The following is a 72,089-nucleotide window of genomic DNA, read 5'->3' as shown; positions in this document are numbered from 1 at the left end:
AAAGTTCTGTTCGGGGAGAAAAGTCTCACCCTGGACCGTGTTGTTGTTGATGTTTAAAGGAGCCATCGAGCCTTGCTGCGACGACACAGAGGAACTCTCAATGAAAGCACCAATGTCGGTGTCAAAACCGGCGGATCTCGAGTAGGGGGTCCCGAACTGTGCGCCTAAGGCTAATGGTAACAGGAGGCAAGGGACACGATGTTTCACCCGGGTTCAGGGCCTCTCGATGGAGGTAATACCCTACTTCCTGCTTAATTGATCTTGATGATATGAGTATTACAAGAGTTGATCTATCACGAGATCATAGAGGCTAAACCCTAGAAGCTAGCCTATGATTATGATTATTGTCGTCCTATGGACTAAACCCTCCGGTTTATATAGGCACTGGAGGAGGCTAGGGTTACACAGAGTCGGTTACAAAGAAGGAGATCTAACATCCGAATCGCCAAGCTTGTCTTCCATGCAAAGGAGAGTCCCATCCGGACACGAGACGAAGTCTTGAGTCTTGTAATCTTCACGGTCCAACAGTCCGGACAAAGTATATAGTTGGGCTGTCTGAATACCCCCTTATCCAGGACTCCCTCAGTAGCCCCTGAACCAGGCTTCAATGACAATGAGTCTGGCACGCAAATTGTCTTCGGCATTGCAAGGCAGGTTCCATCTCCGAATACTCCAAAGTAAATCTCGAACACTTAAATCGTGTCCGGCTCTGCAAGATGATTTTCACATACCACCTTAGAGAGAACAATATTCCACAAATATAATCTACTGACAACTTTAGATAACGTGACATCACACCATGGTCGAGTCATTCTTTGAACCGTTTTCCCACAACCAGCCACCGCACATATTGCGAGGCGGTTTCCTCGGCATGTCTTGTCGAAGCAGAGATCATGTCCCCTTATCACGGGATCCTCATTAATACGGGTACGGGTAACCCAACCGTGCTATTAATGTGGCTCTTGGAAAATAAGCGATTTCATCAGGCATTGCGGGGAGGCGCACCGTTTTCAACACCTCTATAAAGGGACAAGGATCTCCCATTTTTACCCACGCCTTCTTCCTCCTTTGCCCATCCATTCTCGCACTCTCGAGCCCCAGCGCCCAAGTTCTCACCTCCTTCATAGGACCATTCACAGCATGTCCGGAGCGAGAGGCAAGTGGATGGCCTCCTCCGTTACGGAGGAGAACATTACCAAGCTTCGGGCGGCCGGATACCTGGTCACAAACATCGCGCACAGGCTTCCGGCGGAGGGACAAATCATCCCCACTCCAAAGTCTCGGGAAAGAGTAGTGTTCCTCTCTCATTTCGTCCGCGGACTAGGATTTCCACTTCATCCCTTTGTCCGCGGGCTCATGTTTTACTATGGGCTGGACTTTCATGATCTAGCCCCAAATTTTGTCCTCAACATCTCAGCGTTTATCATCGTGTGCGAGGCCTTCCTCCGCATCAAGCCCCACTTCGGCTTGTGGCAACAAATCTTCTGCTTGAAGCCGAAGATTGTGAGCGGCCAGCAAGCGGAGTGCGGAGGCGCCAAGGTGGACATGATGCCCAATGTTACCTGGCTTGACAGCTCCTTTGTGGAGACCGTGAAAGGGTGGCAATAGGGGTGGTTCGACATCACCGAGCCGCGCGGTGCCAACTGGGCGGCGGCCCACGAATTCTGATCCGGAATCCCCATGCGGCTCACCTCCTGGGAAAAGAAGGGCCTGGCCTGGGGCGAACCTGCGGAGCTGACAGGACTTCAGAACTGCATTAAAAACATGATGGACAAGAAGATCAAACTTGTCAACGTGGTCCAGGTCATGCTCTCCTGCCGAATCCTTCCGTGCCAAAGACGGGCATTCAATCTGTGGGAGTTCGATTCGGCCGAACACCAGACGCTACAAGAGCTTTTCGGCACGACGCACAAGGACGTATGGAAGGTGCTATTCAAGGCCACCAAATTACCTCCTCCCCCATCCAAGGACCGCGAACTCCACGCCACGCGGCTTGCCCATCCGGTGAGTTTTCTGACCATCACCAGATGTACCTTTCCCAGCATATTCATTGGAGGATTTTAAGTCACCATGTTTATTTAATCAGGATTACATGGTGACGGCAGAGCGGATCGACTGTCCGGCTTCGTTGCCGGAAGATCCAGCAACCGCACTCCTGACGGAGATGCTAGTTCGGCGCCTTACAAGGTGCCGGAAAAGAAGGCCGAAAAGAAGACCACGGGGACCAAGATGGGTCTCCGGCGCAAGGTCGCATCAGGCGCCTCGTCCGAAGTTGATGAGGCGCGCTCCTCTCTTGAAGGGGAGGAGAAGAAGAAGAGGGCCGCCCCATCCGGGGAGGCCGAAGGGTCTAAGAAGGCGGCCGCGGGGACCAGGAAGGGTCCCCGGCGCAAGGCCGTGATAGACTCGTCGTCCGAGGACGGCGAGGCAGATTCCTCCCGCGGATACGGGGGGAAATATGAAGAAATTCCCCCTCCCCGCATTGGGGAGGATAAGAAAAGAAAAGCCACCCCACAGGGGGGGGGCTAAGACGCCAAAGAAGGGAAAGGCGTCCCTTCCGGATCACTCCACCACGGCCGCTTACAGCGAGGAGGAGTGGTTGCCCAGGGGCAAGCCCCTAGCAATATCGTAAGTATCCGCACTCTGTGATACTTTTCGTGCGACTTAACTTCGTAGTTCGTTATAATGCCGAATGCGCATATGCAGTCCGACCAGGTCCCATCCCGAGGTATCCTCTTCGGATGGGTCTCTGAGTGATTCAGCAATGAATTCGCTCCCGACGGCCACCTCCCCTCGGCCTGCGGATGACACGAAGGTGTTGTCCCAAGGGGAACCAGAGTAGGGGGAGGTGGTTCTGGAGATGCTGCAAGGCAAATCCAGACGTCGGGCACATGGGGGTAAGATCCCCATAGATTATGCTGACGAGAGCCACAGCAAGTTGGGCTCCCAGTCGGACACTACACCAGATCCTCCAAAGGTTCCGGATTCGGGTAGGCAGCCCCTCGCTAGGGAGGGGGAGCCGGCCGTGCCGATGACCTCCGTCGCGCCAGAGGCGTCGGATAGTCTATTGGAAGTGCTTCGCGGCGCTTACATTGATGAAGAGCACTGTACTCTTATGAGTACGGTGATTCAGAGGGTTCGGTCCGCCAAAAGCAGATTGACCGAAACCTGCACCAGCCTCCAAACAGGCTTTGAGGTAAGTAATCAAAGGTGTGAGAAATTATCACCTAATAGACAGTAGCCCCTGAGACTCTGTTTGGTGTTTGGAAAGAAAAGCCAAACGGAGGGTCAACTCTAAACCACAGGAATCTAACAGTATGTGTCTATGTGAATAAGCAGGCGGTGCTGCTTGCCGCTGCTGCCCGCACAGCAGAGGTCGCCGGACTCAAACGGGACCTGAAGCAGGCCGAAGAGGAGCTCAGCCTCACGAAGAGGCAACTCGAAGAGAATAGAGGTGAGTGATACCCCGTTCATGTGTCATATAGAGGGAAACAATTGCTCACGCTAACAAAAAGCGACATGATTTTTTAATAGGGGCCATGACCGAAGTGGCGACCCTGAAAAAGCACTATCCGAGGCTGAAGACAAGGCGGCCATGAATCATATTGAGCATGAAAAGCAAGATGCTAGGGTGGGCGAGGTACAACAAGAGCTCTAGGAGCTCGGCAAGAAGTTCGAGTCCTTGGAGCGTGACTTCAAGACGAAAGAGTCTGAGCTTGCGAAGGCCCTTCAGAGCGCGAAAGACGCCAGGGCCGAAGCCCAAAAGGCCCAACAAGAAATCCAGGTGGCCAAGAAGATAGCAGCGGGTAAGGCATTCATTATGCAAAGCACGCATGTGGAGGAGACATTTCTTTTACTTACCCGAATTCGGAGCTCTCCAGGGGCATTCGCAGATCTGCCACGTAGCATATCGGATGCCACAGAGTTCTATCATGCCGAAGAGGGGAGCTCGATGGAGAAGTTGTTCTAGTCCCAGTATGCTGGAGCTGAACACCCAATGCCTCTGAGTGACCAACTGAAGCAATTGGTTGAACTCCACAAGGCGGCCGAAGTGTCCATGAAGGACTTCATAGTCCGGATGTGGTCTGGTGAGCCCCTGACCGATAGCTACTTCGGCCTTATAAAGAGGATGGTAAATGCCTGTCCGCGGCTTGAAGTTATCAAGCGATCCGTTTGTATTGAGGGTGCCCACCGGGCCTTTGCCCGTGCGAAAATGCATTGGACCAAGCTGGATGTAGAGAAGCTGGTGAAGGATGGACCGCCGGAGGGCAAGGCGCATCGCTACCCCGAGAAATATTATGATGGCGTTATGAACGGTGCTTGCCTCGTGGCCGCTGAATGTACGAAGGACATAATCTTTGAGTGAATGTACTCATGTCGTCTTTGTAATATGAAAACGAGTTTGTATGCGCTATATGGCGCTTTGTTGATTTAAAATATTACCTTTTGTGCAGCTGTTTATAAAATTCTTAAAGTAGGCCAGTCGTCGGCTTCCGCCCCCACGTAACTAGTACTGGGGTGTTCGTGGAAAACCCAAACACTCTTTATCCAAATTTTTTGGTCCATTAAGGAGGTGTTTGGCGCAGCGAACAAGGCAATCGGACTATGCGGCTTTATAACTCTCACTTAGCCATAGAAGTCTGCCATTTTAAATTTTGGCGAAGCCCCTAGAATTCGGAAAGCTGAATTGGGGCGCTATAAACGCCTAAATCGGACAAGGCCGATTCCTCACCTGAAGCGGAAAAAATCTTGAAGGATTTAAGACCTCTCAAACAACGACTAGCTCTCTCCGCATCATGACAGTCAGTTTTCGGCTTTCTCTACTGAGGTGCTCGTCCGAAAAAACAGGGACACAATCGCAGTAGTTCTCCCTGCGCTACCTTAGTCGATATAACGAAACGTAAGGTACCAAAACAAGGGAGCCGGGCAAACCCAACTGTTGACCCAAGACATGATTCGGAGCTGATGCATATAATGCTATAAGTTCGGGGTGCCGCACTGTCGAAAGTGTTCGGACTTGTCTTGCCATATTATGGGGCACCATAAGAAGCCCCTGGCAAACTAAACGTACCAAAATCTACGGATTCAATATTAAATAACCATTTATAGGGAAAATGTGAAGATAGGAATAATAAGCTGACGCTATATATTATTTCCCATTGTTAAATAATACGTCCAAGCGTATGTGCACAATTAATGTGTTAAGCAGAAGAAAATAGGACTATTTGACATGTCCTATCCAAGGGCGGGCCGCATGCGGGTATGCAAAACAGGTATAACAATCATTGACAGATACCACCTGGGTATTCCCTTTGTGCGCAAAGCCTTTTACCTCCTTGGTTTTCCCTCCTGTGATAAGTCCGATGATCCGGTTCTCTGGAGGGGCTGCCCAAAAGTAGGGTCCTTAAAGAGAAAGAAGGTTATTAAAGTATGTGGTGGTTGAACCGCACTGTGGACCACATCACCGTTGCGCCTCTGCCTATGCCCATGGTATTTTGAGTGCGTAATTGTGTACGCGCGGCACAAATGCTGCTTGAATGGGGCTAGGGCGGAGGCCGGACTACTAGTCGCGCTCTTGGCATGCCTGGCGATCCTGTTGCAGGGTACTCCGGACTCGCTTAGCGGTGTTTGGGGTTGTTGACGCCGAATTGGCGGTCTGCCGGAGAAGGCTGCTTTGTACTTTTGCCGCGAGGGCCGCAGTGTGCTCTTCTGTACGGAGAGAGCGGTATGTGTTTCCGTTGACTGTTATAACCCCGTGAGGTCCTGGCATCTTGATCTTGAGGTATGCATAGTGTGGTACCGCATTGAATCGAGCGAATGCGGTTCGTCCAAGTAGTGCATGATAGCCACTACGGAATGGGACGATATGAAAGATAAACTCCTCGCTTCATAAGTTATCGGGGGATCCGAAGACCACTTCCAGTGTTATGGAGCCAGTACAACGAGCCTCTACTCCTGGAATTACACCTTTAAAGGTGGTTTTGGTGGGTTTGATCCTTGAAGGATCGATGCCCATTTTGCGCACTGTGTCCTGATAAAGCAGGTTCAGGCTACTGCCACCATCCATAAGGACTCGCGTGAGGTGGAATCCGTCGATGATTGGGTCAAGGACCAATGCGGCTGAACCGCCGTGACGGATGCTGGTAGGGTGGTCCCTACGATCAAAAGTGATCGGATAGGCTGACCATGGGTTGAACTTTGGGGTGACTGGCTCCATCGCATAGACATCCCTTAGTGTTCGCTTTCGTTCCCGTTTGGGAATGTGGGTGGCGTAGATTATGTTTACCGTTTTGACTTGGGGAGGAAATTTCTTCTGTCCCCCAGTGTTCGGGCACCGGGGCTCGTCCTCATCGTTGTTGTGCAGCCCCTTGTCCTTGTTTTCGACATTTATCTAGCCGGCCCGTTTGAACACCCAGCAATCTCTGTTAGTGTGGTTGGCTGGCTTATCAGGGGTGCCGTGAATTTGGCACGAGCGATCAAGTATGCGGTCTAGACTGGACGATCCAGGATTGTTTCTTTTGAACGGCTTTTTTCGCTGACCGGATTTTGAGCCACTGAATACGGCGTTGACTACCGTGTCTTCGGTGTTGTAACCATTGTTCCGACGCTTATGTCTGTTGCGCCGTGGCTTGCCATTACTGTCACGGTCAACTGAAGTGCTGGAGTTTCTTGGTGTGGTGCTACTGCGAGCCGACCAGCTGTCCTCGCCCACGCAAAAGCGGGTCATGAGCGTCGTGAGGGCTGCCATGGACTTCGGTTTTTCTTGGCCGAGGTGTCGGGCAAGCCACTCGTCATGGATATTATGCTTAAAGGCCGCCAAGGCTTCGGCGTCCGGACAGTCGACAATTTGGTTCTTTTTAGTTAGGAACCGAGTCCAGAATTTCCTGGATGACTCTCCAGGCTGTTGGTTAATGTGATTCAAGTCATCAGCATCTAGTGGTGGCACGTAAGTGCCTTGGAAGTTGTTGAGGAACGCGTCCTCCAGGTTTTCCCAACTGCTGATGGAATTTGCCGGCAGTCTATTCAGCCAGTGTCGGGCCGGTCCTTTGAGTTTAAGGGGAAGATACTTGATGGCATGTAGATCGTCACCGCGGGCCATGTGGATGTGGAGAAGGAAATCTTCGATCCATACCACGGGATCTGTTGTGCCATCGTATGATTCAATGTTTATGGGTTTAAACCCTTCTGGGAATTCGTGATCCATTACTTCGATAGTGAAGCAGAGGGGGTGTGCGGCGCCTCTATGCCAGGCTATGTTACTACGCCGTTCGAATAAGTCTGGTTGGCTATGTTTGGCCTGGCCGGACTTGTTGATAGTGTACTCGGCATGACAATCATCGTCATGTGTTGGGGCGTGCCCCCGCGATCCGTAGATCGGTCTTGGTCGTCCTGCTTTGTTTTCCAGTATGTCTCGCAGGTCCTGCCTATTGCCCCGGGCCGTAGTGTATTGGCGTGGGGGTGCGAGCTGGTATTCGGGCTGATAAGCCATTTTATCCAGGCCACGAGGTGGCTGGTCAGCCTCGTCTTGTGCTGGTAGTGTGGGCTTTAGTACCTCCTCCTCGAGTTGAGGTAGCAACTTGTCCTTTGGGTAACCTTTGGTATGGCGCTCGAGTCCATATTCCTCGGCTGCCAGGACCTCAGTCCATCTATCTGTGAGTAGATCTTGATCAGCTTGGAGCAGCTGCTGCTTCTTTTTCAGGCTTCTTGTAGTGTCCATAAGCCAGCACTTGAAGCGCTCCTGCTCTACGGGATCCTCACGCCGAATTCATCGTCGCCGAGGCTCACCTTGTCTTTGGAGGGGGCATGTAGTTGTCCTCCTCCAAGTATCCGTCTGTCGCCTGTTCATCTGGGCTAACCTGCCCATCTTCCTGTCCGGCCCGCTCGAAGGCAGGCTCATCTTCAGCACCATCCAGATTATTTTCGTCTCCTGTGCCGGTATTGCTGTGGCGGGGCTTAGAGTGGTGCCGATGACGCCCATGCTTTGATTTCTTCCTTAAGGGGTTATCATGTATTGCCTCATCGCCATTGGTTTGTTTGGGAGTGTCCACCATATATATATCATACGAGGAGGTGGCTATCCACCGCCCCGTGGGCGGTGGTTCCTGTTCTTCTCCTGCATCGTCCTCCACACCGTCGATGTCTTCGGAGTCGAAGTCAAGCACGTCGGTTAAATCATCGACAATGCAATGAAGTGGGTGGTGGGTGGGTAACGAATTTCCTCGTCGCCTGCTTCCCACTCGAGACGGACATAGTTCAGCCATGAGTCTCCTGACAAAGAGAGAGAGAGACCTTAATGAGTTCAGCATGTCGGTGAAGGGCGAGTGCTGAAAGATATCCGTGGCGATGAACTCCATTACCGGAGCCCAATCGGATTCGATGGGCCCGGGTGCGTACGGTCCGGAACCTACAACCGGATGCAAGTCCGGGGGTTCGGTGACACAGATTTCCTTGGAGGTGGAGTCTGTGTTTGGCTCTATTGTCGATGAGTATGCGGCATCTGGGGCGGGGTCCATCCACCCGACCTCGGACGACGCGATCTGCCCCGGATTTAGGTCCGGAGCTACTGCAGGTGCGATATCCCGAATATTGTCTGACAGCAGATCTAAGCCATGCTCGTCGTGACTATTCGGCGCTCCTGGCACAGGCCTAAATCCGTCGAAGATCAAGTCTCCGCGGATATCGGCCGTGTAGTTCAAGTTTCCGAACCTGACCTAATGGCCAGGGGCGTAGGTGTCGATCTACTCCAGATGGCCAAGCGAATTGGCCCGCAGTGTGAAGCTGCCGAACACTAAGATCCGTCCGGGGAGAAAAGTCTCACCCTGGACCTCATTGTTGTTGATGTTTAAAGGAGCCATCGATCCTTGTTGAGAAGACACAGAGGAACTCTCAATGAAAGCACCAATGTCAGTGTCAAAACCGGCGGATCTCGGGTAGGGGGTTCTGAATTGTGCGCCTAAGGCTAATGGTAACAGGAGGGAGGGGACACAATGTTTTACCCAGGTTCGGGCCCTCTCGATGGAGGTAATACCCTACTTCCTGCTTGATTGATCTTGATGATATGATTATTACAAGAGTTGATCTACCACGAGATCGTAGAGGCTAAACCCTAGAAGCTAGCCTATGATTATGATTGTTGTCGTCCTATGGACTAAACCCTTCGGTTTATATAGGCACCAGAGGAGGCTAGGGTTACACAGATTCGGTTACAAAGAAGGAGATCTAACATCTGAATCACCAAGCTTGTCTTCCACACAAAGGAGAGTCCCATCCGGATATGGGACGAAGTCTTGAGTCTTGTATCTTCACGGTCCAACAGTCCAGACAAAGTATATAGTCCGGCCGTCCGGATACCCCCTTATCCAGGACTCCCTCAGTCATCCCAGAAATAATGTCTTAAATCATAAAAGAACTTTTTCTTTTGTTGGTATGTGAAACTAGGTGGTATAAATTTAGCAATAATGTAATTAGCATAATCAGCATACCATGGAGCAGTACGAGACGCATTTATGACCGCTAATTGTTCATCGGGAAAGCTATCATCAATAGGTAGTGGGTCATCAAGAATATTCTCTAACCTAGACAAGTTGTCTGCAACGGGGTTCTCAACACCCTTTCTATCAATAAGATGCAAATCAAATTCTTGGAGCAAGAGAACCCATCTAATAAGTCTAGGTTTAGCATCTTTCTTTTCCATAAGATATTTAATAGCAGCATGATCAGTGTGAATAGTTACTTTAGAATCAACAATATAAGGTCTGAACTTATCACATGCAAATACAACTGCTAAGAATTATTTTTCAGTAGTAGCATAATTTCTCTGTGCAGTGTCTAGAGTTTTACTAGCATATTGAATAACATTTAATTTCTTATCAACTCTTTGCCCTAGAACAGCACATACAGCATAATCGCTAGCATCACACATAATTTCAAAGGGTAAATTCCAATCAGGTGGCTGAACAATAGGTGCAGAAATCAAAGCTTTATTAAATATTTAAAATGCTTCTACACAATCATCATAAAAGACAAAAGGAATATCTTTTTGCAATAAATTAGTCAGAGGCCTAGAGATTTTAGAAATGTCTTTAATGAACCTCCTATAAAAACTGGCATGACCGAGGAAACTTCTTATACCTTTTATGTCCTTGGGACACGACATCTTTTCAATAGCATCAACTTTAGCTTTATCAACTTCAATATCTCTTTCAGAAATTTTATGCCCCAAGACCATGCCTTCATTAATCATAAAGTGGCACTTTTCCCAATTCAAGACGAGACTAGCGTCTTCACATCTCTGCAAAACTCAATCAAGGTTGCTCAAGAAATCATCAAAAGAGGATCCATAAACGGAGAAATCATCCATGAATACCTCACAAATCTTTTCACAAAAGTCAGAGAATATAGCCATCATGCTTCTTTGAAAGGTAGCAGGTGCATTACATAAACCAAAAGGCATACGTCTATAAGCAAAAGTACCAAAAGGTCAAGTAAAAGTAGTCTTTGCTTGATCGTCCGCTGACACGGGTATTTGAGAAAAACCAGAATAACCATCTAGAAAGCAGAAATGTGTATGTTTGGATAGTCTTTCTAGCATTTGATCAATAAAAGGTAAAGGGTAATGATCTTTCTTAGTAGCCTTATTTAATTTAGAAAATTAATTACCATCCTATAACATGTAATAATTCTTTGCGGGATCAATTCATCTTTATCATTAGGAACGACGGTAATACCTCCCTTCTTAGGAACACAATGGACAAGACTTACCCACTCACTATCAGCAATGGGATAAATTATACCTGCCTCAAGGAGCTTTAGTATTTCCTTTCTTACCACTTCTTTCATCTTAGATTTAACCGTCGTTGATGATCCCTAACTGGTTTGGCGTCTTCGTCCAATTTTATTTTGTGTTGGCATAGAGTGGGACTAATGCCCTTAAGATCATCGAGAGTATATCCAATAGGAGAACGGTGCTTCTTCATAGTTTTCAATAATCTTTCCTCTTCCTGCTCTAAAAGGTTAGCACTAATAATAACAGGATATATCTTCTTTTCGTCAAGATAAGCATATTTAAGAGTATCAGGTAATGGTTTAAGCTCAAACACGGGATCTCCCTTGGGTGGAGGGGGATCCCCTAGGATTTCAACAGGCAAGTTGTGTTTCAGAATAGGCCCATGTTTAAAGAATACTTCGTCTATTTCCCTTCTTTCATTCATAAACATATCATTTTCATGGTCTACCAAATATTGTTCTAAAGGATCAGTAGGAGGCACGGCAATAGAAGAAAGACCAATAATTTCATCCTTACTAGGCAATTCTTTATCATGGGGTTGTCTACGAAATTTAGCAAAATTATACTCATGTTTCATATCTCCCAAGCCAATTGTCACAACATCCTTTTCACAATCAATCTTAGCATTGATAGTATTCAAGAAGGGTCTACCAAATATAACGGGGCAAAAGCTATCTAGTGGGGAACCAAGAACAAGAAAATCAACAGGATATTTAACCTTCCCACACAAGACTTCAACATCTCTAACAATCCCAATTGGTGAAATAGTATCTCTATTGGCAAGCTTAATTGTAACAGCAATATCTTCTATCTCAGCGGGTGCAATGTCATGCATAATTTATTTATATAAGGAATGAGGTATTGCACTGGCACTAGCACCCATATCACATAAGCCATGATAACGATGATCTCCTACTTTAACAGAAATAACAGGCATGCCTACAACAGGTCAATGTATCTTAGCATCGGGTCTAGCAATATTAGCAGCTTCATCACAGAAATAAATAACATGCCCATCAATATTATCGACCAGGAGATCTTTAACCATAGCAATACTAGGTTCAACTTTAATTTGCTCTTTTATCCTAACAGGGAAAGGTGGTTTCTCAACATAAGTAGTAGGAACAATAGGATCATTATAAGTGATAATATTTTCTTCAACTGTAACAGGTGCAACTATTTTTACTTTAGTGGCAGGATTATATTTAAACCACTTATCCTTAGGGAGATCAACGTGAGTAGCAAAAGATTCACAGAAAGAAGCTACTATCTTAGAGTCAAGTCCATATTTAGTGCTAAATCCACGAAAAGCATCGGTATCCATAAAAGACTTAACACAATCAAACTTAGGTGTCATACCTGACTCCTTACCATCGTCGAAACCCCAATCTTCAGAGTTACGTTTAGTCTTCAGCATATAAGAACCAGCACAAGAAGTATCGAGCATGGTGCGATCATTAAGGGAAAGCCGAGCATAAAATTTTTGAATAATCATTTCTCTTGAGAGCTCATGATTGGGGCATGAATATAACATTGACTTAAGCCTCCCCCAAGCTTGAGCGATGCTTTCTCCTTCGCGAGGCCAAACATTATATATATAATTACGATCACGATGAGCAAGATGCATAGGATAAAACATCTGGTGAAATTCCAATTTCAATCGTTTATAGTCCCAAGATCCCGTATCATCACATAGCATATACCATGTCAGTGTGTCTCCCTTCAAAGATAAAGGGAAGACCTTCCTATTGACAACATCATCGGGCATACCTGCAAGCTTAAATAAACCACACACTTCATCCACATAGATAAGGTGTAAATCGGGATGCAATGTTCCATCTCCTGCAAAGGGATTAGCTAGCAATTTCTCTATCATACCCGAAGGAATTTCAAAGTAAACATTTTTAGTGGGTTCAGTAGGTTGAGGAGCAACTCTTTGCTCTACTGGTCGGGGCGAAGATGCCCCGAACAAGCCCCTCAGAGGATTAGTTTCCATAGTAACAAGTGACAGTAAATTTTAGCACACTATATAAATGTTTCCTTACCAAGTTCCACTCACCAAAGGCGCTTCACTCCCCGGCAACGGCGCCAGAAAAGAGTCTTGATGACCCACAAGTATAGGGGATCTATCATAGTCCTTTCGATAAGTAAGAGTGTTGAACCCAACGAGGAGCAGAAGGAAATGACAAGCGGTTTTCAGTAAGGTATTCTCTGCAAGCACTGAAATTGTAGGTAATAGATAGTTTTGTGATATGATAATTTGTAACGGGTAACAAGCAATGAAAGTAAATAAGGTGCAGCAAGGTGGCCCAATCCTTCTTGTAGCAAAGGACAATCCTGGACAAGTTCTTATAATGAGAAAAGCGCTCCTGAGGACACATGGGAATTATTGTCAAGCTAGTTTCATCACGATCATATGATTCGCGTTTGTTACTTTGATAATTTGATATGTGGGTGGACTGGTGCTTGGGTGCTGCCCTTTCTTGGACAAGCATCCCACTTATGATTAACCCTATTGCAAGAATCCGCAACTACAAAAGAAGTATTAAGGTAAACCTAACCACAACATGAGACATATGGATCCAATTCAGCCCCTTACAAAGCAACACATAAAGTAGGGTTTAAGCTTCTGTCACTCTAGCAACCCATCATCCACTTATTACTTCCCAATGCCTTCCTCTAGGCCCAAACAATGGTGAAGTGTCATGTAGTCGACGTTCACATAACACCACTAGAGGAGAGACAACATACATCTCATCAAAATATCGAACGAATACCAAATTCACATGACTACTAATAGCAAGACTTCACCCATGTCCTCAGGAACAAACATAACTACTCACAAAGCATATTCAGGTTCATGATCAGAGGGGTGTTAATATGCATTAAGGATCTGAACAAATAATCTTCCACCGGATAAACCAACTAGCATCAACTACAAGGAGTAATCAACACTACTAGCAACCCACAGGTACCAATCTGAGGTTTGAGTACAAAGACTGGATACAAGAGATGAACTAGGGTTTGAGAGGAGATGGTGCTGGTGAAGATGTTGATGGAGATTGACCCCCTCCCGACGAGAGGATCGTTGGTGATGACGATGGTGATGATTTCCCCCTCCAGGAGGGAAGTTTCCCCGGCAGAACAGCTCCGTCGGAGCCCTAGATTGGTTCCGCCAAGGTTCCGCCTCGTGGTGGCGGAGTTCCGTCCCGAAAGCTTGCTTAGGAATTTTTTTCAGGGTAAAAGACTTCATATAGCACAAGAGGGGCATCGGAGGGCCACCAGGGGGGCCATGAGGCATAGGGCGCGCCCTGTAAGGTTGGGCGCGCCCCCCACCCTCGTGGCCAGGGTGTGGGCCCCCTCTGGTACTTCTTTCGCTCAATAATTCTTATTAATTCCAAAAATGACTTTCGTGGAGATTCATGACTTTTGGAGTTGTGCAGAATAGGTTTCCAATATTTGCTCCTTTTCCAGCCCAGAATCACAGCTGCCGGCATTCTCCCTCTTCATGATAAACCTTGTAAAATAAGAGAGAATAGTCATAAGCATTGTGACATAACGTGTAATAACAGCCCATAATGCAATAAATATCGATATAAAAGCATGATGCAAAATGGACGTATCATGAAGATGTATTTCAAACTCTTATGATCCGTGTATACATCACAATGGTTTCCAATGATAAAGTGTCTCCATGTCTTCAGCGCATGCATTACGGCTGCTAACTCCAATTTGTGCATAGCATAATTCAACTCATGAGGTCGAAGCTGTCGTGAGGCACATGAAACGAATTTTCCTTCCTGCATAAGCAAACCTCCAAATCCTCGGTGTGATGCGTCACAATATACTTGGAAATCCTTGCGTTGGTCTGGGAGAATCGGCACTGAGGTTGTAACCAAACATTTCTTCAACTCCTGAAAACTAGCCTCACAATCCTCAGTCCATTTAAACTTGGTGTCCTTCTTCAATAACTCCGTCATGGGCTTTGCAATCTTGGAGAAATTCTCGATAAACCTCCGGTAATAACCTGCGAGTCCAAGAAAACTTCTGATCTCTCCAACTGATGTGGGTGCCAACCATTTAGTGACAGAAGCAACCTTGGTAGGGTCCACTGCTATTCCTTCTCCGGGTATAACATGTCCGAGAAATCCAACTCCCTTTAACCAAAACTCACATTTGCTAAATTTGGCATACAACTGATGTTCCCTAAGCTTCTCAAGAACCAAACGCAAATGCTCCTTATGCTCTTCTTCATTCTTCGAGTAGACCAATATATCATCAATGAACACCATGTCGAACTTATCCAAAAACTCCATAAACACTTTGTTCATCATGCTCATGAAATAGGCAGGGGTGTTAGTCAAACCAAATAATGTAATGGTATACTCATATAGCCCATACCTTGTGGTAAAGTCCGTCTTAGGTATATCTTGCTCTCGGATCTTCAACTGGTGATAACCTGATCAAAGATCGAGCTTGGAGAAAACTTTTGCTCCTTGCAACTGGTCAAACAAATCAATTATCCTTGACAGAGGGTATTTGTTCTTGATCGTCACCTCATTCAGCGCACGATAATCAACAACCATCCTCAAAGATCCATCCTTCTTCTCCACTAGAAGCACTAGGGCTCCCCACGATGATGAACTCGGTCGAATGTAACCTTTCTCCAGTAACTCCTTAATCTGCTTCTTAATTTCCTCCAGATCTTATGCGGGCATCTGGTACGGTCTCTTTGATATTGGTCTGGTGCCTGGCAATAAGTCAATCAAAAAGTCAATGTCTCAATCTGATGGCATGCCCGGTAACTCTTCCGGAAATACGTCGGGATAATCCTTCAACACTGGTACTTCCTCCTAAACAACTCCTGATAAGGAATTCACCTCAGTTCTCCTCGGCGCATGCTGGGATACATACTTGATCCTCTTTACTACTGGGGTAGTGAGAAGAATTGATTTATTGGCGCAATCGATGTTTCCTTCAAACTTGGATAGCCAATCCATGCCTAGTATCACATGCAATCCTTGTGACTCTAGAACAATCAGGTTGGTGGGGAAAACATGTATTCCTATGGTTACTAGCAACTGATAGCATCCCGTACTAGCCATATACTCCACTCCTGGGGAACTTACTAACTTAGGTGACTTAAGGGCTACGGTTGACAATTTATTCTTATCCACAAATCCCCTTGATATGTATGAATGCGATGCACCAGTATCGAAAAGAACAACTGCGGTAAATGCATTAATCAAAAACTTACCGACTACTGCGTCGGGTTGATCCGCAATCTCCTCCACACTGACGTGGTTCACCTGACCTTTGGTGAAGGGGTTGGGATTCTTTGCAGAACCTCCATTGCCATTTCCATTCTTTGCTTAAGGACATTGAGTGGCATAATGTTCGGTCTTCTGGCACTTGAAACAGGTAATGTGGCTCAGATCCCTCTTGGCTGGTGTTGCAGGGTTGGAACGGTTCTAGCTGCTGCTTCCTCCATTCACATTGCCATTCTTTGGGCCATTGTGGTTATGCGAACTTGCTCCATTGTGCGTATGTCCTCCATGGTTATGGCCTCCATGATTGTGGATATATCCTCCCGAGTACGGGGAATAGCGGGGCTTCCACTGAGCTCCTGAAGTGTACCTCCCCTGTCCATACTTCCTCTTGCGATTATCAATCTGTTGCTATTTGCCTTCAATCATGAGGGCCATGTCTACCAACTACTGGTAGTTGCTGAAAGTTGCCACCATCAACTGCATGCTCAACTCATCGTTGAGTCCCTCAAGAAACTTCTCCTGCTTAGCGGCATCCGTGGCTACATCATCTGGGGCATAGCGTGCTAACTTGCTAAACTCATACACATACTGGCCCACTGTATGCCCTCCTTGGCGCAAGTTGCAAAAATCATGCTTCTTCATGCTCATAGCTCCTGCTGAAACGTGGGCGGTGCGGAAAGCCTGCTGAAACTGATCCCATGTAACTGTATCAATGGGGTAAGTGGCGGTGAAATTCTCCCACCAAGATACTGCGGGTCCATCAAGCTGATATGCAGCAAAGCGCACTCTCTCCGCATCTGTGCATCCTACAGTGATCAACTCTCTTCCAATCTTGCGGAGCCAATCATCTGCAACAATCGGCTCGGTGCTACTAGAGAACACTGGAGGATTCAACCTTAGAAAGCGGGCCAGGTGGTCAACAGCGGGTGGTGGCGGTGGGTTGTTATTGTTGTTGTTGTCTTGGTTCTGGATCTGAACTAGTATCTGCATCAAGGCATTCTGTTGCTGGATCAACTGAGTGAGCTCCGGTGGGAATACAAATCCATTGTCACATCTCGGAGGCATCTGATGGGTTAGAAGGGGTGATAAAATAGAGTAGAAATGAGGTCTAAGAGAGATTCACTACCCATATGCTCATGAGACAAACACAATCAATTTCACTTCATCCAATAGCAAACAAGATTCACACAAACGATCTAACCTATGATTACAAACTCGATCATTGCTAACTAATTGGAGGAATACTACTAGTTACATGGTGGTCATCTAGAAACTTTCATCAGAGGAAGACTCCATAATATCTGCTCCACCTTCATCAACGTAGTCGTCTTCACTGTCATCGCTTGCATCACTATCTGTGTCGGTGTCGTCTAGGATGATGTAGTCCTCCGAACAGATCTCCTTTGCTGGTTCTCACTTGTGATTCTCCACTGGTAGTCCTAGCTTCCTCTTCAGGTCTTCTTGCTTCTCTAGTAGTATGGCAATCTCTTCCTCATATCCATCGCGTGTAGACTTGAGTTCCTCTTCTAGATCGTTGTTTCTCTTCATCAGCTTCTTGATCTTCTTCATGTGGATAATTTGTTGGTTCTCTTGTCGACGAATATGATCTCCCATCTCTTGAATGTAGGCTCCAATTGATCCATACCTCCTGGTAAAAATCATCTCCCATTCTTCATCTCGACGGCCACATATTTGATAAATGGTGTTCTCCAGCTCCTTGTGATATACCTCACATATACGTCCAAAGGTGATAAGGGCTGCCATGCTCTTTCCTAAACTCTAGCTTGGTGCATCCATGTAGAAATCAGTAGGCTCCGTTCTTGGCGCAAATGTCCTCCCAAGTACCCAGACTTTGATCTTCCATCGCTACTCTTCCGGTACAGTTATAGAGAAAGTCCCCGTGAAGCTTTGGTAGTCCGATGTTCAAGTACTTAGTGACTTCCTTCAAGTTTCGTCCGAAAGGGGTGTCGTCATCCGGCTGAGTGAACTTGTTCCTGGGATCCGCCATCTATAGAGTAGAAATAGAGGAGAATTAGAAATGAGCAGAGAAGAGAAATCATGTGGCTTATTCTAGTGGTCGCGTCCTACAGTCAGCGTGTGCTCTGATACCATCTTGTAGTGATCACGATCCAAATGGACCAAAGTCTCTGTGCATCAGTGTCATCCCTGGATCGGTAATGCTGACACACACAGTACTCAAGGATTTATAACAGAGTTCAATCACACACTTATTACATCGAGTCCTCATAAAGAGTATGATTACACAAAATATCATGGCTGAAGGCCATCTAAACTAAATAACTGCAGAAGCTTCGAGGGTAAATGAGTCCATTAACTCTAACGGCAAAGCTGAGTGCAAAACAACGACCTATCGCACCTTATTCGTTGTCTGAGTAGTCTACAACATGAGACGTTGCAGCCGTGTAGCTCAGCACATTGAATATGCTGGCAGAGTTACACCGTAAAGCAATGAAATGCAAATACTATATCTACAAGCAATATTTGGCTGGTGGAGGCTCTAAGTTTAATTTTTGCATAAAGCTGATTTTTCCCTACAACAAAGGAATAAATTTATTTAACTACTCCCAAGTTGCCCAATATTTGATAAGGTAACCCCAACTCAAATCCCAATTAAAAGTATCATCATTTAACCCAATAAATTCATTAAGGAGTGATGAGATCAAATCAATAATTCAAGTACCAGATACTCAAGATGTCCATAACCGGGGACACGGCTAACCATGATTAGTTTATACACTCTGCAGAGGTTTGTGCACTTTTCCCCACAAGACTCGACCGCATCCGTGATCGGATGATCGAGACGTAGTCTTTCTTAAGCACTTACTCTCTACTCCGGGCGGACCGGTACACCTACTTTCTCCTACATCTGCTAGTCCACCTCTTCAAGAGCTCACGCAACTTACTCAACTATGCCAGAATCCATAATGGCTTTTGGCTGCACATGTTAGTTTCTAGCATGAATAGTCTTATGATCCCTTTGAGTACTCCGGGATTTCCTTAAATAGGCAACACTGGGTCCCCAGATGCCTCAACCAATCCACCCAGATGTATATTACAGTTTCCACCTTAATGTTATCCATGATTAAATAACTCTCAAACTTCCATGTGTAAATCACGATCCAATCCCCGTCTACGAGCATGGCTAGCAATAAATAAGTATAATGTATAGTCTCGGGGTGATCAAAAGGTATTAGGTTCCTACCTCAAGCACTACAACCAAACCACATGTTCCCAATCCTATGCATGCAATTGTTTGACGGGGTAATACTAATGCATAGTAAAACTGGGTATAGAAGAGTATGATCAAAGTGTAACTTGCCTTGCTGGAGATCTGCAAACTCTAGAGATTCGTACTAACAAGCTTCGCACCCCGGGTAATCTAGCGTAGACAAACAGTAGCATACATAAGAAATCGCTCAAACGAAACAACGAGAAAACCGAGAAAAGATTCAAATCAAACACGAAGCAAGCAACGTCTTAGACTAACAAAAAGTAAAACCTAACAACATTTTTATCATGTGAATTAGATCTTAACAGTAGGTACAAGTGATTAGCTACGATTTGCAAAAAGAAACAACTCAAACAGAGAAATGAAACTCAAAATACGAACAAAACAAGATCGTTTACTAATCCGAACTAAACTCAAATTTTACAGTGTCAAAATCATGTTCAAGTTGGTTAACTGGAAAGAACAGAATGATACGAAGATTTAGGCACTGGTTTTATCTAATTTGGATAAACGAGTAAAAATTTATGCTAGTTTTAAGATCAGGAGTTAAAATGCGAGAAAACTATTCGTGGATAAGTCCTTGACCGAAAATAAACTAAAAAAAAATACTACAACGCGAACATTCATTAACATAACTAATCTAACAAAAATCGTTCGTTAAAACAAACGATCGAACGAGCGTTTAATAACTAAAAGAACGAAAACCGATCTATTCTAAAAAAAGAGAAAACCTAAAAAAACATGACGGTTCGGGGTTATACCGGGCGGCGAAGGCGTGCGGCGGCGAAGGCGGCTGCTGCTGCGGGAGGCGGGCAAGGCGAGGTGGGGTGGAGGCGGCGGGGTGGCGGCGTATTAAAGGCCCGCGGGGTGCCTTGGGCGAGGGGCGACGAGGTCGACCCGGACTCTAAGGAGTACGACTCCCGTGCGCGGCACGGCGAAGGTGGCGGCGAAGGCGGCCTGCTGGGCCGGCTGGGCTTCGGCCTAGTCGGTCCAAACTTTTTTAAAAATAATTTCACCGCGAAGAAAAAAATCCTAAAAAAATATAAAAAATTCTAAAAATTTCAGAAACAATTTTCACCGTCCAAACCTAATATTTAGGACAAGATGAACATTTTTCTGGACTAAGATGCAGTTTTCAAAAATGCATTTTTTTCCTAACTCAAATAAAATAGCAAAATAAATGCAAATAAAATAGTAATTTGATTTTAAAATTCTTTCTCCAATATTTCACTGATGTTGAAGAAGTCATATTATCTTCTCTCATATATTTTTAATATTAGAAATAATTGGAGAGAAAATAATTAAATCAACTTGATCCTCTTTTCAAATTTGAAAATAAATTCAAATATGAATTTTGTGAAACCTCCACCTCTCTCCTTGGTTCCTTGAGTTGCTTAAGATTTCTAGGATCTTAACAAAATGCAAGAATAAATATGATATGCTCTATGTATAACATCCAAATTGAAAATTGGGATGTTACAACTACTCCCTCCTTATTGTGGTGGCCGACAGGATGATGAAGATGGCCACCGGTGATGATTCCCCCCTCCGGCAGGATGCCGGAACGGGGTCCCGATTGGTTTTCGGCGGCTACAGAGGCTTGGGGTGGCGGAACTTCCAATCTAGGGTCTCCCCGAGGGTTTTCAGAATATTTGGGAATTTATTGGGCGAAGAAGGGGTACGGGAGGCCACCGAGGTGGGCACAACCCACCAGGGCGCCTCTGGGGGCCCAAGCGCGCCCTGGTGGGTTATGCCCCCCTCGGGACACCCCCCAGGTGCTGCTCCGGCCCATTGGTGGTCTTTTGGTCCATAAAAATCCACAAAAAGTTTCGCGGTGTTTGGAGAACTTTGATTTCTGCACAAAAAACAAAACCACGGTACTTCTACTGAAAACAGCGTCAGTCCGGGTTAGTTCCATGCAAATCATACCAAAACCATATAAAATTATTGTAAACATGGCATGAATACTTCATAAATTATAGATACGTTGGAGACGTATCAGTGGCCCAATCCTTTTTGTAGCAAAGGACAAGTTTGGATGAACTCTTATATAATGCAAATTACTCCCGAGGACACATTGGAATTATTGTTAAGCTAGTTTTCATCATGCTCATATGATTCGTGTTCGTTACTTTGATAATTTGATATGTGGGTGGACGGGTGGTTGGGTGTTGGCCTTTCTTGGACAAGCCTCCCACTTATGATTAACCCCTCTCACAAGCATCCGCAATTACGAAAGAAGAATTAAGATAAATCTAATCATAGCATGAAACATATGGATCCAAATCAGCCCCTTACGAAGCAATGCATAAACTAGTGTTTAAGCTTCTATCACTCTAGCAACCCATCATTTACTTATTACTTTCCAATGCCTTCTCCTAGGCTCAAATGATGGTGAAGTGTCATGTAGTCGACGTTCACATAACACCACTAGAGGAGAGACAACATACATCTCATCAAAATATCGAACGAATACCAAATTCACATGATTACTTATAACAAGACTTCTCCCATGTCCTCAGGAACAAACGTAACTACTCACAAAGCATATTCATGTCCATAATCAGAGGAGTAATAATTATCTAAGGATCTGAAAATATAATCTTCCACCGAATAAACCAACTAGCATCAACTACAAGGAGTAATCAACACTACTAGCAACCCACAGGTACCAATCTGAGGTTTTGAGACAAAGATCGGATACAAGAGATGAACTAGGGTTTGAGAGGAGATGGTGTTGGTGAAGATGTTGATGGAGATTGACCCCCTCTCGATGATAGGATCGTTGGTGATGACGATGGCGATGATTTCCCCTCTGGGAGGGAAGTTCCTCCGGCACAACAGCTCCGCTGGAGCCCTAGATTGGTTCTGTCCAGGTCCCGCCTTGAGACGGCAATGCTTTGTCCTGAAAGCTTCCTTATGATTTTTTTCCAGGTAAAAACATACCATATAGCAGAAGATGGGCACCGATGGCCTGATAGGGGGCCCACAAGGCAGGGGGCGCCCCCCACCCTTATGGATGGCTGGTGGCCTCCCTCTGGTGCTTTCTTCGCCCAATATTTTTTTATACTCCAAAATAATTCTCCATGCAGTTTCAGGACTTTTGGAGTTGTGCAGAATAGGTCTCTAATATTTGCTCATTTTCCAGTCCAGAATTCCAGCTACCGGTAATCTCCCTCTTCATGTAAACCTTGTAAAATAAGAGAGAAAAGGCATAAGTATTGTAATACAATGTGTAATGACAACCCATAATGCAATAAATATCAATATAAAAGCATGATGCAAAATGGATGTATTAGCCCACAGTTGTCCTAGTACCAATTTCCCACTTTCATTCGGCCTTATTTGTAGATAGAAGGTCCAAATAGAAAATCAAGCCAGACTACTTACGTTAATGTGCCTTCTCTCTACAGCTGAGCATGCGTGTGTCCACGACTTCACGAGGCGCCGCCTACCTACTTTGATGAGGGGACGAGCCGCTGATAAATGGCGATCGCTCACCACGAGTCTGTTGTGTGTCTGGACGTCGCTGCTTGTTTCTTACGGCAGCAGCCTCATCTCTCCATCCCCCAATATTTTCCAAGGTAAGCCGTTACCATATGCCCGGAATCAAAATTAATGAACCAAAAACTAACTAGGGTTTGTTCAGTCACAAGGAGATTGAGGAGGATTGAGATGGATTTTGACTTGTAGGGGGTTTAATCCCTCTCAATCCCCTTCAAATCTCAAGGAACCGAACAATGCCTTAAGGTTATTTCTTTTTTGAAACATCGTTGGTTCTTTTGATGTTATCCTAGCACTAGTAGTACAACAATGCTACTCGAGTAGGCTTTATTTTAATCAAAACTAATAGGATTAACACACTACCTATAATCTAGTACTAATTCTTCTTTGTGTACTCTCATGCTACACTACTAGCATACTTCATTCCAAGAATGATTCAATGAATTTTTCTTTTGTTAGTATATTTAGTCGATTTAAAATTTTTGTTTCAAGAAATACTAGATGGATGATGCAAATTTTGGGCCCCATTTTATATTTCGCACTGGGGCCCCGAATTCCTGGAGAAGGCCCTGAGGAGAGGATAAGGGACGTCTAGGCCCATATCGCGGCGGAAATGGGCGGCAGAGGCGGCTGATGCGGCGATGCGGGCGGCCGCACGGGAGGAAGCCATCTGCGCCCGCATTATGAAGAAACGGCAGCGGAGGAACACTCACGCCCTCGCCCAAGAGTAGAATCGGGTGGTCCGTTCCATGGCTGGACTGCCACCGAAGGAGAAGACGAACAGTGGCGGCGAGGACAACTCCGGCGACGAGCAAAACCGGCTCGATCCTTGCGTCTTCGACTAGTACTTCCGCGAGAAGGATGGCAAGGGCGCCAGAAAGGGCAAGGGCAGCCGTAGATGAACTCCACAATAGCCAAACATGGCAAATTTTGGTAGTCCGATGGCATGTTTAGTTAGTACTAATGGAGTAGTCGGGCGATGTGTGTACATCGACGTAGTTGCATGGATTTGTATGTATTTGAGATATGATAACTAAGGTGTTCGAATGTGGATTACATTATTTGAAGGGTGCCCGGTCAGTGCCCACAGACGCGCCTGGGCACGACTGCGGGCGTTTGAGGGGCCGGATTTGCCAAGTTCGGCTGTAAATGCTCTAATGATCCTAATTCTATATTATCTACTAGTTTGTGTTATCGATGTTGATGTTTTGTGTTTAAACGTGAGTAATTGTAGACATATTTGACTTTTAAAAAATAAAAGAGCAATGCTAGATCTACATGCCATTTGGAGAAATATGATTGAAGATAAGGGTGGGACAACTCCACGGCCTGAAATTCGCGCCGGGGGTGGGGGCATTTTATTGTCAGACAACCAGTGGGAGTAACATAGGTGATAACGTCACACATCTTTAGATAAAATAGATGATGTGACGAGTAATTAATGAGAAAAGAGAGGCATGTGGTAACATAACTAGTTACTGTAACATCACACAAACCAAGACAAGATGAGCCTACAATCTAATAAATGAAGACACCACATATATGTTACTCTACTCCACTATAGAGATAGTAACATATGCATGTTACTAGTCTAAGTTACTACCCATTGTAACTAGTCTCAGGAAGTTTACGTACCTCTTCGTAGATGTATAAAATTTCTTTGAAATAAAATATATATTATATTTTGGAACAGAGAAAGTATTTGACGTGTGGAGAAGGGCATGAACCCTGAATCTTTCTTTTTAGAATCTGAACCCTGAATGTCGAACATGAGCTTGTAGGTACACATCAATAAGGAAGTAGTATAGCAAACAGTTTCAGTGACAAAAAACTCGTACCACAATCTGCTATCTCATAAAAAAGTTGAATGACAGTTTCTGTGAGAAGCAGATTCTGTGGGAAGTTTTTCAGAATTTTAATTTTATAAAATCTTGCACGAAAAGAACTGGCCCTTCATGTATTGGGAGTTCATGTGTTGGGATGGGCCTGAACCCTGAATGTCTTTCTTTCTTTTTGAGAGTCTGCACCCTGAATGTCGAGCATGTGCTTGTGGATACACGTCAATAGGGAAGTGGTATAGCGAACTAGTAGGCCGCTCGGAGTTGGGTAGGCCGCCGCTAGGAGGGGCACGGCAGCCGGCTGCTCCTCGTCGTCGCGGCGGGAGCCCATTGCCAGCCGGATCCACGACATGCGTATCTAGATCTCGATCTAGTGTGCTGCTGCAACGTGATCTGGTCGAGGATCTGTGAGGGGATGAGCGGGCGGTGTGCCAGGGGGGCGACGGGAGGGGCTGCCGCGCGCGTGCCACCGCTCCTCTCCGGCAAGGGCCGTCGGGTTGGTGGCAGGTTTTGGGCCTTCGCGGACGCCGACGAGGAGGAGGCGGATGGTGATGCGGACGGTGCTCCGCCGTCGCCGCCGACGCCGACTCCTTCCGACTACGTCAACGACTGGTTCAACGCGGGCTACACGGAGGAGGAGGTCGCTTCTTCCATCGATGAGGTCCTGCCACCCCATGATCCGTCGAGGATCGGGCTGCGCACGGACGACAAAAGGGAGATGGTTCGTCGCCTAGTTCATCGGAGACTATCGTCGGCGGCGGTCAAGACTTGGAAGGGTCCTCTACCAAAGGTTAGTTTGCCAAATCTTACTGTTTTCGATCTAGTTCGGCCGGAGTCGTGGATCACTGTGAAACGCAAGAAGAAGGGGTGTCGGACGACGGCCAGATCGTCGCCGGCGGTGCGGGCGTCAGTTTTGCCAAACGATCCCGGACTCGGGATCGTGGCGGATCGTACGCGCCATTTGAATTTTCTCGTTGGCCGTGAGGAGCTCACCGAGGAAGACGTTGGGCTTTGTCTGGACGGGCCGAGGTTAGCTGGGTATGAAGCCCAGACTAACCTGACGCCGTGCCAGCTCGGGCTGGGCACTGATCGGGACGACGGGGTCGAGCGGATCGGGCCAGTCTCGCCTGGGTATGTGGCCCAGGAGGAAACGGTGTTGATCGAGGATCGGGGCGACGTGACGTTTTGTTCGTCGTTTCGTTTTGTGCCGTCTCCTAGGGTTCTGAGGCGCCAGAGTCCTAACCTGCGATCGGCCGGGGACGGACGCGCGCGTCGCATTCCTCTGTGCCGCCGGGCAAGAAGCCGGGGGCCAGTCGTGCGCAAGTTGCGCCGCCGCTGGCCGCCGTGGCTGGCCGTGGCGCTGTGCCTGGTGCTGCTTCAGGTGGTGGAGCTCCGCCGCTGCTACCTGCGGGTAGCGGCCGAGGGGTGGCGCTGCCGGTCGCCCAGGGGTCGGGCCGTGGGACGCTGCTACCGCAGGTGGTGCCTGCTGGCCGTGGCTCGGCGGGAGTGGCTTCGGGACGGGGTGTTGTCTCGGGTTCGAGACCGCCAGTCATTGGTGCTGCGGGGCCAAGGCCTCCGGCGCCGGTGGCGTCCGGGATGATCCCGGCGGGCCGTGGTGGCGCGACGCCACGGCTGACTGCGCCTGGGTCGTTTAACATGCAGCACCCGAAGCCGGCCCCTCCGCCTCACGTCGTCGCGAAGCCACAACAAAACAGAGTCGGGCCGGTGCAGAAGCAACCTCCGCCGCCTCCGGCTTCTGCTGTGCCCAAGGGGCAGTGGGATGATGATGGGTTCGATGCGTACGGGGCTGGTAAGCACTGTGGATCCTTGTCGACGGGCAGTGGACGGGGCTACGCTTGGCAGAGCGATGGCACGACGGAGCGTCCCTTCATGGGGCCACCAGGAGGTTTTGTTGAGGGGGCGTCTGGCCCGGGCTTCAAGCAGTGGGGTGGTTTTCACGGTCATCGTGGTGGCCGTGGGGGGCGAGGTGGCCGGTATCGTCCTCGACTGCCACCACCGCCTGTGGTTGACCAGATGGTGGTCGACGAGTCTGTTGAGGAGCAAGTTCTGTCAGGACAAGCTATGGAGGTGGTCTCCGCGCTTGCCTCGACTGAGATTCCAGGATCGGAGTCGACTGCGATTGCTGAGGTAACTGGCAGGTCTGACTCTGAGCGGGCGGCCAAGTGGGCGCGTAAGAAAGAATATATGTTGTGTTATAGATGTGGTGGAAAGGGTCACTTTATTGCTGAATGTGTTGCTGAGCTTTGTGGCACGTGTGGAAAATCAGCTCATGACTCGGGGGACTGTCCGTTTTTGAGAGATCAGGCACCAGCACTCATGATGTATGGAGTATATTGTGCCGAGCTTACTTTCTTTGAATCTCCAACGAAGATGGAGGTTCCTGACGAGACTTTGAGCTTAACGACTGGGTTAGTCAAAGTTGCCAGAGGAGATGTCTCGGAGGCACAGATTGTTCAGAGGCTCAAAGAGTTAGCTCCCGGGGAGGTCCAGTGGGAGCTTGTTAACATCGAGGACAAACTGTTTCGGGTTGAGTTTCCGTCAGTTGAGGATCTTCAGAGACTTCTGAGCTTCGGAATGTGCAAGGTGCTGGGTACTGATGGGGTGCTTGAGTTTCACGAGTGGAAGAGGATTGAGCCTACGGGCAAGCCGCTGACTCAGGTTTGGTTGCGGTTCTCTAGGGGCCCCTCCAAGCCGATGCAGGATGCTCGGGTGGTGGCCAGTTTGGGTATCATGGTGGGCAGACCAGAGAGAGTGGATATGGACTTCACCAGAGCCCACGGCATTGCCCGTATACTGGTTAGTGTGCTGAACATCGAGTACGTGCCTGAGGTGGTTAAGTGGGCATATCGCGGCCACATCTATAACCTTGTCATTGAGTTTGAGGATGAGAGTCTGTTCGCTGAGGTGGCCAGCGGGACGGATACTGATATGCACGAGGGTGATGATGGCTCGGCTCTAAAGGAAGCACCAGCAGCTGACAGTGGACGAGAGTTGTCCACTGTGCCGGGTGCTGACTCTCAGTCGTCTGCCGATGGTACGGCACCATCTTCTACGGTGCCTACGACTACTCTCAGATTCGGGTCTTTCAAGCCGGCATCTGCGCCTCCGAGACTTTGGAGTGATCGCGTGGAGTCTGAGGAGGCGTTTGAGCTTACGCTGCCGGTGCTGGAGTCTGAGGAGTCTGTGGTTCCTATGATTGGTGCTTCACCGATTTCGGTCAGGGATGAGGCGGCGGAGACTGCACTCGCTGGCGGGGGTCCGGAGATGGTGATTTCAGACTCCTCCGCTGCGGTCGTGGTCTCTCAGGTTCAGCAGGCGGTGCCTTCGGTTGATGGGGGCGTGGGGCAGGAGGCCTCCATGCTACCATCGGGGCTTCCAGAGGACGGGCTCCACACGGTGCTGCTTCACTCATCGGGAGGGGATCCCTACTCCCCTTCTGCCGGGCCGGTTGCTTGCGCCGGTGTTGCTTTCTGGAGAGGGCTCGGGGCAGGTGGCCTCGGGGCTCTCTACTCCGGGGGCGCCTAGGGAGGCTTGCGGGCCTTCTATGCCGGTGACGCTGGCTGGTCGTTGGGCCGGGATGGATGGGGAGCTCGGGCAGGAGGCCCTGGTTCCACCTTCCCCCGTTTTGGAGTTCTCCTCTATAGCAACTCGGGAGGAGGTGATTGCATTCGGGGGTATTCCGGATCCAGTCTCTGAGGGGCGATGGTTGAGTAGCTGTCTCCAGGACCATCCGGAAGTGGACGACATACAGCAGTGGTGCGCTATGAGGGCGGCCAAGCTTCGTGACGTGGAGGTCACTATTGGTATGTCGGTCAATACCTCTAATTCAATTTTGCATTTTTCTAATGATGAGATTATCAATAATGCAAATCAGCTAGGAATTTCACTAGGTAGTAATGATAGTGAAATCTCAACCTCGGTTAATGATATGCTGGATTTAGAGGCCGAACGGGCGCTTGAGATGATTCGTAACTTAGCTGCAGTCAAATCCATGAATGATTCAGATATCGACGCTTTAGGGGTCAGGGCGCTCGATAATCTTTGTGCGGATCTGGCTCAACCGTCTCCTGAGCCTGAGGAGGAGGATGAGCGAGTAGACATTGTGGATTTGCATACCTCTGAGACTGGTTGTGAGGACCAGCTGGAGAGTTTCATTGCTCCTAAACGCAAATGGAAGCGGAAGATTTACCCGGTTTCCGCAGTGCGGAGGAGTGCTCGGATTCGGATGGCGAAAAAATTCCACGATGAGATATGAAAGGAATCTTTTGGAATAGCAGAGGTCTGAAAGACTTGGCTAAAAGAAGGTTTCTTGCTGAGGCTTCTATTGAGCATAAGTTGGACTTTATTGCTTTGTCGGAAACGGGTAGAGCCAACTTCTCGCCACAATTTCTTAATACTCTTCGGGGGGTATTGATTTTGATTGGCATTGTCTACCTCCGCGAGGAAGATCGGGTGGGATTTTACTCGGAGTTAGATGCGATTCGTTAGAAGTCCGAAGCGTGGTCATGGGAGATTTTGCTGTTAAGTTTAGGGTGAGGTCGAAGGCAGATGGGTTTAACTGGGCTTTGGTAGCGGTATATGGTGCCGCTCAGCCCGAGCTCAAACCGGATTTCTTGGCTGATCTGGTTAGGATTTGTGGTTCTGAACAACTTACCTATCCTGGTGGGGGGTGATTTTAATATCATCAGGAGGAGTGATGAGAAGAATAATGACAATTTTGACGGCCGATGGTCGTTCATGTTTAATACAATCATTGAAAGCCTTGACCTGCGTGAGATAGAGCTTTCGGGCCGAAAGTTTACCTGGGCTAACGCCTTGCCAAATCCGACGTTTGAGAAGCTGGATCGAGTCCTGGCTAGCGTCGAGTGGGAGCAGAAATTCCCATATGTTACAGTCCAGGCGCTTACTCGTGGTATTTCTGATCACACGCCTTTATTTCTTGATTCTGGGGAGGCCACCCACTTGGGAAATAAAAATGTTTTTTCGTTCGAGCTTGCTTGGTTTGAGAGAGAAGGTTTCTTGGATCTCGTAGCCAGAGAATGGGCTAAGGATGCAGGAGGTCGGTCTGCGCTCGAACGCTGGCAGAATAAAATTAGGCATTTGAGAAGCTTCCTACGTGGGTGGGCTAAGCATCTCAGTGGGATTTATAAGGTTGAAAAGGAACAGCTCCTTGCGCTTATTCAGTCCCTTGATGTAAAGGCCGAAACCATGATCCTGCCAGCCTCGGAGCTTCATGCCAAGCTTGATGCGGAAATGAGGCTGAAAGAGCTCCTTCGCGAGGAAGAACTAAAGTGGGCGCTTCGGGCTAAGGTCAGTAGAGTCGTTCAGGGGGACGCGAACACTCAATTTTTTCACTTGATCGCCAATGGTAAGCATAGAAAGAAGAGGATCTTTCAGCTTGAACAAGACGAGGGAACGATTCTTGGTCAGGAAAACTTAAAGCAATATATTACTGAGTATTACAAGCAGCTGTTTGGGCCTCCAGAGGACAACTGTGTGTCGCTGGATGAGTCTAGGATTGAGGATGTGCCTCAACTTACGGCTGTTGAGAATGATATTTTAGTAGCTCCTTTCTCTGAGAAAGAGGTGTTTGAGGCCATTTCCCAGATGAAGAATAATAAGGCTCCTGGCCCGGATGGTTTCCCGGCAGAGTTCTACAAGAAGTGTTGGCACATTATTAAAGGAGATCTCTTGCCATTGTTCAATGATTTATTCTCCGGCCAGCTTCACCTTTTTCAGCTGAATTTTGAAACGATAACCTTACTTCCCAAGAAGACAGAGGCAGTGCGGATTGAGCAATTCCGGCCTATCTGTCTTCTCAATGTTAGTTTCAAAAATTTTACCAAGGTCGGGACGAATAGGCTCATACAGATTGCGCATACTATGGTGCATCCTACTCAGTCTGCTTTCATGCCGGACAGGAACATCCTTGAAGGGGTTGTGGTCTTGCATGAAACGCTCCATGAGATTCACACAAAAAAACTTAATGGCATTGTTTTCAAGGTGGATTTCGAGAAAGCGTACGACAAAGTCAAATGGCCTTTCCTTCAACAAGCACTACGCATGAAGGGTTTCGATGAAGTTTGGAGACGACAAGTCGAATCCTTCACGCAAAAAGGGAGTGTTGGAAGTAAAGTGAATGACAATATCGGTCATTATTTCCAGACACATAAGGGCCTGAGACAAGGTGATCCAATGTCTCCTGTCTTGTTCAACATCGTTGTTGACATGTTGGCAATCCTAATAGGTAGGGCAAAGGAGGCCGGCCAGGTAGGTGGCTTGGTGCCTCATCTAGTTGATGGTGGTGTGTCCATTCTACAGTACACGGATGATACGATCATCTTTATGGAGCATGACTTGGCCAAAGCGAGAAATATGAAGCTGGTATTGTGCCTGTTTGAGCAATTGACCGGTCTGAAGATTAACTTCCATAAAAGTGAGTTGTTCTGTTTTGGTAGAGCCAAAGAGGAACAAGATGCATATAAGCAATTGTTTGGGTGTGAATTGGGAGCACTCCCGTTCAATTACCTAGGTATCCCCATTCACCATCGTAAGCTGACTAACAGTGAATGGAAGTGTATCGAGGATCGGTTTGAGAAGAAACTGAGTTGCTGGAAGGGCAAACTCATGTCGTATGGAGGCCGGTTGATTCTTATTAATTCGGTGCTCACGAGTCTGCCTATGTTCCTTCTGTCCTTTTTTGAAGTACCAGTTGGAGTTAGGAAAAGGCTGGACTTCTATCGGTCACGTTTCTTCTGGCAAAGTGATGAACTTAAGAGAAAGTACCGTTTAGCCAAATGGGACGTCATCTGCCGACCGAAGGACCAAGGGGGTCTTGGTATTGAAAATCTTGAGGTCAAGAACAGATGTCTTCTCAGCAAGTGGCTATATAAGTTAGCAGCTGAGACTGAAGCTACTTGGGCACAGATTATGTGTAACAAGTACCTCCACTCTAAGACTTTGTCGCAGGTGACAGTCAGACCGACTGATTCGCCATTCTGGAAAGGGCTAATGAGAGTCAAAGCTACTTTCTTTAATAGAACAAAGTTTATTGTTGGTGATGGCAACAATACTCGCTTCTGGGAGGATACTTGGCTGGGGGAAGCGCCGTTGGCGCTTCAGTATCCTTCGCTTTATCGTATTGTGCAGCGTCGTGATGCTCTGATTGCAACGAGTTTGCAGTCCACTCCCCGGAATATTCAGTTTAGGAGGGTGCTTGTTGGAGACCGGTGGGAAAACTGGCTTAATCTCGTGCGTAGACTGATGGAGGTTCAGCTTACGCATCAGCCCGATAAGTTGTGTTGGAAGCTTACTAGATCTAGGGAATTCACAGTCAAGTCGATGTATATTGATGTCATCAATTCTAGTGTGATTCCTACTTCCAAACATGTTTGGAAAGTTAAGGTTTCTCTAAAAATCAAAGTGTTTATGTGGTTTGTACATAAACAAGTTATCTTAACGAAAGATAATCTGGTTAAGCGAAACTGAACAGGATCTACTAGGTGTAGTTTCTGTGATCGGGATGAAAATATCAAGCACCTCTTCTTTGATTACCCGTTGGCGAAGGTCTTATGGCGTTCGGTGCAAGTTGCCTTTAACATTCCTCCTCCGCATTCGGTCAGGTCGTTATTTGGAACGTGGCTGGTTGGGATAGAGTCCGAAACAGCTAGACAAATTCGCGTAGGAGCGTGTGCGTTGTTATGGGCAATTTGGAACTGCAGAAATGATTTAGCTTTTAACAGAACAACAACTATTCATTTTTTGCAGGTTTTATTCCAGGCTACTGCGCTAATTCGTATGTGGTCCTTACTCACTCCGACGGAGGCCAGAGAGCGTTTGGTTACTGGATCTCTTCGGTGGGAGATGATAGCGCGGGATATCTTCAACCGGTTTGGATGGCGGTCATGTAATCGGATAGGCGACTAGTTTACCTATTCATCTTTTGCCAGCCGGTTGTGACTTTTGGGCCTTATTTGCTTTTGTTGCTCTTTGTGAGCCAGCTCTTTTTGGAGCAGACCGCTAGACTCTGCTGAACTTATTTATTTATATAATTGTGGCCGTATGCATCTTTCTGATGCAGAGGCCGGGGAGTCCCCCCTTTTCAAAAAAAAAGCGAACGACATTGGTTTCATCAAAAGGTTACCATGAACAAGAAAATCACTTGTGCTTATCGATCACCGATGAGGGTCGACCTCACCGGATCAGCCGCCGTCCGCCACAAGAGCGCGGCAGAGTGGATACATAGCGTGCGAGCGGAACCACCTGTCGACACACTCGGCGTGGAAGCGGTGTCCGCACCTCGGCAGGCGCCGGCCGGTGTCGCCGTCTCTGAGCTCGCAGATGCACACCGCGCACTCCACCTTGCCGCCGTCCTCTGCCGACGCGCGGTGGACGTACACCGACAGCGACGTGAGGTCCTCCTTCCTGAGCCCTTTAGCCCGAGGCGACGCGCACGGCGAGCTCTCCCTGGAGGAGGGCGCAATGACCACCCCACCGCCGCCGGGAGCCGTGGCGCCTTCTTGAGCTCTCCCCGAGAAGAAGAGACGCCAGACGATGGCGACGAAGAAGAGCAGCACGACGACCACGTTGCCGACGATGGCGACCTTCACGACCGACCGGTTCACGTCCCACCCGGAATGCTGCGACGGAGGGGCCGCGCTCGCGTCAGACGTGAGCCATCGCCTGGCCATCAATGGCTTGGTTTATCAACGGAGACTCCGGCAGGAAGCACGGGAGTCAGGAGGTGCTTAGTTATGGGTTGGTTTGGCACGACAAGTATGACAACAACGAACATTTATTGAGTGGCGAAGGATGAAATGAAGGAGGTTGCGACAATGGAATGGACACGCGCATCGCCGACCCCACTGGAAACGACGATACTCTAGCATGCTTATTTAAAAGCCGCCGATAGCCGGCAACTTGTAGGACCTAGTAGTTGCAGCTGCTTCACTCGTGCCGTGCCGGCGCCGAGGACCTTGATCCGTCTGTACCGTGGCATCGCAACTGCAGGTCGGAGATTGTCGCCTACCCAAACTTGACGTCTCCAATATACTCTCTCCGTTCTAAAATAGATAATCTAATTTTATACTAAAACTAAAATAAAATTGAGTCGTCTATTTTAAAACGGAGGAAATTTCTGTACTCCAGACTACTAACAACGAAATTGCATAGCAACATTGCGCAGTCATCCTGGTGCCGGGTGGTGTTGCCTCATCAACCTGTATATCATATTTTTCGGCATGCTTCCCCCCGGCCAGTTTGAGCATCTCGATGACTGATCGCCATGCTTTTCTCCGGTTACTTCAACCATCCTCCGTACGAGGTGAAAGTCTCTGAGTTCAAATAGGAATAATACGTGACTTCGACTTTTTCACTACAGTGTATCTTCCTTCTGGTTATTTTCTAATGCATTGTACGCCTTCTCTGCATAAAATTTATGAATGTGGCAACTCCGTCAGTCTTAAGATGATGTGCCGGCTCAGTTTCTTGAAGTTGCTCATGGGATAGAGTCATAGAGTGTGCGTGCGTATATAGGGATGAGTGTATATGCTTATGTTTGACATCTACGTTTGTAGAGTTATTTACCCAAAACACCATAGTTGGGGCTAGGGTAACAACTTGACAGGGCACAAAAAACCACCAACTCTGCGCCCTAACCTATAACGCGGAACACTGATTTTCTGATAAGCTCACGAAAACAGTGAAACTGACAGGTTGGCCCCACTTGTCGGGCTGACATGGCAAAGACCAAAAACTTTGACCGACTGATGTGGCAAATGAGACTTGGGCTCCAAATGTCAATGACTAGAGGGTCATCTTCTTCACAACATTCTCTCTATCGGGCATTCCATCGAGCACCTTCCGTGCGTTCATCCTCTGGTCACTGAAGAAGGCACAACGCGCCATGGCATGGGGAAGGGGCGAGGGGCTCACCTTGAGCACGTATGTGTGCTCGAACGCGGCGAGGTAGCACTAGAGCAACGTCCTCGTGAGCGGCAGCGGCCGACAAAGCATGGTGAGGCGAGGAAGACGGCTTGAGGACTCGCAGCTTGCCGGTGTTGGCGGCAAAGGCATCAAGAGGACGCGTCGAAGCCTAGGGACTAGATGCGAGGCGCAGAGATTCACCTGAGCAGGAGATGGTGGCACGGTGGTGGTCGGAGGTGGAGAAGACGACCGTGGCATGGCCAATTTTGGACGTCCGGGTCCAAGAACTCCAGTAGGGGTGCTCAGGGAGGCATTCCGGGGCTCCCAGACAAGGTGGTGGGGCTTGGAGTGGTCTCTGGCCATGAGAAAGAAGGCCGGCGGTGACCGCGGATCGGGGAGGAGCTGTTGTGGGCTCCATGGGGTGTGGACGCCGGCGGCCGATGCGGACGCCGTACAGGTCCTGGGCACCAGATCCAGGGCAGCGGGGTCGCGGACATCCACATCCGGAGCGAGTGGCAGCCGGCAAGGCAAGCGGCCCGAGTGGTGCTGCTCGGGGCGAGGCGCGCATCGCCGGAGCGGCTTGGACGAGAGGAGGAGGTTGATGGCGGAGGACGCATCGCCTCGTCAGGCATTGGGCTGCCGGCGGGGACGACCGTGGTGGCCGACCATGGCGGCGGAGGCATGGGTCCAGCCTGAGCATGGCCACTGGCGAGGTCCGCTGTGTTCGCTGGTTGAAGAGCGAAAAAAAGACAAAGAGAAGGAAGGAGGAGGTACTTGAGGATGGCGGATGGGACCTACGTCCACCTCAGCAAATTGTCCAGATAGGCATGCCACATCGTCTTGACATGTGGGCCCTATCCGTCGGTTTCGCTGTTTTCGTGAGTAATTTCGACTATCAGTGCTCGACGTTATAGGTTAGACGCAGAGTTGGTGGTTCTTTGTGTCCTGGCCTAAATGCGGCACGAAGTTGTTACTCTAGACTCAAGTGTGATGGTTTTGCGTAAATAACTCACATATGTATTATGTTCAAAAATATAAGCAAAAATTATGGATCAATCACGACAAAGACATTTTTTTTCCTTCGTCAAAATGAAAAAAATATACCATCACACGCTTCACAGTCCCCACAAGGCCGGTACAGAGATAGTGATCCTCTTTTTTCCTTTATGTTTGGCCAGATTTCCGTTAACGACGCAGGATAACCTGGCTATGTCAGTGACGTGCCCTGAGTATTTTTTGAGCTGTGTAGCAGACAAACATCAGCATGATAGAATAAGTATCTTGCGCAATTGCAATAATTAGGGGGTGGGGGGGAGGGGGGGGGGGGGCGAGGTACTACTAATACGGAAGTACTTCACAGATGACATTTTGCTGAACGACACTGCTAATCCAAGCGCCTACTGCTGTCTAGACTTGCCAAAGGGTGATATGACATGTCGTGCAAATTTCTGCGGTAAGTGTGTCCGTGTAGCAGTGCTCTTACTAAGGCTGGTTGTAATGGGTAGTATCATAAGTTAGTATCATGCATATGATACTAGTCTATGATACTACCTTTCTAATACATAGTATTATATTTGACTTTATTTATTGCCATACATGACACATACTAGTGTAGCATTTATTATGATACAGTATCATGATATGATACTCAAGCCTCTCTTACTTCATTTAATTCTATGTCACGTCATTAAAGTTGTCTAGTTGGCATGTATGATACTAATTATGATACTCCTGACCTCACCTAAAAAAAACTAGACATAGTAATGCTAACACATACTTCGATTGAATTGTATGGTCTTAAATGAGATCGTCTATACTTTCACAAGGGGTTACTAATCACAAGGTACAAATATTTCAAGGAAAAGAACTTGGTCTAAGAGAGACAATATAACAACTGATGCTACGGTCAGGATCGAGATACAACATAAGAACATTTCCGCATCTCTAGCCCTACCTTTTCCTTTTCAATCTCCTAAATCACTAGCTGCCAAAAGGAAAACGAAGAAAAAATGGATTGCGGCTCCTGCGACTCGACGGGCGACTCGCCGCCCGCGCCTCTGTCGCCGGTCACTGCGCTGCATGAGTCCCTCCCCGCGCCCCCCTCGCCCTTGGGCGCGCCGCTCGCCGCCCCGTCCTCGGCATCCCTGCTGGCGGACGCGGCGCTCGCTGCTTCCTCGGCCCCTCCCCGCCTCCCGTGCCGGTCGGTCCGCTGCGCTGGGCTGACCTAGCCGAGGACGACGACGTGGCTGCCGGCCGGCCGGTTGCGCGCTGGGAGCCCCCTGCCCGGCTGGCGCCGACTCGCGTTGAGAGCGCGCTCCCCCCTCGTCGGGGCAGCTCGGGCTATCTCTCACGGTCGCGCCGGCGCGCGGTGGTGGTCTCCTCGCCGACGCCTGACCAAGCCACCCCCTTGGGGTCCAGGTCCGCCCGCCGGCGCCGTGCTTCGGCGTGGGGCGTCGCTGGACGGTCTGACCAAGGGCGTGCCCGCTTCTCGTGGCGCTCCCTCTGCTGCACGCCCTCTTCCCGCTGGGACCTCGCCTCGCCGCCAGCCCGCGTCTCCGGCCGGTCCACCTGTCCTCCTGCAGCGGTCGCCCTTTAGGCCGTTCATAGCGGCCTTCGGCTCCTCGTCCCTCAGCTTCTCGCCCAGCCTCATCCCCTGACGGCCCAGTTCTGCCCGCTCATCCCTGGATGCCGGCGCCGGCCGCGGTGGCGGAGGCGGCGAGAGGGGAAACCCTCGCTGTCCCCTCCCCGCCCCGCAGGCTGGGCCGCCCCCAGGTGGGCCGTCCGCTTCCCGGGCCTGTGGTGGATGCGTGGGCCGCCCCGTGGCTGAGTGGGCCCATTTTTCTCGGGCCCGCGCCTGGGCCGGCTGCGCCCTCAGCCTGCTCGATTTGGCCCCCGGCCGGATTCTCCAGGCCCCCACCTTCATCTCCAAGCTGCACCCCCATCCCGGTCGCCCTAGTTCACTCTCGATCCTCCCTCCCTGGTGTCGCTCCTTCAAGCCCATCCCGTGCATCGTCCCCGCCTCCGGCCGCTCCCTCTGTGCCTGCCACCATACCGCATGATTGGGGCGACGAGGGGGCCCGCCCCAAGTGGCACGCTGACGACCGCCGCGACACGGCGCGCCCCTCGCCTGAAGCTCTCCGTCGTGACGATGACCTTCGTCGTCACCTCTCCTCTCGCGATGGCCGGCGCTCCCCGCCGCGTTCTGACCGGCGCTCCCCCTCGGTCCGACCTCCGCTCTCTCCAGCGCCGCTCGTTAGGTCGGGCTGACCGTCGGGGCCGATCCCGGTCCCGCTCGCCCGTGCTTGCGGCGGACTGACGCAGCCAGCGGCGCCGGTCTCCTTCCCCGTCGTGGCAACGGGACAGCCGTTCGCCTGCTCGCTCGAGCCGCTCGCGGTCGTCCCCCGTCCCCAACAGTAGCAGCCAACGCCCACAGCCCCTGCCCACCGGTGCCAACCCCCTCGTGGCGAACCGGCCTTTCCCACAACCCCAACGGGGCTGGCCGGGGCCGGCAGGGCCCGAAGAGGAAGAAGAACCGGGGTCTCGGCCGTGGCAACGGCGCGGATCCTCCTCCCTTGGCTCCGGCCCGAGACCCGGCGGCCGACAACCCCGACCCCGACCGCTCCGTGGTTCACCCTGAAGACCTTCAGAAGTGCTTCAACTGTGGCGTTGCTGGTCACTCTCAGGTCGCATGCACCCATCAGCAGTGCTACTACATCTGCGCTAACCCGGGTCACCCGGCATTCCTGTGCCTGGACCGCCCCGTTTCGGGGGAGGTTATGATGTACGGGCATGAGATTGAGGGCATGGGTGTTTTCCACATCAAGCTGCCAGACCTCCCCCGCCCTCACCCTCGCTCCTGGTGACCGTCACAATCCGGGAGGGGTGGCATCTCCGGAGATGCTCGAAGCCGAGCTCAACCACCTCTACCACTGCTCATGGGACTGGCAGGTCACCATGATGGACGGAAACCAGTTCTCGGTCATCTTCCCCGACGCCGTCAGCCACGGGTATGGCACCCGCAATGGTAACATCACCCTAGCTCTCAACAAGCTTGTGGTGGACATCTCGGTGCCTATCTGTGACCCCTTGGCAGTCGCCGTCCTGGACACGGCATGGATCCTCATCGGTGGCCTCCTGGACATTGCTCGCTCAGAGAGGATCATTCGAAGCATGTCCCGCATCCTCGACAAGGTGTTCGTGGTGGACGAGCTCTCTCTTCGAAAGGAGGAGGAGGTGCGGGTCAAGGTGAAGTCCCTCGACTCGTCAAGCTTCATGCCAAGGTCTGGGTGTTATTCAAAGACCAGGGCTTTGACCTCAGGATCTCCCCCGAGCCATCCAACCACATCGGCCGACCTCGCATCCCCGACGATGGCTTCTTGGGCGGTGGTCCCGACGAGCCGGGTCACTGTCGCGATGGGAACCCCCGCCACGGCCACAACTCCGGTTCCGAGGAGGATGACGACGAGTACGAGGACAACCCTCCCCACCGGCAGCCTACCGCGTCGGCCCCCAGGGGAGGCGCCGGGGGCGGCCGCTCTCGTGCCTCGGCTCCGGTGCCGCCTATCGACGGCAGTGACGCCTCCGATGCTAGCCTCCAGGTCTTCCCGGCATCGTCCCCTGTCACACCCTAGTTAGCCATGCATTAGAGTGTTGCATCATGTTTACTCTTTCATCAGAAACCTGAAATGGGGATGACAGAACCCCCAGTCCCCTCTGAAACCAATTAGGGTTTACTAAAAACTTTTTCAATGAACCTGAAATGCCCTTCTAAAATGCCCATCATTTTTGTCTTGGTTCAGAACCTCTGCCAAAAGTGATGCACATTTTCCTAGGCCATCTTAGGGTTTTTGAATTAAATCATAAATATTTGAATTTGGGCATTTAAAATTATATAAAATATTTAAATGCTCAAATATCTCCAAACTAAAATGTTTCATGTTGGAAATAATCCAACTATGGACCAGGAGTAGTTTGGTGATTTTAGGAGTTGCCTAAGTATTTTATTTAATTCAACAAAGTTGCAGAAGTATTAAAAAAACAGAAAACAGAAAGAAAATGGAAAAACTTACCTGACGCCTGCTCCCGGCCCACCTGCCGGCCCAGCCCAGCGCCGCTCCAGCGAGCTGCTTGCCGGCCAGGCAGGCAGGCAGGTGCCCGACGGCGACCACAGCGCGCGCCACGCACCTGCTCGCCGCCTCGCCGCTCCCCGCGCCCGGTGACGTCGTGGATCAGCCTCCCTCGCTCCCCCGAACCCCCCAGACACCCCCTCCTCTCTCCAGCTCCTCCCCCTCGCGCTCCCCCGCCATGACCGACGCCACCATCGCCGTGCCTTCGTCGTAGCCGTGCTCCTCGCCACCCGTGCGTCCTCTCATCGTGTCCAGGAGCTCCGCCGCTGTCCACTCCATCGAGCAAGCCGAGCCCCGAGCGCTCGCAACGCCCGAGTCCACCGCAACGACCTCGCCCGAACCGCCGTCGCCGGAGATCCCCTTCAACGCCGTCGTCGCTCCGGTCCATCTCCGGCCGCACCAAGGGCTTCGTCGCACTCACTGTGAGCTTAGCCATCTTTCCCCCCCTCCTTTTCTTGCTCCCGAGCCGTGTAGCGACCTCCCGGAGCTCAACCGCACCCACCGCCGTGGAGCTCGTCGCCGACGTGCTCCCGGTCACCCTCCGACCACTCCACGGTGTCCATCATACTCACCGTGTCCCGTAGCACCTAGCTAGCTACTCCCCGAGCCTCACCGACCCCTCTAGCGTCAAGTTCGTCTTCGGCCGAACCCCGGTGGCCGCCAAAGTCGTCGCCGGCGCCAACTCCGGCCACCCCGACCCCAACGGACTCCACCAAGAGCTGCGGCTCGTCCTCAGCTCCACTCCGGTGGTCTCCGTGACCCATTTGGTGGCCGAAACAGCCAAAACCACTTCCGCCGCCGCGTCGGGCTCGCCGGCGGCTAAACGCCGGTGCAGCCGACCCGGGTTTGACCACGGGTGGGCCCTGGTTGACTCCCCTGAGTCAATGACAGGTGGGGCCCAGCCCTGTTAATTAAACAGGTTTAGTTTTATTTAAACTTTAATTAAATTAATCACCCTGACACGCGGGACCCACTGTCAGGTTTGACCTGGACATGTCCCGTTGACCTGCTGACGTCACACTGACGTCAGGCCGACGCAATAATTGATTTTCTGGAATTAATCTAATATAGGAAATTCCAGAATATAGTTTAAACTTTAAAAATTCATAACTTTTATTCTGTAACTCCAAATCAGACAAATTATATATGAAAAATGATCAGAAAAATCCAATCTATCCATCTGTACTATTTTCATGCATGACTAAACAAGTTAACTTGATGTTTAATGCAGAACAAGGAAAAACACTTTAAAGGACCATATTTGAGTTTGAAATTTGAATCTTTGATTCAAATTGGTACAAACCCTTCTGGTCTTAGTTGCATTAGCCCAACACACTCATATTGCTATGTTTCATGCATGCATCATATTGTTGCACATTGTTTGGTGATGGTTGTGTATCGGTGTTCTTGCGGCAGGTTCTGCCTCCGAGGAGTACCGTGATTACCCTAACGAAGAACCGTATCAGTGCATCGAACCATCAGGCAAGCAACCAACCATTTGATCATATCGATACAATCCCATGTTCTCGCTCCTGCTCTCTTTTACTGCATTAAGACAACGCGTTTCAAACTGCTGTGTGCTACGGTAGTTGAACCCACTTCCTCTGCATGACCTGTCATTGCCACAGTAACTAGATGAAACCCACTAGCATGTGTAGGAGTTGATTGAGCCATATGTATGTGTTGTTCCTACCTTGCTATGCCTGCTATGCTTAGAGTCGTGTCAGGTCTGGTTCATCTGGGTGATGGGCTAGAGTGAAATGATTATGTCGGTAATGAGAGTGGTGTGGTGAACACGATTTGGTAAAGGTATCGATGAGAGGCCATGTAGGAGTACATGGTGGGTTGTTTCATTGAAGCCGACCTTAAGCACTGAGATCTGTATGTGTGATTTAAGAATCAGCTACTACCATGCATTGGGCCCGAAACCAATGGACCCTCTCGGCTTCTTATTCACCCTAGTTCTCCGTCCAGGAGTTGCAAGTAGTTTCTGGTGTTTGTAGCCTACTGGAGGCCGTGGACAGCGCTGACCGTAGGGGTGGGCTGTGATGCGGTAGGTACGTGGCCGGGTGTACCGAATACCCGTTAGGTATCTCGGGAACCCTGTTCACATCGTTCGGGGCCGTATGGGAAACCTCGGCCGGACTCCCTACGGATGGAACCTGGATAGGCGATAAACCTGGACTGGAGGCTTAGGTGATTAGGTAGGTCGTGGCCGACACCCACGTTGGGCTTCCGCTTGAAGGTTGCCGAGTACATGTCGTGTAAACGACGGTAAGTGGTGAGAGCGTGTATGAAGAAGTACACCCCTGCAGGGTTATCATGAACTATTCGAATAGCCGCGTCCGCGGTAAAGGACTACTTGGTTACCTATACAGTTCATAGACAAGTAAATGGAAACTACTAAAAGCCTCAAGATAAGTGTGAGTGCCGAGGATGGCTCTTCCGTAGGAAGACGGAGGTGGATCCTCGGTAGTGTATTGAATTGGTGAGTAGTGGACTCGTGTACGCAAAACCATTTCAAGTTGGAGTCTCGTAGGTTAGCCTAGCCAAGAGTCAAAGCTGGCTTGCTGCAACAACTCCACCAACCCTTCTTGATAATATGCATGTATGTAGGATCTGATGTAAGTCTTGCTGAGTACCTTTGTACTCATGTTGCTATAATTTACATTTTTACAGAAGACGCTGCAACCCCTTCTGATGGGTTCTACGTAGACGTTGACATCAATGAGTAGGCTAAGGCCCAGGTGGTGATCCTGAGCTTGTGAAGGACCACGTAGTATAGCTAGGCTTTCCAAGCCTCTTTTATTTTTCTAGTTGTCTGTACTCAGACAAGTTACTTCCGCTGCTGGTTTGTATGACTGTATGACTTGAATGCTGGGTCGTGTGACCCGTACCTTTGTGTATGTTATGTATGGCTCCCTGAGCCTTAAATAAAGTACTTGTGTCATAGAGTCATGTTGTGGTGCCTTGTTGTGTTTGCACATATCGAGCATATTGTGTGTATGATTGAAATGCTTGGTATGTGTGGGATCTGACTATCTAGTTGTTTATCCTTAGTAGCCTCTCTTACCGGGAAATGTCTCCTAGTGTTACCACTGAGCCATGGTAGCTTGCTACTGCTCTGGAACATTTAGGCTGGCCGGCATGTGTCCTTCTTCGTTCCGGTGTCTGTCCCTTCGGGGAAATGTCACGCATTGAGTACCGGAGTCCTGCTAGCCCGCTACAGCCCGGTTTACCGGAGTCCTGCTAGCCCAGTGCTACAGCCCGGACCCACTTGCTGATGACCGACACGTTCGAAGCTGGGTCATGGATGCCTGTCCCTGTAAGTCTGTGCCACTTTGGGTTTACGACTAGTCATGTCAGCCCGGGCTCCTTATCATATGGATGCTAGCGACACTATCATATACGTGAGCCAAAAGGCGCAAACGGTCCCGGGCAAAGGTAAGGCGACACCCGTGGGGATACCGTGCGTGAGGCCGCAAAGTGATATGAGGTGTTACCGGCTAGATCGATGTGACATCGAGTCGGGGTCCTGACAGCGTTGGCATCAGAGCCGGACTGCCTGTAGGTTCTCCAAGCCAAACTGGTCGATGTTGAGTCTAGAAATTCTTTAGTTATATGTAGGGGAATTGTTTGTGGGTGGAACGTAAGGCTCTTTTTACTCCTTTATCTTATGACATTCTGATCTGAGTCAGTCTATTCTTCCACCGGGGGTTAAGGAATTAGGATCTATTCTCTCTATCAGGATCACGTGTTACTAATCAGTAGTACCTTATAGGGTTGATGGATACAAGCCTAGTTCAGTTCTACTACCACGTTATGTTGTTAGGATGGATTCAGAACTTTGATATGATGATGTTGAGTGTGTATGAAATCCTTTGTCAAATGTCTCAAAATCCTTCTTGAGCATTTACAGCTGTTATGCTGCCGAAATTTTGCTAGAAATTCTAATGCCTTTGCATTATGATTGTGTTTTCAGATGGCCACTCGCGACCTCAATCAAGTGGTTCCGCCTGACTCGATGCCTAGATGTACCCGGCCATACTGCCATGTTGGTCAGGGTAATGACTGAGGCCGGATACCGTTGGTATCCTGAGTACACGGTCGAAGAGCAATTCCGAGACTTTAATCAAAGCCAGTATCTCTGCACTGTCAGGATATTTCCATCTTATCCTGGATCCACCGAGCCCCTTCACTGCTCCTATGGACTCGGGGTTACTATTGAGATGGCTGTGCAGGACGCCGCCTACTCTATGATGACCATCATGCGAGTCAGGTCTGGCCTATTTCGGGACTCTGATTTCCGGTATATGCCAGGATCACTTCCGGGAGCACAAGGGTATTTCCAGGCTATCTATGCTGACCCCACTCAGGAGGATTCACGGACTCGCACCACTGCTGAGATGCTCGAGGATAAGGACCGTGAAAATCGGGCCTTGAGGTTAGAGCTCTTCAATACCCGTGCTGACCATTGGGCCACATTGACTCGGTTTGCACCGGCGGTGCAAGCTGGATATTCGGATATGCGCGATCTCTATCCTGTGAGATCTGCTCTGCCAGACGTGATGGGTTGGCGTGATGTAGGAGGCATCACCCCACCCCGCGGTCCCCGCAGGCCACCGTCTGTTGGTCCAAGACCTCATCCTAGCCCCTATGGTCCACAAGCTCCGCGAGATCGTCTGTTTCCGGATGATCATGTTGAGCTTCCAGGCTATGGAGGTGACTTCTACGAGGACTACTACGGATCGGTCTGAGTTAGTGGTAGTATCACTAGTTCGTGTTAGCTGTGTCGTCTATCGTCCTGCGTGACTCGTGGGATATGACCTGGTTTGTATCGCCTTCCGGAGGTGTAGAAAAATAATGTATAGGAGCTTGGAATGCCTCCGACGAGATGTAATCCTCTTCTCACCGTAATAGTACCTTGTTTGGTCTTGTACTAAACCCTGTATGGTGTGTATGACGATGGAATAAAGAAGCAGTTTCTGTATCTACCATGTCATACGGATGATCATCTTGCATTCCGAGTTATTCCTTACATTCTGTATCCTATGTCGGAATTTTATCATCCTGACTAAATCATTGTCTTGTTTACCTAGGATGGTCAACACGCGCACTAACCCTGCTCCTCAAGAGCAGGCCGAAGGCAGTGAAGTCAGGAATGCAAATCTGCCTCATCCTCCTTCCCTAGCCGAGGTTATGATGGAAGCCGAAAGAAACAAGCGGGAGACCAACCGTTTGTTGGAGCGTATTGAACAGAACACAGCACACCATCAGAGGACTAACGTGGTGTCACTCAGTGATTTTATCAAGTTACATCCACCCACGTTCCACCACTCCGTCGAGCCTCTCGACGCTGATGACTGGCTTCGCAGTATCTCCCACAAGCTGCGTTCCGCGCTGGTAGCTGAGGCTGACAAGGTCACCTTTGCTGCATATCATCTTGAAGGCCCCGCCAGTCTATGGTGGGAGAATTATGGAGCTATGCGCCCAGCGGGCCATGTCACTACTTGGGCTGAATTCAGCGAGGCTTTCCGTGAACATCACATTCCGGAGGGTCTCATGGACCGTAAACGTGAGGAATTTTGCAGTTTCACTCAGGGCCGACTCTCTGTGGATGCTTACAGCAGGGAGTTCGGTAACCTCGCACGATATGCAACTGAGGAAGTTTCTACTGATGCCAAGAAGCAAGCAAGGTTCCGTAAGGGACTTAGTCCTGAGCTTCGCCGCGACCTCCGTCTGCATGAGTGCACATCTTTTCAGAAACTTGTTAACAAGGCCATCAGTGCTGAGACTGGTCAGACTGATTATGACGCAACACGCAAGCATGGCCGTGACATGGGTTCCTCATCCGGTGCGGGTCCTCAGAAGCGCCGCGTGTGGGTGCCCAACACTGCCCTGCCACCTAGGTTCACACCGAGGCCATCCTTCCAGGCGCCTCGCCCCGTTCAACAGTCTGCACCAGCCAAGCCCTATGGGGGTCCAACCAACAATGCTCCTCCACGTACCAGTTTCCGTGACTTGTTTCAAGTGTGGGGAATCTGGCCACTATATGCGTGAGTGTCCCCAGACCAACCCCAACCAATCTGCTAAAGCTGTTGGCCGTGGCAAGCCGACAGGGAAAGTGTTCCACGCCAAGCCGGCCACCGCTACACGTGGCCATGTCAACTGTATCTCTGCCGAAGAAGCTCAAGAGGATCCCAACGTCGTTCTCGGTACGCTCCTTGTTAATTGCCACCCGGCATCTGTTCTTTTCGATACAGGAGCCTCTCATTCATTTATATCCGAGAACTATGCTCGTTTACATAACACCGCATTCTGTGACATGCCATCCACTATGGAAATTTCTACTCCCGGTTCTAGATGGCAGACCTCCAGGGTAAGTTATGGAAATGAAATCCGAGTCGACAGACTTGTTTTCCTTGCATCTTTGATAGCTCTCAAATTTTCAGATATTAATATCATTTTGGGTATGGACTGGATGTCAGCTCATCATGCCAAAATTGATTGCTTCTCTAGGACTGTTCAACTCACTCATCCTTCGGGGAAGATAGTCAATGTCTTGACCCGATTAGCCAAGCGACAATTATATTCTCTTAACGCCAGCCCTTTGCCAGACCTTGAGGACGTTCCGGTAGTCCGTGACTTCCCGGATGTCTTCCCAGAGGAATTGCCAGGTGTTCCACCTGACAGGGATGTTGAGTTCGTAATAGACCTCATTCCAGGAACCGTTCCGATTGCTAGAAGACCCTATAAGATGGCACCACTAGAACTAGCCGAGCTTAAGAAACAACTCGATGAGTCCTTGAAAAAGGGTTTCATCCGACCTAGTTCATCTCCGTGGGCTTGCCCCGTCCTATTCGTCAAGAAGAAGGATGGTACGGACCGGATGGTTGTAGATTATCGACCTGTCAATTTGGTCACAATCAAGAACAAATATCCGCTCCCCAGGATCAACGACCTGTATGATCAGCTCGCTGGATCCTCAGTCTTCTCCAAGATGGATTTGAGGTTGGGCTACCATCAAATCAAAATCAGAAACGGGGACATTCCTAAAACGGCCTTTGTTACTCGTTATGGCCAATACGAGTACACCGTCATGTCCTTCGGTTTAACCAACGCTCCAGCCACCTTTTCTCGGTTAATGAACTCAATCTTCATGGAGTATTTGGATAAATTCGTCGTAGTTTATCTCGATGATATACTCATCTACTCCAAGAACGAGGAAGAACATGCCGAACATCTAAGGCTAGTGTTGAAGAAACTTCGAGAGCATCGCCTTTATGCCAAATTTTCTAAATGTGAATTCTGGTTGTCGGAAGTGACCTATCTGGGTCATGTAATATCTGGTAAAGGTATTGCTGTTAACCCTGAGCGAGTTCAAGCCGTCCTTAATTGGACTCCACCTGAATCGGTCAAGCAAGTTCGGAGTTTTCTGGGCTTAGCGAGCTATTGTCGTCGCTTTGTCGAGAACTTCTCCAAAGTTGCTAAACCTCTAACCGAACTCCTCAAGAAAGATAAAAAGTTCGAATGGACTCCACAATGTGAGCACAGCTTTCAGGAACTGAAAAGACGCCTGACTTCTGCTCCCGTACTGGTACCGCCAGACTTCTCTAAGGACTTTGTTATCTACTGCGACGCCTCGCGACAAGGATTAGGTTGCATTCTCATGCAAGATCGACATGTAATTGCTTACGCTTCACGGCAATTGCACCCACATGAGGAGAATTATCCTACTCATGATCTAGAGCTTGCAGCCGTAGTCTATGCACTTAAGACCTGGCGACATTACCTCCTCGGTAACCGTTGCGAAATATTCACTGATCACCAAAGTCTGAAGTACATTTTCACCCAACCGGATTTGAATCTCAGGCAAAGACGTTGGGTTGAGTTGATCACAGATTTCGACTTAGGAATAACTTACACCCCAGGGAAAGCCAACGTCATGGCTGATGCGCTAAGTCGTAAATCTTATTGTAACAACCTAATGTTACAACAAAGTCAACCGCTTCTCCATGAGGAATTTCGGAAGCTTAACCTTCACATTGTTCCTCAAGGTTTTCTTTCCACCTTGGTGGCGAAACCTACCCTTACGGACCAGATCGTCAAGGCACAGAAGGTAGATCCGGGAATTTCCCGCATCAAGAGAAACATCAAGAAAGGAGTTGCGAATTGTTTCTCCATTAATGATCAAGGGGTCGTATACTTCGGGAATCGACTAGTGGTTCCCAAAGTGCGAAACCTGAGGCGATTGATCCTTAAGGAGGCTCATGAATCTCCTCTCACCATTCATCCCGGTAGTACTAAGATGTATCAGGACCTACGCCAGAGGTTCTGGTGGACTAGGATGAAGAGAGAAATTGCTCAGTATATTGCTAATTGCGACGTCTGTCGTCGTGTAAAAGCAGAGCATCAACGGCCTGCTGGCACCCTTCAACCCTTAGCTATTCCTGAATGGAAATGGGATAAAATTAGTATGGATTTCATTACCGGTTTTCCCAGGACCAAGAGAGGGAATAATGCTATCTTCGTCGTTGTCGATCGTCTTTCCAAAGTAGCCCATTTCCTACCTGTTCGTGAGAGTATAACCGCTAGTCAATTGGCAGACTTATACATCTCCCGAATAGTGTCTCTCCATGGTGTTCCCTTGGAAATTAACTCGGATCGAGGAAGTCTTTTCACCTCTCGATTTTGGGAAAGTTTCCAAAATGCTATGGGAACCCGTCTCTCCTTTAGCACCGCTTTCCACCCTCAGTCGAGTGGTCAAGTGGAACGCGTCAACCAGATTCTAGAAGACATGCTTCGAGCCTCTGTTATCTCATTCGGAATGGATTGGGAGAAGTGCCTTCCATTTGCCGAATTCGCTTACAACAACAGCTATCAATCTAGCTTGGGTAAAGCCCCTTTTGAAGTTCTCTATGGACGACGGTGTCGAACACCCCTTAACTGGTCAGAGACCGGGGAAAGACAATTCTTTGGCCCGGATATGATTCAGGAAGCAGAAGAGCAAGTTCGCATCGTTCGTGAAAAGTTGAAAACAGCCCAATCTCGTCAAAAGAGTCAATATGACCGAAAACATAAGGCTATGACTTTCGAGGTTGACGAGAAGGCTTACCTTCGGGTTACCCCTCTGAAGGGAACCCATCGTTTCGGCATCAAAGGCAAATTGGCTCCTCGTTACATTGGACCTTTTCGCATTCTCGCTAAACGAGGAGAAGTTGCCTACCAGTTGGAACTACCTCCGCACCTCTCCAGAGTCCACGATGTCTTCCACGTTTCTCAACTCAGGCGTTGCTTCTCGGATCCTATCCGTGGAGTGGACCACGAAACGCTTGATCTCCAAGATAATCTTACATATCGAGAGTACCCCATTCGTATCCTCGATCAGGCCGAGCGTACCACTCGACGTCATAATATCAAGTTTCTCAAAGTACAATGGTCGCACCATTCTGAGGATGAAGCAACTTGGGAAAGGGAGGATCGTCTTCGACTTGAGTATCCCGCCTTCTTTCCGGAGGAACCCAAATCTCGGGACGAGATTCTTTTGAGTGGGGGTGAGTTGTCACACCCTAGTTAGCCATGCATTAGAGTGTTGCATCATGTTTACTCTTTCATCAGAAACCTGAAATGGGGATGACAGAACCCCCAGTCCCCTCTGAAACCAATTAGGGTTTACTAAAAACTTTTTCAATGAACCTGAAATGCCCTTCTAAAATGCCCATCATTTTTGTCTTGGTTCAGAACCTCTGCCAAAAGTGATGCACATTTTCCTAGGCCATCTTAGGGTTTTTGAATTAAATCATAAATATTTGAATTTGGGCATTTAAAATTATATAAAATATTTAAATGCTCAAATATCTCCAAACTAAAATGTTTCATGTTGGAAATAATCCAACTATGGACCAGGAGTAGTTTGGTGATTTTAGGAGTTGCCTAAGTATTTTATTTAATTCAACAAAGTTGCAGAAGTATTAAAAAAACAGAAAACAGAAAGAAAATGGAAAAACTTACCTGACGCCTGCTCCCGGCCCACCTGCCGGCCCAGCCCAGCGCCGCTCCAGCGAGCTGCTTGCCGGCCAGGCAGGCAGGCAGGTGCCCGACGGCGACCACAGCGCGCGCCACGCACCTGCTCGCCGCCTCGCCGCTCCCCGCGCCCGGTGACGTCGTGGATCAGCCTCCCTCGCTCCCCCGAACCCCCCAGACACCCCCTCCTCTCTCCAGCTCCTCCCCCTCGCGCTCCCCCGCCATGACCGACGCCACCATCGCCGTGCCTTCGTCGTAGCCGTGCTCCCGCCGCCCGTGCGTCCTCTCATCGTGTCCAGGAGCTCCGCCGCTGTCCACTCCATCGAGCAAGCCGAGCCCCGAGCGCTCGCAACGCCCGAGTCCACCGCAACGACCTCGCCCGAACCGCCGTCGCCGGAGATCCCCTTCAACGCCGTCGTCGCTCCGGTCCATCTCCGGCCGCACCAAGGGCTTCGTCGCACTCACTGTGAGCTTAGCCATCTTTCCCCCCCTCCTTTTCTTGCTCCCGAGCCGTGTAGCGACCTCCCGGAGCTCAACCGCACCCACCGCCGTGGAGCTCGTCGCCGACGTGCTCCCGGTCACCCTCCGACCACTCCACGGTGTCCATCATACTCACCGTGTCCCGTAGCACCTAGCTAGCTACTCCCCGAGCCTCACCGACCCCTCTAGCGTCAAGTTCGTCTTCGGCCGAACCCCGGTGGCCGCCAAAGTCGTCGCCGGCGCCAACTCCGGCCACCCCGACCCCAACGGACTCCACCAAGAGCTGCGGCTCGTCCTCAGCTCCACTCCGGTGGTCTCCGTGACCCATTTGGTGGCCGAAACAGCCAAAACCACTTCCGCCGCCGCGTCGGGCTCGCCGGCGGCTAAACGCCGGTGCAGCCGACCCGGGTTTGACCACGGGTGGGCCCTGGTTGACTCCCCTGAGTCAATGACAGGTGGGGCCCAGCCCTGTTAATTAAACAGGTTTAGTTTTATTTAAACTTTAATTAAATTAATCACCCTGACACGCGGGACCCACTGTCAGGTTTGACCTGGACATGTCCCGTTGACCTGCTGACGTCACACTGACGTCAGGCCGACGCAATAATTGATTTTCTGGAATTAATCTAATATAGGAAATTCCAGAATATAGTTTAAACTTTAAAAATTCATAACTTTTATTCTGTAACTCCAAATCAGACAAATTATATATGAAAAATGATCAGAAAAATCCAATCTATCCATCTGTACTATTTTCATGCATGACTAAACAAGTTAACTTGATGTTTAATGCAGAACAAGGAAAAACACTTTAAAGGACCATATTTGAGTTTGAAATTTGAATCTTTGATTCAAATTGGTACAAACCCTTCTGGTCTTAGTTGCATTAGCCCAACACACTCATATTGCTATGTTTCATGCATGCATCATATTGTTGCACATTGTTTGGTGATGGTTGTGTATCGGTGTTCTTGCGGCAGGTTCTGCCTCCGAGGAGTACCGTGATTACCCTAACGAAGAACCGTATCAGTGCATCGAACCATCAGGCAAGCAACCAACCATTTGATCATATCGATACAATCCCATGTTCTCGCTCCTGCTCTCTTTTACTGCATTAAGACAACGCGTTTCAAACTGCTGTGTGCTACGGTAGTTGAACCCACTTCCTCTGCATGACCTGTCATTGCCACAGTAACTAGATGAAACCCACTAGCATGTGTAGGAGTTGATTGAGCCATATGTATGTGTTGTTCCTACCTTGCTATGCCTGCTATGCTTAGAGTCGTGTCAGGTCTGGTTCATCTGGGTGATGGGCTAGAGTGAAATGATTATGTCGGTAATGAGAGTGGTGTGGTGAACACGATTTGGTAAAGGTATCGATGAGAGGCCATGTAGGAGTACATGGTGGGTTGTTTCATTGAAGCCGACCTTAAGCACTGAGATCTGTATGTGTGATTTAAGAATCAGCTACTACCATGCATTGGGCCCGAAACCAATGGACCCTCTCGGCTTCTTATTCACCCTAGTTCTCCGTCCAGGAGTTGCAAGTAGTTTCTGGTGTTTGTAGCCTACTGGAGGCCGTGGACAGCGCTGACCGTAGGGGTGGGCTGTGATGCGGTAGGTACGTGGCCGGGTGTACCGAATACCCGTTAGGTATCTCGGGAACCCTGTTCACATCGTTCGGGGCCGTATGGGAAACCTCGGCCGGACTCCCTACGGATGGAACCTGGATAGGCGATAAACCTGGACTGGAGGCTTAGGTGATTAGGTAGGTCGTGGCCGACACCCACGTTGGGCTTCCGCTTGAAGGTTGCCGAGTACATGTCGTGTAAACGACGGTAAGTGGTGAGAGCGTGTATGAAGAAGTACACCCCTGCAGGGTTATCATGAACTATTCGAATAGCCGCGTCCGCGGTAAAGGACTACTTGGTTGCCTATACAGTTCATAGACAAGTAAATGGAAACTACTAAAAGCCTCAAGATAAGTGTGAGTGCCGAGGATGGCTCTTCCGTAGGAAGACGGAGGTGGATCCTCGGTAGTGTATTGAATTGGTGAGTAGTGGACTCGTGTACGCAAAACCATTTCAAGTTGGAGTCTCGTAGGTTAGCCTAGCCAAGAGTCAAAGCTGGCTTGCTGCAACAACTCCACCAACCCTTCTTGATAATATGCATGTATGTAGGATCTGATGTAAGTCTTGCTGAGTACCTTTGTACTCATGTTGCTATAATTTACAATTTTACAGAAGACGCTGCAACCCCTTCTGATGGGTTCTACGTAGACGTTGACATCAATGAGTAGGCTAAGGCCCAGGTGGTGATCCTGAGCTTGTGAAGGACCACGTAGTATAGCTAGGCTTTCCAAGCCTCTTTTATTTTTCTAGTTGTCTGTACTCAGACAAGTTACTTCCGCTGCTGGTTTGTATGACTGTATGACTTGAATGCTGGGTCGTGTGACCCGTACCTTTGTGTATGTTATGTATGGCTCCCTGAGCCTTAAATAAAGTACTTGTGTCATAGAGTCATGTTGTGATGCCTTGTTGTATTTGCACATATCGAGCATATTGTGTGTATGATTGAAATGCTTGGTATGTGTGGGATCTGACTATCTAGTTGTTTATCCTTAGTAGCCTCTCTTACCGGGAAATGTCTCCTAGTGTTACCACTGAGCCATGGTAGCTTGCTACTGCTCTGGAACACTTAGGCTGGCCGACATGTGTCCTTCTTTGTTCCGGTGTCTGTCCCTTCGGGGAAATGTCACGCATTGAGTACCGGAGTCCTGCTAGCCCGCTACAGCCCGGTTTACCGGAGTCCTGCTAGCCCAGTGCTACAGCCCGGACCCACTTGCTGATGACCGACACGTTCGAAGCTGGGTCATGGATGCCTGTCCCTGTAAGTCTGTGCCACTTTGGGTTTACGACTAGTCATGTCAGCCCGGGCTCCTTATCATATGGATGCTAGCGACACTATCATATACGTGAGCCAAAAGGCGCAAACGGTCCCGGGAAAAGGTAAGGCGACACCCGTGGGGATACCGTGCGTGAGGCCGCAAAGTGATATGAGGTGTTACCGGCTAGATCGATGTGACATCGAGTCGGGGTCCTGACATCCCCTCGCTCCCTCGGTGTCCCGCTCGGCGCCCCTGATGCCATCTCCGCCGACATCGTCATCTCGTCCGCCGCTTCCCCGCCCCTCCCGGCACCGGCCGAGCCCTCAGATGAGTTGGGGTTGGTCCCGGACCAGCCTCCTGCACCCTTGCTCGCTTCGCCGGTGCACCCGGAACCCCTGGAGCCCATGCCACTCCCCGATACCGACGTGCCTCCGCCCCCGCCTGTCTCCTCTCCGGCCCTGCCCATGACGGCCGAGGCCGCGGATGGAATGCGGCTGGTCGCGGATCAGCCTCCTTCCCCTCTCGGCTCGCCGGCACGCCCGGTCCCCGTCGCTCCAAAGGCTCTCCTCGTCACCGACGCCCCTCCGTCTCCTCTGGCCGCTTCCTCGACCCTTCCCGTGCTCGCTTCTCCACTGGATCAACTCCTGGCCTCCTGCGCGGCTATCGTCGCGGCGACGGTGGTGGTGACCACTCTTGTGGCCGCTGCCCTCTCCCCCCCCACGAACCGCGGCTTTCGCCAAGCGTGGCAGGTCAACTTCATCTCCAGTGACGTCCTCTCGTCGTAGCGCCAGGATCGAGGCGGCCAGACCGGAGGGTAGCCCCGCTCTGCCTATTCCCGAGCTGGCAGAGCGCCGGGTAGCTGCCCGGAACCTCGAGCCAGGTACCCCGTCTATCCTGGACACCTCGGCTACATGCTCGTTTTCCACTCTTGAGTCTGCTCTGTTAGGCCACCTCGCTAAGGTGGCGGCCGATTCGGCCATTGTGTTCCACGGTGAGATTGGACCCCCTCTTGTCCAGAAAGAGGCGATCCACGCTCACGGGATCTTGGACGGGCACCTTGCCGAGACCCGTGCTCGCCTCCAGTCAGCCCTCGTCTCCGCGTACGAGGCTCCTGGGGGCTCTGGGACTCGCCCGGTGGTTGCCCCGACTGAGATCCGCGGCCGCATCCGTTCCCACACCGCAGCCCTTCGCGCCCAGAGCACATCCCGAGTCTTGGGGTCAAGCAGCCCCCCGATGATCTCATGATGCGGACCCTTTTCTAGAACATCCGCGGCTTTGGTCAAGACGGCCGGTGCCGCCAACTGATAGAGTACATGAGGAACGAACGAATAGACATTGTGGCCATCCAAGAAACGATGCACACCGACTTCTCTCTCGGAACTCGAACATCTGAGTTCCAACCTTTTTGCTTGGCACTGGCTCCCTTCTAGTGGGAGAACAGGCCACTCGGGTGGCATCCTTCTAGGAGTCAAGGATGCCACCTTTGAGGTTGGAAGCATGGACCGAGTTGAGTTCTTCGTCAGCATGGAGATCTTTGAGCGGGCTCTCAACTTCAAGTGGGAGATCATTGCCGTCTACGAACTGACAGATCATAGCAGCTCCGAGACCTTCCTGGCTGAGATCCGTGCGAAAGTCTTGGCAGTCCAGCTTCCGGTCGTGGTGGGCGGTGACTTTAACCTCATCCGGTCTGAGGAATATAAGAGCAATAATTTGGTCAACTTCCCCCGGATGCAAATGTTTAACGACTGCATCACGGACATGGGGCTTTGCGAGCTAGATAGGGTTGGTGCCAGGTTCACTTGGACTAACCGTCAGGCGGACCCGACCTGGTCGGTCCTTGACCGTGTCTTTGCTTCTCTGGAGTGGGACTTGCGTTGCCCTCTCGCGTCGCTTCACGCGATTACTCAGATCGGCTCTGAACATGTCCCTCTCCTTCTCTCCTATGAGAACGAACGACCCCCCCAACCATCTCGCTTCCGCTTCAAGACCTTCTGGTTGAACCAACCCGGTTTTGCCGTGGCGGTTGCCGCCCGACGGCAAGAGGCCCGTGTCACTCCCCACCGCTCCCTCTCAGCCATCGACTCATGGCACCTTTGTGCTAAACGGTCACACCAATTTATGAAAGGGTGGGGTGCTAACCTGGGCCGCGACATCCGAGAGCGGAAAAAGGCTCTCCTTGATGGCATCCAGGCGCTCGACCTTCGGGGTGACTCCGCGTGCCTCTCGGCAGATGAATGGTTGCTGAGGTATGATTTGGAAGACCAGCTCACGGTCATCTACACGGACGAGGAGGCATTCTGGCGCCTTCGAGGTATGCAGAATTTGGTCCTCAAAGGGGATGCCAATACCGCTTATTTCCAGGCCATCACTAACGGCCGCCGGCGCCGCAACTCCATTCCCTTGCTATGGGATGGAGAGACCCTCCTTCACAGTCCGGAGGACACCCGTACCCATGTGGATGGCTTTTACAGAGACCTATTCTCTGCCCCCCCCCCTCGGGGAGGGTTAGCCCTTGGCCATGATATTTGGGTGCCTGCTATGTCTTGAGCTTGCGTTGGTTTTCCTCGAAGAGGAGAGGGTGATGCAGCAAAGTGTAGCGTAAGTATTTCCCTCAGTTTTGAGAACCAAGGTATCAATCTAGTAGGAGGCTCCTCAAAAGTCCCACGCACCTACACAAACAAACTAAGAACTCGCAACCAACGCAATAAAGGGGTTGTCAATCCCTTCACGTCCACTTGCGAAAGTGAGATCTAATAAAGATAGTATGATAAGATCAATATATTTTTGGTATTTTATAATATAGATGCAAAAATTAAAGATGCAAATAAAAGTAGATTGAAAGCAAATATGATAAGAGATGGACCCGGGGGCCATAGGTTTCACTAGTGGCTTCTCTCAAGATAGCATAAGTATTACGGTGGGTGAACAAATTACTGTCGAGCAATTGATAGAAAAGCACATAGTTATGAGATTATCTAGGCATGATCATGTATATAGGCATCACGTCCATAACAAGTAGACCGACTCCTGCCTGCATCTACTACTATTACTCCACATATTGACCAACTCAGCCTGCATCTAGAGTATTAAGTTCATAAGAACAGAGTAACGCATTAAGCAAGATGACATGATGTAGAGGGATAAACACATGCAATATGATATAAACCCCATCTTGTTATCCTCGATGGCAAAAATACAATACGTGCCTTGCAACCCTTTCTGTCACTGGGTAAGGACACCGCAAGATTGAACCCAAAGCTAAGCACTTCTCCCATGGAAAGAAAGACCAATCTAGTGGGCCAAACCAAACTGATAATTCGAAGAGACTTGCAAAGATAACTCAATCATACATAAAAGAATTCAGAGAAGATTCAAATATTATTAATAGATAAACTTGATCATAAACCCACAATTCATCGGATCTCTACAAACACACCGCAAAAAGAGTTTACATCGAATAGATCTCCACAAGAGAGGGGGAGAACATTGTATTGAGATCCAAAAAGAGAGAAGAAGCCATCTAGCTAATAACTATGGACCCGTAGGTCTGTGGTAAACTACTCACAACTCATCGGAGGGGCAAGGATGTTGATGTAGAGGACCTCCATGGTTGATTCCCCTCCAGCAGAGTGCCGGCGAAGGCTCCAAGATGGGATCTCGCGGATACAGAAGGTTACGACGGTGGAAATTGTGTTTCATGGTGCTCCTGGATGTTTTTGGGGTACGTAGGTATATATAGGAGGAAGAAGTACGTCGGTGGCCGCCCAAGGGGCCCACGAGACAAGGGCGCGCCCTACAAGGGGCGCGGCCCCATATCTCATGGGGCCCTTGGGAGCTTCTTGACTTGCACTCCAAGCTCTCTGGATCAGGTTTGTTCCAAAAAATCACGCTCCCGAAGGTTTCATTTCGTTTGGACTTCGTTTGATATTCCTTTTCTTCGAAATACTGAAATAGGCAAAAAAAAACAACAATATGGGATGGGCCTCCGGTTAGTAGGTTAGTCCCAAAAATGATATAAATGTGTAAAATAAAGCCCATAAACATCCAAAAGGGGTAATATAATAGCATGGAACAATAAAAAATTATATATACGTTGGAGACGTATCAGTGCCTCGGCATTTGTGTCCGAGGCAGATAACGTGGCTCTTACGGCACCGTTCTCCGAAGCTGAAGTGTGGGCGGCCATTAAGGGTATGAACCCGTCCACGGCTCCCGGCCCGGATGGCCTCCCAGTGAAGTTCTTTCAAACCTTCTGGGAGACCATCAAACCAGAAGTGATGGTCCTGTTTGAGGAATTCTATGTTGGGTCCATCGACGTCGCTAGGCTAAACTTTGGGATAATCACCCTCATTCCCAAAGTCACTGGTGCCTCGGATATCCACCAATTCCGACCAATCACTATGATCAATGTCATCTTCCGCATCCTCGCGAAGGGGTACGCCAATAGGGTGGCCCCAATTGCTGATCGGAACATCCACCCTGACCAGTCGGCCTTCATCCAAGGCCGTTATATCCTTGACGGAGTCCTAGTATTTCACGAAGCCCTCCACGAGGTGCACTCCAAGCACCTCAAGGCGGTCTTCCTGAAACTAAACTTCCACAAGGCATATGACACGGTCAGCTGGCCCTTCCTTCGGGAATGCCTCCTCTAGAAAGGCTTCGACGAGCGGTGGGTGACCCGGGTGATGCAGATGGTCTGCTCGGGCCGTACCGCTGTGAAGATTAACGGCGAGATTGGTCCTTACTACCCCACCTTCTGTGGGGTGCGCCAGGGCGATCCTTTCTCCCCGTTCTTCTTCAACATAGTGGTCGATGCCCTAGCAGCCATCTTAGATAAGGCTAAGGCTGCAGGCCATATCAAAGGCATAGTCCCGCACTTAGTAGGCGGGAACGGGCTTTCCCTCCTACAATATGCGTATGACACCATTATCATGGTGGAAGGGTCGGCGCGTGACATCACGAACTTTTAGTTTGTCCTGCTCTGCTTTCAGCAGATGTCTGGCCTCAGGATTAACTTCAACAAAAGTGCGGTGATGGTTCTGGGGTACTCCGATGACGATCGTCGGAGCATTGCGGACAGGCTAAACTGCCCGCTTGGGAGCTTTCCCACGACTTATTTGGGGATACCCATTAGTGACTTGCGGCTCACGGTGGCCGAGCTGCGCCCCACGGTGGGGAAGCTCCAGCATCGGATTGAGCCCTGGCAGGGGTGGTGGCTCTCTAAAGCGAGCCGGACTGTGCTGATCAACTCGTCCCTTGCCAGCCTGCTCCTCTTCATCATGAGCTTTTATAGCCTGACCGAGACTCTGCATCAGGAGATTGCCAGGGTCCAGGTCCTCTTCTTCTGGGCTGGCGAGGGAGACAAGCAGAAGTACCACATGGTTCGATGGTCTGAGATCTGTAAGCCATGCGATCAGGGCGGTCTTGGGATTATGTCCTCCAAGCGGATGAACATTGCCTCCTGACGAGGTGGCTTTGGCGGATCTCGAACGGGGAGGGTGGCCTTTGGCTTTGCATCATCCAGCAGAAGTACCTTCAGGGTCAACCTCTCGTGTTCTGCCAGCGATCTGGCGGTTCCTAGTTCTGGCAATCAATCATACAACTCCTGCCCATCCTCCGCATTGGCTCTTCGATTGCGGTTGGGTCTGGCACTGCCACGCTGTTTTGGTTCGACCGCTAGGCTGGGGACGCCCCTTCGCGGCTCGGTTTCCTAACATGTTCTCCGTCGTGGTGGACCCACGGATCTCTGTCGCGACAGCCCTTAGTGACTTAGGGCAACTCGCGTTCCGGTGGCAATTTGGCCCGGCAGAGAATGTGGCTTGGCATGACCTGCTTGACTGCATTGCATTGCATGTGCCGGAGCTCGAAGGCAGTGATGATCGCACCAGATGGCGGCTAGAGCCATCTGGTCGATTCTCTATGAAATCCCTCTACCAGGAGATTGCCCACTCTCCGGGCCCGGAGGCTCTTACCACCATCTGGGAGATCCGGTTCCTTTTGAAGATTAGGATTTTCCTGTGGCAGTGGATTCGCGGCCGCCTGCCTTCTTGAGTGGAAGTCCAAAAGCGTAGCGGACCTGGCGATGGTCTTTGCCCGCTTTGCGGGCCTGAAGAAGATTTGAACATATCTTTTTCACCTGCGTGTCTGCGCAGTTCCTATGGAGCTGTTTCCATGAACTCGTTGGCGGAAGTTGGGATCACAACAACTTCCCCGACCTCTTCGCCGAACTCCAAGCACTGCCACCCCCGTCTCGCCACATTAGGTGACTGACTATCGGGGTGCTTGCCTGGACACTGTGGACTGTTAGGAATAAGCTTGTAATTCAGCGTATACCACTTTGTCGCGCTACTGATGCTTTGTTCAAATGGTTTGGTTACCTGCAGCTTTGGCGGCCGCTTAGCCGCTCCAAGGAGAGAGACACTGTCGGTGACAAAACCGGCAGATCTCGTGTAGGGGGTCCCAAACTGTGCGTCTAGGCGGATGGTAACAGGAGACAAGGGACACGATGTTTTACCCAGGTTCGGGCCCTCTTGATTGAGGTAAAACCCTACGTCATGCTTGATTAATATTGATGATGTGTGTTACAAGAGTGGATCTACCACGAGATCAAGGAGGCTAAACCCTAGAAGCTAGCCTATGGTATGATTATTGTTTGTCCTACGGACTAAAGCCATCCGGTTTATATAGACACCGGAGAGGGCTAGGGTTACACAGAGTCGGTTACAATGGTAGGAGATCTACATATCCGTATCGCCAAGCTTGCCCTCCACGCCAAGGAAAGTCCCATCCGGACACGGGACGAAGTCTTCAATCTTGTATCTTCATAGCCTTGGAGTCCGGTCGATGATAATAGTCTGGCTATCCGGACACCCCCTAGTCCAGGACTCCCTCAGTAGCCCCCGAACCAGGCTTCAATGACGACGAGTCCGGCGCGTATGTTGTCTTCGGCGTTTGCAAGGCGAGTTCTCCTTCACGCTTCATGTGTTTGCCGGATAGTGTCCGGTTGCTTCATAAATGTTGCGCTCCTTGGCTTCCACGTCCAATAATGGCCTTCTTCCACGTGTTTTACGAATGCGAAAAGCCAGGGTATTCTTATGTTTTACCCCCTAGCTGCGCGAATAAGCTGCCTATAAGAGAGGCGAGGATCCAGATCCAAATCACACCATCCTCCTTCCGCAAGTACTCATCGAGGCGCATCTGACAAGAAATCCATTCCATCATGGATAGTCGACGCGGCTCCTCCTCTCGCGCTCCCAGTCCTCAGCCAGGAGATTGGAGGAGATGCTCAGTCCCGCATAGCGAGTTAGTGACGCTCCAAGCAGAGGGATACCTTCCCCCAGCCTTTATGGTTCCGGTTCGAGCCGGAGTGGCCACCTACAAGGGTGGGAAACAGGCGGAGAGCGTCCCCAATCCCTCCAAAGGAGAGCGGGTATGCTTCGTCCCCTACTTAATAAGGGGACTCGGATTTCCCATACATCTGTTTCTCCGGGGGCTCCTGGAGTTCTATGGACTCCAACTTCACCACCTCACGCCTGTCTCCATTTTGCACATCGCGGGCTTTGTAGCTCTTTGCGAGATGTTCTTGGGCATCGAGCCCCATTTTGCGCTGTGGAAGAGGCTGTTTTGCCTCGTACCCCGTTCTCACGAGGGGTCGATATATCAAGTGGGCGGAGCCGAAATATGGCGCATCGCCGGGACCGGATATCTATCCGGAACCCCGAAGAAGGCGTCCGAAGACTGGCCTTCGGAGTGGTTCTATATGGAAGACGCTCCGCTACCAGATCCAGTTCGGATCAGCCTCCCGGAGTCTAGCAACGCTCCTCTGAAGAAACGCCTGAGTTGGCGCCCACGGAGCCCTCAACGGGAAGATGACAGGAGCGTCCACTATCTGATGGGCCGGATACGGTTACTATCCCATTCCGGATTAACCATGATTGGAGTCATGGCCACATGCATTATGCGAGGGGTGCAGCCGCTCCAATATAGGGGCCACCCCATGTGGGATTTCAACGGGGAGAATGACGCCACCCGTCATGGCCGCACGGGGCCGGGATCGGCCACCGATCTGGTGAAGATCCTGTCCGGCTTGTACAAGGGGGAGAAGGAGGACTTCCTCCGCACGAATCCATTGAATGGATTCTCCATGAATAACCCTCGGAGCTGGGTATGCAGACGCTTATATATCTGATCCGTGCTTTCAAAGATAAGAGTCTTACTTTATGATTTCGACGCAGGAAATACGCCGGGATGTGACGGGCATAGAAAGCCCAACTCCACAACCCGAGGATCCGGGAAGATCCCTTGATCCGGCCTCTGAAGAGGTTCCGGACATAAAGGTGGATTTGATTGACGGGGTGTTCCACCAGCTCAGCATAGACAATGCTTTGGTCGCCATTACGGCTGACTACCCCAGTTTATGTTCGGCTTCCCAGGTGAGTACGACCGAAGTCCTGACACCGTTACTTTTTTAATGCTTATTTCTGACCACCGTGTACCAATGGTGCTTCGCAGGAGGTGCCTTTACAGCGGGAAGCCGAGCCCGCGGCGACTAACCAAACGAGGTCAGTGCGGCCTAGCAGGCAGAAGAGGAGTGCGGCGCGAATTGAAACGTCGCTGCAAAGGTATGGTGCACCATTGTCTTTTAAGGGAAAGACTCCTGGGAGGTATATTAATGCTCATGATTCTTCCAGGAGAAAGAGCACTCGCCGGACTGAGTCCGGAGAGGGTGCCAACCAACCCTCCGCCAGCCAGGCTCCAACGCCTGGTCCGGAGGGGGAGGCGAGCGCAAGGCGCGAGCCGGATGCTCCTCCAACGGAGGATGCTGACAGGTTGTCCGCCACCAGGTCTGAGGTGGAGAGCGCCATGAATCACATGCGTCGTTGAACAGTTCTTCGTGACGCGTGTTTCTCCCCACAGGCGTTGAATGCCTTTAATGCGGGAGACGCGCACCTCCGTGCTGCTCAAGATGGTTTAACCAGAGCCACGAAGCAGTATGTAAAAGACATACGGGTGAGGAATTTTAATAGTTATATATGCCAGTAGCCCCCGACACTTAAAATAGTTAAACTAACTGATTTAAGGATCATTTGTTATGCAGGATCTTACCGATAAGAATACCCACCTGTCGCAGGAGCTTCAGGAATGCAAGGCCCAACTTGAGGCCGCACTAGCCGCTGCCGGGGGAGCCACGGAGACCCCCTCTGGTAATTCATATTTTGAAAAGAAGTAGTTTATGAAGTGCGGCGTGTGTATATAGTGTGACAATAATATTGCAGAGGGTGCCGGACTAGATCCGGACAAGCAACATCTGTTGCGCCAGTTGAAGGCCGGCGAGAGGGTGCTTATGAGGGTGCAGCAGGAGAGGAACAAACTCCAAGATGCCAATACCCAACTGGGCGAAGAACTAAAAGATGTTCGGGTCCAGCTGTCTAACTCTGTAAAGGAGAATCGGCGGCTTCGTCGCGGCATTTATAGTAAGTGCTTGAGCAAACTCTTTTGAAAAGAAGAGTTCGGCGAGGAAGTCAATTGACAGAAATGTGTCTGTAGGTGTGCTCACGGGTCGTTCGGCGGAGGAGATGCCTTGTTCCACGGGAGACCCTCTTCCCGAGCTGCTGCAACTGCACGAACATGTTCGGCAGGCGATGAGCAGCGTCGTTCAGGCCCTATGGCCTTCCGTCTCCCTACCCGAGGGCCTTGGAGGGTTTGCTGAGAAGCTTCAGGGAGTACGGCGGTGTTTCCGTTTGTGGAAGATGTTGGCCTGCCGTCAGGGTGCCAGGGAGGCCCGGGCCATGATGAAGACGCGGTACCCAAAGGCTGACCCAAACCACATGGCCGAGGTCGGACCTGTGGGGCCTGATGGGAAGGAGATCCCTGTGAGCCTGATGTACGGCCAAGTAGAATTGGCCGCGAAATATTCCCAACAGGACTGTAAATTAGACAGCCTGTTAGATGGGATTGAAAAGGAGTACAATTAGTCAGTTTGACGATGTAATTTTAAAATGACATGTAAAATACCTTCTAGCCGGATTGTAGATCATTTGCCTTTGCGGACGTTTTCGCTTCAACCTCGGGACCCAACAGTCCGGAGTGTGTCCGAATACCCTTACGGTTATAAAAGAACTGGGGCATGCATGGAGACAAGGCGTAGGGGTCATAATTGCTTTATCAGACAAGTGCCCAACTAGCTATGTTATATTACATGGTTAGTAAGAAACATCTTCCAGGGAGAATAGTTCCGTTAAGGGTTCCTTTCCCTGGGAGGCATGCCCTAAAGTGCATGTCCGGACTGCGAAAATAGCAGAAAAAGCATCTGGGGGCAGATAAATAAGTCAGTAATAAATCATCTTTCAGGTCACCGACCGAATATTCCCTTAAGAACGCTAGCCTTCGGCTTCACCCAGTCTGAGGTACACATCCGGCTGACCCGGCAGTAACAATCGTAGAGGTGCTCCCTTTACCTCCTAGCCAAACAATCGGGAACGTAGGGGTAAGCACAGGAGCCAGGCAACCCGGCTTGGCCAAAACTTAAGTCATATCGATGCATATAATGGTGATCAAAAGGTACATGCGGAAGTATGACACATGTGTTGGGCATGAAGCCCATAGAAATAAGCTTCTGTTAAAGAAGCCCCCAGGTATACCGAGTGCGAGTAGCACATCGAGTGAGTGCGAACAAAGCGCAGATCAGCCCTCAAGGGGTTTGTACCGAAAGAGGGAGGAAAAAGGAGGGAAAACAAAGACAGCGAAAAAATATGAAAGGTGGACGGAGGAAGGAGACGAACCCTGAGTCCGGCGCTAGGCGTAAAATCTTCGGAGACGGGCTGCGTTCCATGGGTTTGGCTCGAGTCTGTTGTCAGATGCGTTGCGTAGACGGTATGCACCGCCGGTAAGGACTTGGTAGATGATGAAGGGACCTTCCCATTTGGGCTTAAGTTTGTCCTTTTTCTTATCCGGCAGGCGTAGAACTAGCTCGCCAACATTGTAAGTTTTGGCCCGTACTTCTCTGCTTTGATATCTTCGAGCCTGCTGCTGATAGCATGCGGAACGGCATTTTGCCACGTCGCGCTCCTCCTCTAAGGCGTCCAAACTGTCCTACCGATCCAACTCGGCTTCTCTTTCCTCGTACATGCGCACGCGAGGTGAGTCATGAATTATATCGCAGGGCAAAACTGCCTCAGCGCCATATACCATAAAAAATGGTGTGAATCCGGTTGTGCGGTTTGGCGTGGTCCGCAGCCCCCAGAGTACGGAGTCGAGCTCCTCTACCCAGTGCGTGTTAGATTACGCGAGGGACCGCACTAATCTGGGTTTGATGCCGCTCATGATTAGACCATTTGCTCATTCCACTTGACCGTTAGTTTGAGGGTGGGAGACTGAAGCGTAGTCGAGCTTGATACCCATGTTTTTGCACCAGAGTTTCACCTCATCGGCCGTGAAATTCGTGCCGTATATAGTTTTGAGGGCAGTGGGTGGCATGTGGCTCTGATTAGCAAAGAGCTGGCAACCAACACATCATTGGACTAAGTCCTGAGCATCTACCCGGGCGGTCGGCCAATAAAATCTTGTACGGAAGGCCTTGCCTACAAGGGCCCGGGCGGCGGCATGGTGCCCGCCGAGTCCGGCGTGAATTTTAGCCAGGAGATTTCGCCCTTCCTCTTCGGAGATACACCTTTGAAGGACTCCGGTCGTGCTTTTCTTATAAAGTTCTCCCTCATGGACCTTGTAGGCTTTAGATCGCCGAACTATGTGGCGGGCCTCATTTTGGTCTTCGGGAAGTTCCTGCCTGATTAAGTAGGCTAGGAATGATTCTGTCCACGGGGCAATTACTGCCAGTATTTCATGGGCTGAATCTGTTATTTCATTGGCTGAGCCACCGATTGTGTTAGAATGTTCTGTGTTAGGTGATGCAGTTGGTTCGGGATTGTTATTTCCGGACTCCTCTTCTCATAATATAGATGGCTTAAAGAGCCGCTCCAGGAAGATGTTTGGAGGGACGGCATCGCGTTTCGCGCCGATGCGTGCCAACACGTCTGCTGCCTGGTTATTATCCCGGGCTACATGGTGAAATTTGAGTCCTTTGAACCGGGCTGACATTTTTAGGACGGCGTTACGGTAGGCTGCCATTTTCGGATCCTTGGCGTCAAAGTCTCCATTTACTTGGGATATTACGAGGTTTGAATCCCCGCGCACCTCTAGGCGTTGAATACCCATGGAGATTGCCATCCGGAGGCCATGTAGAAGGGCCTCGTATTCGGCTGCATTGTTGGAGTCCGTGTACATTATTTGAAGCACGTATTGGACTGTGTCTCCGGTTGGGGACGTCAAGACGACGCCAGCCCCCAAGCCAGCCAACATTTTGGAGCCGTCGAAATGCATGATCCAATTGGAGTATGCGCCGTACTCTTTAGGGAGTTCGGCTTCGGTCCATTCGGCGATGAAGTCAGCCAGAACTTGTGACTTGATAGCTCGCCGTGGTTTGTAGGTTATGTCAAATGGTAAGAGCTCAATGGCCCATTTTGCAATTCTGCCCGTCGCATCGCGATTGTTTATAATGTCGTTGAGAGGTACTTCGGAGGCCACCGTTATGGAACACTCTTGAAAGTAGTGTCGCAGCTTCCGGGATGCCATGAACACCGCATATGCTATCTTTTGATAGTGTGGGTACCAGGACTAGCATGGAGTTAAGACAGTGGATACGTAGTACACTGGTTTTTAAAGAGGGAATTTGTGCCCTTCTGTTTCTCGTTCGACGACGAGTACCGCGCTGACAACTTGATGTGTTGCTGTGATATATAATAACATCGGTTCGCCCAGGTTGGGCGCGGCCAGGACCGGATTTGTTGCCAATACGGCCTTAATTTCTTCGAGTCCGGCCGTGGCAGCATCCGTCCATTTGAAATGTTCGGTGCCCCGGAGGAGGCGATAGAGGGGCAGTGCCTTTTCTCCCAAACGGGAGATGAAGCGGCTTAGAGCCGCCACGCATCCAGTTAGTTTTTTATTTTCTTGAGGTCTTTTGGGATATCCAATTGTGACAAAGCTCGGATCTTAGCTGGGTTTGCTTCCATTCCTCTACCGGATACAATGAAGCCCAAGAGCTTTCCGGCTGGTACGCCGAAAACACATTTTTCCGGGTTGAGCTTAATGTCATATGCTCGGAGGTTGTCGAATGTCACCCTCAAGTCGTCTACTAGAGTTTCGACGTGTTTGGGCTTGACGACCACATCGTCTATGTATGCTTCTACTGTTTTGCCTATCTGGGTGGCCAGACATGTCTGAATCATGCGCTGATATGTTGCGCCGGCGTTTTTGAGTCCGAAGGGCATTGTGTTGAAGCAGAATGGTCCGTATGGAGTAATAAATGCCGTTACGGCCTGGTCTTTTTCCGCCATCTTGATTTGATGGTATCCGGAGTATGCGTCGAGGAAGCACAATGAATCGTGCCCTGCGGTAGCATCGATGATTTGATCGATGCGAGGGAGAGTGAAAGGGTCCTTTGGACAGGCCTTGTTAAGGTCTTTGAAATCGACACAAAGGCGCCAGGATTTGTCCTTTTTTGGTACCATTACCAGGTTGGCTAGCCAGTCCGGATGTTTTATATCTCTGATGAATCCGGCTTCTAAGAGTTTGGCTAGATCCTCTCCCATTGCCTGTCTTTTGGGTTCAGAAAATCGCCAAAGAGCCTGTTTGACTGGCTTGAATCCTTTTAGGATGTTTAGGCTGTGTTCTGCCAGCCTGCGTGGGATTCCTGGCATATCTGAAGGGTGCTAGGCGAAAATGTCCCAATTTTCCCGAAGGAATTCTCGTAGTGCGGCTTCTACATCAGGATTCAATTGTGCCCCGATGGAGGCCGTCTTTGTGGGGTCCGTTGGATGGACCTGGAATTTGACTACTTCGTCCGCTGGTTTAAAGGAGGTGGACTTGGACCTCTTATCGAGTATCACATCGTCCCTATCCACCATGGAGCGCAACGCAGTGAGTTCCTCTGCCGCTAGGGCTTCGGATAATGCCTCTAGGGCCAGTACGACTGTCTTATTTTCAGCACAGAGTGCTATATCTGGATCACTGACGACAGTGATTATTCCATTGGGCCCGGGCATTTTGACCTTCATGTACCCGTAATGGGGTATAGCTTGGAAGATTGTGAATGCCTCTCGCCCTAACAAGGCGTGATATCCGCTGCCGAATGGGGCCACTTGGAACGTGACCTCTTCGGACCTGTAATTGTCCGGCGAGCCGAACACTACGTCTAGTGTGATTTTTCCTGTGCAGCGTACTTCTCGACTAGGGATTATTCCCCTGAAGATTGTGCTGCTTCGCTCAATACGGCTCCAGTCAATTTCCATTTTTTGAAGGGTTTCCTCGTAGATGAGGTTTAATCCGCTGCCGCCATCCATGAGTACCTTGGTAAGACGAAAGCCGTCCACTATCGGACTGAGGACCAATGCGGCTGGTGCTCGAGCTGTTCGGAATTTAGGCTCATCGCTGGAATTGAAGGTGATGGCAGTGTCGCTCCATGGATTTGTTGTTGCTACTTGGTAGACTTCGGCGAGGCTGCGGATTGTTCGCTTCCGCATGTTATTTGATGCGAAAGTCTTGAAGACTATTAATACCGTACTGGTACTGCTGGGCTGGTTGCCCGGGGCTAGAAAGCCTTCGCCACTTTTGGCCACCTGCCGTAGTATCCAACATGCTCGAAGGCTATGTGTTGGAGTGGCGCCCTCCGTACTGTGGATTTTGCAGGGTCCGTTGAGCCATCCCTCCAGTACGGTTCCGTGCACTTTAGGGTTTTTTTTGCTTTTTGGTATTTAACCCAGGTGCTTGAGTATGACGCACCCTTTTATTTTGGACTGGGTTGTATTCAGGGCCGGATTGTCCCAAAACCTGGTTTTGGTTTTCTGGGCGCTCTCCATCACACAGTATTTTTGTACAATGGTCGCTAGGTCGGTGAAGCGTGTAACTTCGCGACAACTTATGGCGTTCATGATTCCCTTGTCCGTGCAATTGTTGCAGAAAATTGAAATCGCGCTTTCTTCACGGCAGTCCTTTATCCTGTTCATAACCAGGAGGAATCTGGCGCAGTAATGATGTACTGTTTCATCAGGCTCTTGCCGTATTTGAGATATATCGCTTATGTTTGGGTGGGCGGGTGGAATTAAGTTCGGAACCTCGCCCGATCTGAGGCTCAAAGGCCAAGAAGTTTCCGGATTTGGAAGCTTGGCTTGTTGGATGTTTTCCGACAAATCTGGTCCGATGCCTGACTTTAGGTTCAGTATTTGATTAACGTCCGTCCCTCCGCGGGAATCCGGCATGGAGGGATCGGGGATCCGTACATAGCTGGTTTTTAACATAGAAGAAGAGTCGCCGCATTGTTCCTCTACCACAACAACGTGGTGGGTAGCCTGGGGAGAGTTAATTTCTCTCAGATCGGTTTTAAGACCAATCTGATCGTAGTTTGTAGCGGCTCCCAGGGTGGCGATGCGATCCAAGAGCTCGTTTACGGAGGAGAGCTCAATCGGATCTAGCTGCTCGGTGAATTTCGAGCTGACATGAAGATCGCTTTTGATGACTTGAGAGGTCATCATCGGGGCGGTGGCCGAACAGGCGGTCATAAGAAAACCACCTAGCCGGATAGTTTGGCCGGTGGCCAAAGCTCCCTTGACGACGGTGCCGTCTTTAAAGACGGGAAAAGGCATCCTTCCTGATTGCGATGGCATAGAGGAACTCTCAATGAAAGCACCAATGTCGGTGTGAAAACCGGCGGATCTCGGGTAGGGGGTCCCGAACTGTGCGTCTAGGCGGATGGTAACAGGAGACAAGAGACATGATGTTTTACCCAAGTTCGGGCCCTCTTGATTGAGGTAAAACCCTACGTCCTGCTTGATTAATATTGATGATGTGTGTTACAAGAGTGAATCTACCATGATATCAAGGAGGCTAAATCCTAGAAGCTAGCCTATGGTATGATTATTGTTTGTCCTACGGACTAAAGCCATCTGGTTTATATAGACACCGGAGAGGGCTAGGGTTACACAGAGTCGGTTACAATGGTAGGAGATCTACATATCTATATCGCCAAGCTTGCCCTCCACGCCAAGGAAAGTCCCATCCGGACACGGGACGAAGTCTTCAATCTTGTATCTTCATAGTCTTGGAGTCCGGCCGATGATAATAGTCCAGCTATCCGGACACCCCCTAGTCCAGGACTCCCTCAAACGCCATCACCTCCATCATCTCCCAGCTCCGCGTGATGGCTCTCCGGATGGCTCCATCGCTTCCCCCACCACCATTAGAGCCCGATTAGTTCCCCTTCGTCATTGCTGATGCCGCCGTCGTCTTTGTTTGTCCATGCCTTGTGGTTGGGTTGGGCTTGTTGTGCTGTGCCCACAGCGGAACCTGTGTTGTGTGTTGTGTGTCGTGCGTGAGTGTTGGACCGGCTTGCGGTGGCATCGAGTGTGTGTGTGTTTGTGTTTGGTACCTTCATGACTTTGTGCTCGGTGGTTGCTTTATTTATAAAGCGGGGCGAAAGCCTTTTTCGGTAAATCACTAGCTTTTAATCCTTAGCATACAAGACACGACACTTCCCCAAAAATAATAATTGCACACTGATTTAGTCTAGTTCATGGCACAATTAAACAATAGAACCACATTATATGACATAATTAAAGACTAAAATGAACATAATTAAACGTCGCTACAACAACAGTACCACTGCTACATCGAGCTACTGCGACGGGAGCAAAAATTATAGAATAGCTGCTGGTTGGTTAGATTTATGGTTAAAGTTCAACCTCAAAAAGAGCGTGCGCACTATATTTTGGAACGGATGGAGTAGCTAAGAGCGATTACTACTCCGAGGAGAGCTAGATCACCCACGTGTCGAAGAGCCGACAGACTTGTGGTCATTAGCAGCAGGCGAATGCGTGGCGTCAGCTCATCGTCATTGTCGGTAGCTTTGAGCTACTCTTTTCCTCCTGACTGGATGAATCTGGACTGTAGGATAGCTGCTGGTTGAGGAATTGAGAGTGAACATATAGGTTTCTGACTGTTTGTCGCCACCACTTTAGCCGGTGGCACCTGTTTCTTCAGTTGAGAGACGTGAATCACATCATGAATCCGGGAGCCCGAGGGAAATGCTAAATGGTATGACACTCCGCCCACCCGATGTAGCACCTCGTACGATCCATAGAACTTGAGCGACAACTTCTGGTTACGAAGCTCAGCTAGGGAATGCTGGAGGTAAGGTTGGGCCTTGAGATATACCTGATCGCCTTCAGCAAATACTCGTTCGCTACAGTGTTTGTCAGCCTGTTTCTTCATAGGCTGTTGGGCACGCAGTAGATGATGGCGCCAACAACTCCACACACTCCACAACAGCGCGCTTCCAACAAGGCATGATCCACGCTTCGCGAGCATGGCACACACCAAATCACGCAGCGTTGCACCATGGCAATGGTGGATCGTGGTAACGGACGAGGCGGTTGCGCTCAGGAATGGTGAAGCCATGAGCCTATGGCAAGCTCCAATGATCAACAATGGGGCGGCGGCAGAGCCATTCAACTAGCAATAAAGGGAATGGGCGGCGGTGAGTGGCTAGGGTTTAGACGATTCAGACAATGGCCGTGGACCATGGAGGGTTGCCAGCCAGCTAAGTAGAGTACCAAACGATGTTACAATTTTGGTTTAAGAGATCAAATATGTAGTCACTTTATTATAAGGTAGCTCGGAGGATTAGGAATGTTTCTGAATTAACTGCGACGTCCAGTCTACAAGCATTCTAAAACAGCCATCTAAGTTGAAGTTTAAAGATCAACCAAATATAAGCTATTCAGCATTTACAAAGATCATATATCTATTTAGACATTGATGATCTAAACATATATTTGTAAAGATGGGAGTAATGAATCATAACAAGCAATCTACTCCCACTGTCCCATAATGTAGGATGTTTTTGTAACTACTTTTGTAAAGTATTAAAAGAGCGTTTATAAATCACTAAAATAGATAGCAACCAGACACATCCATATGGGCGAGGAGGCTCAAATTATGTCCTCGTGGCAAAAGAGGCACCAAGCTAGCACATACCAAAACCACTTGGATATAAACGCAAGGCAAGAGAGATCAACATTAAGTAGGAACATTTCATAAGGAACTTTGCATAAGAATCTAATACTACATCCAGTAGCATGAAACATTGTATCCAGGGTATCTGGGATAAAGATACTTAAACACTGAACAAAACAGTTCATACTTCAAAATTTAGCTAAGAACAAACTGATTTCACCTAGTAAACAGAACGCTTAAACGTCAGATCTTCACTTCTTTGCCTTCTTTGGTGCCCTGCTACATCACGAATAAACAAAAGATCAGGGGAGCTAAACAGGAAATTTACCTTGGTAAAAATGGGTCAAAACAGAAGATATGCTTACGCTGCAGGTTGAGCAGGAGCTGCTGCTGCTGCGGGTGCGGACTGGTCCCTTGGGCCCTGTTTAAAGATATAACATAATGTTAAACAATCTGAAGAATTTCATCAACAGACATGGAAAGACCATGGACAAGCAACTAACAAAAAGAAACAAAATTTGTGATCCATTGGACATCATGTTGAATAATTAGGCATTTTCCCATTTAGTTTAATCCAGAAAAATAATGGATAAAACATGAATAGCAATATATTGATGAAACTAGAAACTAGCAACAATTCGTTGAGACTAGTCATGCAATCAAAATCATAAGCAAAATACATCATATCCATGTCAATTGCTATTAGCAATAAACCAAATGCTAGCCCTAACAGTGAGGATAAGATGGCATACGGTGCAATAGCAGACGGTGCAGATGTCCCGATCGTCATGTCGCTGAAGAGGTTGTTGACGTCGGGGAAGAAGTTGTTGTTTGCGAACTCGTCATCAGTGATGTCGTCGTTCGCAGCCACGATGAACAAGACTCCAGCAGTCGCATAAGGACGCTCCCCAAAAACCTGATCG

General features: G+C 49.7%; 1 protein-coding gene across 1 annotated transcript; it reads right to left on the bottom strand.

Moving 5' to 3' along the window:
• Window positions 1-32,453: 32,453 nt before the first annotated feature.
• LOC123094833 (E3 ubiquitin-protein ligase EL5-like) lies at window positions 32,454-33,403 on the bottom strand. Its single transcript, XM_044516718.1, has one exon. The coding sequence runs from the start codon at window positions 33,354-33,356 to the stop codon at window positions 32,868-32,870; it is 489 nt and encodes a 162-aa protein (XP_044372653.1). The 5' UTR covers window positions 33,357-33,403; the 3' UTR covers window positions 32,454-32,867.
• Between the last annotated feature and the right edge of the window lie 38,686 nt (window positions 33,404-72,089).

The sequence above is a fragment of the Triticum aestivum genome, chromosome 4B, assembly GCF_018294505.1.
Source record: "Triticum aestivum cultivar Chinese Spring chromosome 4B, IWGSC CS RefSeq v2.1, whole genome shotgun sequence".
In the NCBI taxonomy this organism is placed as follows: Eukaryota; Viridiplantae; Streptophyta; class Magnoliopsida; order Poales; family Poaceae; genus Triticum; species Triticum aestivum.
The sequence above is the reverse complement of the archived record's forward strand: the minus strand, read 5'-3'. Positions and strand labels throughout refer to the sequence as shown.

Coding starts and splice junctions, on each gene's coding strand:
- LOC123094833 (XM_044516718.1), bottom strand. CDS start 33,356: ATGGCCAGGCGATGGCTCACGTCTGACGCGAGCGCGGCCCCTCCGTCG.